The following is a 72,089-nucleotide window of genomic DNA, read 5'->3' on the forward strand; positions in this document are numbered from 1 at the left end:
GTTCGTTAATCTGTTGTAGCATTTCAGGTCCAAGAAGTACTGCTTCTCCATCATCATACCAACAAATAGGAGTTTTGCACTTCCGTCCATATAGAGCTTCAAAAGGAGCCATACCAATACTGGCTTGGTAGCTATTGTTGTAAGTAAACTCAATCAATGGCAAACAATCCATCCAGCTACCTTGTTGCTCTATAATACACGCCCGAAGTAGATCCTCTAGAGTCTGAATGGTTCGTTCAGTCTGACCATCTGTTTGAGGATGATAAGCTGAACTAAGTTTCAGCTTTGTCCCCAAGGCTTCATGTAGACTCGTCCAAAATCGCGAAGTGAACCTCGGATCCCTGTCAGATACAATACTAGAAGGAATTCCATGCAACCTTACTACTTCCTTGATGTACAACTCCACTAGCTTTTCCATTCTATACTTCATATTCACCGGAATAAAATGAGCAGATTTGGTGAGTCGATCTACTATGACCCACACGGCATCATGCCCACGACTAGTCTTGGGTAAACTAGATACAAAATCCATAGATATGCTCTCCCATTTCCATTCCGGAATCTCCAATGGCTTCAATTCTCCCGATGGTCGTTGGTGCTCAACCTTAGCCTTTTGACATGTCAAACATCTTGCTACATATTCGGCTACATCTTTCTTCATGCCATGCCACCAAAAACTTCTCTTCAAATCTTGGTACATCTTAGTCATTCCTGGATGGAAACTAAGACGACTTTTATGTGCTTCCTCCAAAATCTTAACTTTCAAATCATCTAGAGATGGCACACATATCCTCCCCTTGAATCTAATTAACCCGGTTGTATCCTTCTCAAACTCCACACCCTTATCCCCCATTATTTCCAACACCCTGCCTTGTAAAAACGGGTCATCCCCTTGAGCCTCGCGTATGTGATCTACAAATTCATTGGTGATCTGCAATGCTCCCACAAATAAGCTCTTGGGTCGCACCTCAATTGCTAGATTCAAATCTCGGAACTCCTCTATCAATCTCTGCTCCAAACTCATCATAGTCGCAACATGTAAAGATTTCCGGCTTAGCGCATCGGCTACTACATTAGCCTTTCCTGGATGGTAGGAAAGTCCAAAATCATAATCCTTAAGGAACTCCATCCATCTTCGTTGCCTCATATTGAGCTCCTTCTGATCGAACAAGTACTTGAGACTCTTGTGGTCACTAAAAACTTCGAAACGAGTACCGTACAAATAATGCCTCCAAATCTTTAAAGCAAAGACCACCGCTGCTAATTCCAAGTCATGAGTCGGATAGTTAACTTCATGAGGACGTAATTGACGTGAAGCATAAGCCACTACTCTTCCCTCTTGCATCAACACACATCCCAAGCCTTGCCCGCTTGCATCGCAATACACTTCAAATGTTCTCTTAGGGTCGGGCAAAATTAACACTGGAGCTGTCGTCAACCGCCTCTTCAACTCTTGGAAACTTTGATCACACTTCTCCTTCCAGACAAACTTCTCGTTCTTACGAGTCAACTTAGTTAGAGGCAATGCCAATTTAGAGAATCCTTCAATGAACTTTCTATAATAGCCAGCCAACCCCAAGAAGCTTCGAACCTCCGTTGGAGTTGTTGGTTGTTGCCACTCCATAACCGACTCCACCTTGTTCGGATCCACCGCAACCCCGTCCTTAGAAATCACGTGCCCTAAGAACTGCACTTTCTCCAACCAAAAGTCACATTTTGACAGTTTGGCGAACAGCTTCCTATCCCTCAGAATATGCAACACAATCCTCAAGTGCTTCTCATGCTCCTCCTTATTCCTTGAATACACTAGGATATCATCAATAAACACAACCACAAATTGGTCCAAGTAATCATGGAATATACGGTTCATATAGTCCATGAAAATAGCCGGAGCATTAGTCACTCCAAATGGCATGACTAAATACTCGTAGTGCCCATACCGAGTCCGAAACGCAGTCTTTGGGATATCTTCCTTCTTAACTCGGATTTGATGATACCCCGATCGCAAATCGATCTTCGAAAATACCGTCGCTCCCCTCAATTGGTCAATCAGATCATCTATCCTTGGTAGAGGATATTTGTTCTTGATAGTGACCTTGTTTAACTGCCGGTAGTCTACACACATCCTCATACTTCCATCCTTCTTTTTAACCAACAAGACCGGTGCTCCCCATGGTGATGCACTTGGACGAACAAATTGTTTGCTCAAAAGATCCTGCACTTGTGCCTTCACCTCTGCTAGTTCTACCGGAGACATTCTATAAGGCGCAATCGACACTGGATTCGCCCCAGGCACCAAGTCAATAATGAATTCCACTTCTCTCTCAGGTGGCAATTCACAAATATCATCAGGAAAAACTTCCGGAAATTCCGACACCACCGGTATACTATTAACTTCAGCGTCCTCTTCCACATACATAGAGAACAACACCATGTAAGTTTGAACATCCTCCGTTCCTTCGTTGGCTGCATCCTCTTTCAAAGATTCACTTGGAACTACATCTCCACCAAACACTAGCATCTTCTCCTTACAGTCTAGAAAGATATGGTTAGTAGATAACCAATCCATCCCCAAGATCACATCTAGATGAGCTAAAGGTAGGCAAATCAAATCCGCCATAAAAGATCGACCCTCAACAATTATGGAACACTTCAAACACACCCGAGAGGTGGTTACAGGCTCGCTCGTCGGAGTAGACACCACCATATCATATGGCAACTCCGTCGCACATAACCCCAACCTCTCCACACATGCATGAGATATGAAAGAATGCGTGGCACCTGAATCATAAAGTACATCTAGTAGTTTATTAGCAATCAAACACTTACCCCGTATCAAATCGTCGGAGGCAGCTGCTTCTGATCCACTCATAGCAAATACCCGAGAGGGTACTTTTGGTCTTCCACCACTAATGTTGTTGTTGCTAACATTACCGCTCCTTGTGGAATTAGTGGGTCCACGATTGACGGTGTTAGAATTGGCCGTCACTGTCGGCCTCCCGGTCACCCTACATTCTCGAGCATAATGGCCCACCTTGCCACACACATAACAACGATTCTCCTGTGTCTGCTGGAGCTGTGGGCAATTTCTCTTAATATGCGGTCCTCCACACTGAAAGCATTGTACCCCAGTCCCCCTTGACTGGCTCATGTTGGAGGCAGCCATAGGTTGCTTCCCCTTGTTGCTAGCATACGGCTTCATCCTCTTGTTACCATTCCCCCTAAAAGGATGGTTTCTCTGAGGTCCTCCAACACCTCTAGCTTGCCTCTCCTTCATCTTGTCCTCAAAAATCCTGCACTTTGTCACCAACTGATTAAAATCCGTAATCTGCATATAACTAACCGCCTGTTGGATCTCCAACCGAAGCCCATTCTCAAACTGAGCACACAGATCTTCCTCATTCCGAGCATCTTGGTATTGAGGCCAATACTGCAGAAGCTCATTAAACTTAGCCGTGTACTCCCCAACAGACATGTTTCCTTGCTTCAAATCCAGAAATTCCCTCGCCTTCCGCTTCCTGAGATCTCGTGGGAAGTAATTCTCCAAGAACTTGTCCTTGAAGGCATTCCAAGGAATCACGCCTCCAGGTGCAACAAACGAAGGTTTCACGAACTTCCACCAATTTTCAGCCTCCCCTTGGAGCATAAATGTCGCATAAAGAACCTTATGCTCCTCAAGGCAACCCATCGCCTCGAAAATCTTTTCCGTCTCAGCTAACCACAACCTAGCACCTTCCGGATCATAGTCTCCACTGAACTTTGGCGGGTGGTTCTTACGGAAAGCCATGAGTCCCCGATACTCCGCCGGTTCCACATCACGTTCCTGCACTAGAGTTTCCAGCACAGCGGTGATGCGGTCAAGGACGTCACGGTTCTGATCCCTACCACGTCCTGCCATACCTATCCTGTAGGGAAACTATTAGCACCCAAGAAATCCTAATGAGAGAGTGTACCACACAGGCTATGACAGTTATAACAACATCCTTCTCTTTATACATACTCATACACACAACAACCCTATGAATCAGTCACACATCCATGCTCAAGACAATAAGGCAGAAATACACACAATGTGTGACTTAACGTCACTCCCCGAAACCTACATCCAAGTTTCAGAGATACACAGCATTCACACAGCAAGACCACAAACAGGTTCACAAGAATCCAACTTTTGCTCTGATACCACCAATTGTGGCGTCCCTAAATTAATGACTGGTTTAATAGTAATAATTTAAATAACAAAAACCATGGTAAATTTTTTTTTTTTTTCTTTTTCTTTTTCATTTATTTCTCTTTTTGACCATAACTAGGTTTAGAAGGAAAATCCTCACTATAAAGTCCTGAATGGCCAGTTCACAACTCTATTCGGAGTCTTTTCTTTCTTACCGCTCATAATTCTCTAAATTATTTCGCTGTTTCAAAAGGAAGAGTATACCAGCCATTACTTTAGGTCGTCACGTGAAAATAAAAGGATAAAATACAGTCGATAAACTCTTTTACAAATAAAGTTGCTAATGCTTTCTTTTCAAATAACGAGATCGATTATAAATGCATATATCATTTAAAGCTGTCCAAAATATGGGAGTTTTACAAAATATATATAGTGTCATCCAGAGCAAAGGTGTCCATAGTGGTGGCTTCAGCCACATGTATACAATCATCAAATGCCTATACATCAGGTCTACCCATACAAAAACAAAAGAGTAAACCTAACAGTTAGTCCTAGATACACCCACCCTCAAAATATACAAAACAAATCCAAAAAGCTGTCCACTAGGACGAAGAGCCTCCGCTGATCGCCATCTCCCTCGGGCCACTATCCTCCGTAGAGTCTGCCTCAGATGCCGACATGACTTCCTCGGGAGAATCCACCTCGAGAAGTGGATCCTCATCACCCTCTAGAAAGTCAAGGGCATCCACAGCAGGCTCAGGAGGTAGCTCCTCCAGGTCCTCCTCAGGGTCTTCCTCGGATGACGTTACCTCGATCACTTGAACGGGCTCCACTAGACGATATGGTGTAGGTGTGGGTAGTATCCACTCCACCGTGCGCTGAAGCGTCCGTGCAGGTTCATCTGGATGCACCAAAGAAGTAGCCGTGAATCGAATGGTGCCCCGAAATCGGCACCTCGTGTTGCCTTCGAGGGTCTCCCAAGCTCCCTCCAGGCACTCCATCTCTACTCGATCACGGATTAGCTGCGCCGCCATCACGATCTACAAGAAAGAAGAGAAAGGGGTAGACTCTTTCACAAGAATCTAATGACGCTGCACACAATGCATCTCATAACCACTACATGACGTTAGAAGGAGTATCTTGAGGCTTTTCATCTCTGGTAATCGATTACACAACCTTGGTAATCGATTACCAGAGGCTAAACTTGAATTACACAACCTCAGGACATGAAATATGCAATAATACACTGTGTAATCGATTACACATGCCTGGTAATCGATTACCAGTGACCCATTCCTCTGTGTAATCGATTACACAGGCTGGTAATCGATTACCAGAGGCTCCCTAAGTTTCCTGACTTCGTTTTCAAGCCTGGTAATCGATTACACCCCTTGGTAATCGATTACCAGAGACCATCTTAGCCTCCTGCCCTCAATTTTAAGCCTTGTAATCGATTACCCACCCTTGGTAATCGATTACCAGAGGCCACCATCCACATATTACACAAAATTCACAGCTGGCCAGCCACCACAAGCCTCCTTGCTTTGTGGTCTTGTTTTCCTTTTATCTGTTGACTGCCAGGAGCTCGCCTGTTTAGGTACATCACAGGTTCTCACTGACCGACTATGCCCGGGTTGGGTCGGGATTGGTCAAGCTTGGTTTTGGGCAATAGCACCCCACCTGACGTCCCCAAGGTCTCCTGACCCCCGCGACATATCTCCAGGTACCACTCTGTGGTCAACAATAAAAGCAGGAAGTTTCACCCTTCAACACTTCCTCATCTCAAGCTTGTAGAATTATGGGGTACCCATCACATGTGGTACTAGGTGGCGGTCGGGCGATGGTGCACAACAAGCTTTCCACATCCACAATGCGCGCATAAACCCACCATCCCCTGTTGCCCACCTCCAACTGAGCTCACGTACTCCCACGTAGCCCATCTCCTCGTTTCTCTCAACACCGGGTCCCCATCAATCCTCTCAAGCTTCCACAACATCCAAGCAAAACAACGTTCAAACAGCACAAGCTATCACAGCCAAGCAAAACAGAGCAAAGGCAGAAAACTCTGCTCAACACATCAACCAAAATCACAGCTTTTCTCACGTAAAGACCACAGTAACAATTCCTTCGATCCAATTCGTTAACCGTTGGATCGACTCCAAAATTTTACTGGAAGTCTATAGTGTATAAGCCTGCATTTTGACCGTTGGGATATACTAGCAAACATCCAGAACTCATTCTGCACTAGACTTTCCACAGCCAACCACACACAAGCATTTTTCTGCACTTGTGCAAAATTCTGCTGCACAATTTCACAGCAAAAACTCTGCATAAGTGCAGATTTCGAAAATCACCCTTCCTCTCATCCAATCTTGCCCAAATCAAATCCTACAAGTCCCAAATCATGTATCAAACATGTCTAAACCAAAGCCAAGCTTCAAACCACAGCAACACAAAATCTAGGTGTCCAAAACCCCTCAATTCAATGGCTTTTCTAGGCTTGAAAGGTGGAATTTAGAATGAGGTAAATTTGGAGCAAACTCTCACCTCACACAAGTCTATAACATCAATCTAAACTTGCTCAAACTGGATTTACACCTAAATTTCCACCGAATCAAAATTTGACTCCTCAACACCCAATTTTGCCCTAGAAATGGCTCTTGGTTCACTTTGGTCATTTGTTTTTCTCTCTAGCTCAGCCTAACCTTTCTCACATGTCCTAAATGACATTTCAAGCTATTATTAACTCACTTTAACCTCCATTTACCACAGAATTCAGACTTAGCCTTCCAACTCTCAAAGTCTCACTCTTTTTTTTCCACTCATAACATCACATTCTCACTTTCTAACCCTAGGTTAGTTCTACCCTTCATCTCTAACAGTTTTCCATCAGCAATTTCAGCATATAAACATCACAAACATCATCACAAAAACCCTAAAACAGAATGGGTATGTCTAACACATCCAAACGTGGCAATTTCAACAAGTTTTCAGCAAATGCCTTCACAAATAATCATCACACAGCAGAAAACTAACAAAACCACCCATCATATCTCCCAAAACCCCATACCCACGAAATTTAAGAGAGAAAGAAGTCCACCCAAACCTGAAATTTCGAAGTCCCACTCGTAGCCACGCACTTCACGACTCCAAAAATGCTCTCCTTTCACGATTTGGGGCAGAAATGATGGCCAAAGGTTGAAGCTTTGTGTGGAGCTTCAATGGAGAATGAGGGAGGAAGAAAAGCAACGTGAGGGAGAGAGAAAGCTGTCTGAAAAAAAATGAGGGCTGAGTGAAGAGAGAGAAAAGCTTTTTGGTTTTAAATAAAAGGTTTTCCTCTTTTTTTATTATTTTATTCAAGCTCTGCCACATGTCCCTATTTGATTGGAGCAAAAAGGGCCCACTTTCTCTTTTTGACTGTGACCCATACTCAGTCACAAAAGTGAGAAAAATCTGACCTTTGAAACGCTAAAATCCTGCCTCGGTTTGCGTGCCATTTCTCTGGTTCCAGTTTCTCGCGTTTCTCTGCGTCCGTCGGGGCCAGTTTTCGAAAGCAAGCAATATATATATCAAAACGCTCAGAATAAAACCCCGAGCGTGGTTCAGAGGTTGGTTTCGTCAAATTCCAAGTTGCACGCAAAACGATGATTTTTAACTAATTAATTAAGAATTAACCCATAACCTCCCAGTTATGGATTTCTCTCCCTTAATTAGTCCAACCCGCGTATCTTGCCCCCACTATTCCTATTTCTACCAAGAACATATAGGCATATACACTGAATAATACTTATATATAATCATTCAAAATACATCGTTTCCAAAAATTCCGGGTAGAAATTTCCAGGGTGTTACATAGAACATGTAGCACGTTTTCAAATACAATGTGGTGATTTAGTTATTGATGAACTTCTTAAAATCAAGTATTTTCCTAGTTCTTTGAAAAAAAAATGTTTTCACTTGGTTCATCATATTACCACCAAATTTGATATATGATTGGGCACAACTCGAAAGGGTGTTCCATGAACATTTCTTTAGAGGAAAGATTAAGATTAATCTCATAGATTTTGCAACAACTAAACTTTTCAATAGTGAAACAATTGAAGATTATTTAAATAGATTCTGACAAATGAAGTTTGATGTTATACTCAAATTTATAAACATGAATTAGTTAGAATGGCTACTGAAGGTTTAGATTTTTCAATTCGAAAGAAATTGGTAAATCAACAAGTTGGAGATATAGCACTGTTATAAGAAAGAGTAAGAAAAATCAAGCAAATAAAATATGAGAAAGATAGGAACAAAAGATTTGATAAGAGTAGAAGGGAGAAAATAGCATATGTGGAAGCATATAGAGAAAATGATAATTCTACAACTTATCAAGATCTAGATGTTAATAAAGAAAAGGATGAAATATGTGTGGCAGAATTACAACCTGGACCTCCTTATACTTATCAAATGTTAAAATTGGAGTAAAAACATAAATTTCTTAATTCAAAACATAGTTTTGATGTTACTAAGGTAGATAAAATATTTGATTTGTTATTGAAAGATAAACAAACTACCCTTAGTGATGGTCATAAAATTACTTCTTTTGAACAATGAAAAGGATAAATATATTGCAAATTCCATAATGTCTTTGGACATTAGACTAATAGTTGTTTATGTTTCAGAGATATGGTCCAAAAAGCAATTGATGAAGGAAGATTGAATTCAAAGAAAAACCAATGAAGGTAGATACTGATCCACTCCACATCCAGGCTAATTACATTGAACCCATGTAGATCATGATGATGAGAGATTTGATAGAAACGCCAAAAGTGAGCACTCATTTATCTGAAGGAGAGGTCTATCAAGCCTTGGAAGAGTTCAAAAATGAAAAGGATTCAGTTTTACCACTTGTTGGGGTATTATTGGTCGAATTTCTATTGAAGAAACTAAAAGTTGAGAAAGAAGTTATGTTGTGTCCTCATTGTAGCATCGTGTTCGACAGGCCGACTGCTAAGGCTTTCAAAGCTTCAGATATTTGAAAGAGTTTTTAGAAAATTTAGGAAACTGATGTTAAAGGAAAGGAGAATAGAGTATAAGTATGACTGCAAGTCACATCCATAGGCCTTATAGTTTTTCCCAGAGAAAGTCTTATGTCCATTATGCAAATGTTCTGTCAAACAAGTGGTTTCGATCTGGGAACGAGGGAACTAGTTCACTTTCTAAAGAATTTGAAGTTAATAGTTTAGAACTTCAAAGAGGAGGAACTACTAAATGTTCCAAAAAGGGATTCTATGACTACCAGAATCCTCCATAGGTGAATAAGAACATGTTGAAAACCCAATAAAGGAGGCATCATAGGTTGAAGAGGGATGCAATATTGGCAATGCAACAAAAGAGTGGAGTTAGACCAATAACCGAAGGTCCACCCCTACGTTTCAAAAAGAAAATATCAAACAAGGAAGAGGAGAAGGAAATTATAACTAACTCTTTTGAGTTTGGTTTTGATTATTCTTTGAAAGCCATATGTGGAGTAATTTCGATACTACCTACAGAGTATGCTGAAGACTATCAAAACAAGAACTTATTGAGCGATTAGGCTAGACAGGATTATTTCGATGATCACTCTCTAATCCCTAAGGCAATTTGGGTAACACAAGTTTCCTATTTTACTCCTTATCGAAATATTGTAGTTTTCGATTGTCCTACTGATCATATGAGATGTCACATGAAGCCACTCCATTTGATAGCTATGGTAGAAGACCAAACCATTAACAAGATTATGGTCGATGGAGGGGTTGCATTTAACATCCTACCAAGTTTATCTTATGAAGGTTTGGTAGGAATGTATAGGATTTGATACCTCATAAATAGTGGTGTCGGATATCGATGGGAAGCCCTCAGATTTTGAATGGGTAATTTGTTTGGATTTTTCAGTAGGTAGTAGGAGAAGGCCTACAGTGTTTTTAGTGATTTCTTCACAAATCAACTTCAACATGTTATTGGGAAGTGAATAGATACATAGAGTTGGAGCAATTCCATCAATGATTCATCAAAAGCTCTTTTTTGGAATGAGGATGGAAAACTTGAGATGGTGGAAGCTTATTAGTCATCCTATGGGATATATGCTGCTTTTGCAAGTGAAGGTGATCAAGCAATGGCAAGAACTTCTCCATTCAAAGTCAAAGATCCATTCTATGTTAACAATATGTCAACTGATGAAAAAGACAAGTGCTTTTGTTGGGATGCGAATACAAGTTTCATGTTAATTAACAAGGTCGTCGAAAAAACAACCAAAGTTGAAGAGTCATGACTTCATTAGAAGCACATGCGAGCTTTACGGCTCACCTATCGGCTTACATGGCAAATAATAAGAAACAAATGGCTAATGCGGCCGTCGAAAATGAAGGGAAGACTACTACAACCATCGAAATTAGAAAAATAGCTACCACGATTGTCGAAAATGAAGGAATGACTACTGCAATCGTTGAAATAAAAAAAAGCAGCTAGTGCGACTGTAAAAAAAAAGGAATGGATACTACGACTATTGGAAATAAAGAAAAGATGGATATTGATGTCATCAAAGAAAAAGGGAAAGAGATGGATATTGATACGATCAAAGTAAAGAAAGAAGATATGGATATTGATGCCATCAAAGTAAATAAATAAAAGATAGATACTAATGCTATCATAGAAAAAAGGAAAGAGATGGATACGAATGCCATCAAAGAGAAAAAAGAAGTATCGAATGATAAGGGAAAATCAAAAGATGTTTTCAAACAAAAAGGAGAGGAATTAAACTTAAACTATATTTATGACAATTCACCTTTAGGATTTGAGAATTTGTTGTCCTCAGGATTAAAAAAGATGGAGTCTTAAGATCCTTTGGAAGAGATTAACCTGGGGACTAAAGAAAATCAAAAGCCTACATATGTTAGTAAACTTTTAGATGTTGGGCTTGAAGAAAAAATAATTTCTCTGTTACATGAGTTCATGGATTGTTTTGCATGGGATTATGAAGATATGTCTGGACTCAGTAGAGAATTGGTGGAACACAAATTACCCATTAAAGCAGGCACCAAGAAGATTTTCTCCCACTATCATGGAGGCCATCAAAGTAGAGATAGAAAGGCTATTGAAGGCCAATTTCATTCAAACTATAAGGTATGTTAACTGGATTTCTAATATAGTTCCTATAATTAAAAGAATGATAAAATGTGTGTGTGTGTGTGTAGATTTTAGAGATTTAAATGTAGCAACAACTGAAGATAAATATCCTATGTTAGTTGTTAATATGTTAGTCAATTCAATAGCAGGCAATGAGATTTTAAGTTTATTAAATGGTTATTCAAGATATAATCAAATATATATTGCTGAAAATGATGTATCTAAAATTGTTTTTTGATGCCCAGGGGCATTAGGAACATATGAATGGATAGTAATGTCATTTGGTATAAATAATGTTGGTGCAACTTATCAAAGAGCAATGAATCTTATATCTCATGATTTGATTGGGAAATTCATTCAAGTCTATATAGATGATGTTGTTGTGTAATCCGAATCGAAAAATAATCATCCAGAACATTTAAGATTATCATTCGAAAGAATGGATTGAAAATGAATCCATTGAAGTGTGTTTTTGGTGTCTCTGCGGGTGAATTCTTGGGTTTTGTTATCCATCAAAAGGGAATTAAAGTAGATAAAAATAAGACGAAATCCATTTTGGAGACTTCCCCTCCAAAGAATAAGAAACAACTCCAATCATTATTAGGTAAAGTGAATTTTCTCTGAAGATTCATTTCTAATTTGTCAGGAAAAACTAAAGTGTTTTCACATTTACTCGGAATAAAGGATGAAGTTGAAATTTTATATTTTCACCTCAGATTTGACTATTGCAAGCATGTTGGTGCAAGAAGACGATAATGGCATAGAATATGTTATATATTATCTTAGTCAAATTATTAATGATGTCAAAGTTAGATATAGTGCTATAGAAAAATTGTGTTTGTGCTTATATTACTCTTGTACTAAACTCAAGTATTATATAAAGTCTTTCAATGTTCAAGTATTGTCTCATAATGTTATCAAATTTATGTTGTATAAATATATTCTGCATAATAGAATAGGAAAATGGACCTTTGCTCTAAAATAATTCTCACTTACCTTTGTACCATTGAAATCTATTAAAGGCCAAATTGTAGTAGATTTTGAGGCTAATCATTCAAACATAGAAAGTTTGGAATGTTATATAGGAATTAAACCTTGGGTGTTGCATTTCGATGGATCGAAACATGTGAACAGTGTTGGGATTGGTGTTATTTTAATTTCTCCAAATAATACACTTGTGAAGATGTTTTTCAAAATCCAACCTTTATGTTCCAATAATGAAGTAGAACATGAAGCTTTAATAGTGGGTTTAGAAACGTTATTTAATCTAGGTGCAAGACATGTTTTGATTAAAGAAGATTTTGAGTTAGTCATCAATCAATTAACTCATAAATTTAAGTGCATCAAAAGTAATCTGTTGAAATACTTTTCGTATGCATCCAAGCTATTAACTAGATTTGACAAAGTCAAATTTGAACATGTGTTTCGAGAGCAAAATAAAGAAGCTAATGACTTGGCTCAAATTACATCTAGTTATAAATTGAGTAAACAAAATTTTGAAACTTTGATAAATATCAAAGAAAAATTACAAGAAATAGAATTTTTTAATATAGATGTATTGACAACTCATGATTGGAGAAAGCCTTTGGTTGATTATCTTTGAAATCCTAACTTATTTGTGGATTGAAAGATAAAGTATAAAGCTATAAATTATGTTATTATTGGAGATGAGTTATAAAAAAAAGGCTATAGATGGAGTCCTATTAAAGTGTTTGGGAGAATCATAAGATTATATAGCTTTGGCTGAAACTCATGAAGGGATTTGTGGTTCTCACCAAGCAAGTGAAAAGATGAAGTGGATGTTATATCGACAAGGCTATTATTGGCTAACTATTTTGAAGGATTGCATTAATTATGCAAAATCACGCAAAGAATGCTATAAACATGATCTCATAAAACAAATTCCAGCAAGTGAGTTACATTCAGTAATAAAACCTTATCCTTTTCGAGGATCGACTTTAGATTTGATAGGTTAAATTCATCCATCTTCCTCAAAAGGACATAGGTATATTTTGGTTGTATTGGATTAATGTTAATCAATGAGACATAATAAATTTCATAGAACAAAATATTAATTTTTGATTTGGTATCCCTGAAACACTTACGACAAATCAATGCACCATTTTTACTGGTCATAAAGTGGTTCAATATGCCAATTCTCGAAATATTAAGTTATTAACTTTGACTCCTTATTATGCATAAGCAAATGGCCAAGTTTAAGCCATAAATAAGATTTTGATGAGCTAAATTAAGAAACACATTGGCCAAAAACCTAATAAGAGTTGGCATGAAAGTTTAGATCAAGTGTTGTGGGCTTATCGAAATTCACCAAAAGGGACCACTGGTGTATATCTTGTTAAGTTGGTTTATGGCCACAAAGCAATTTTTCCTATCAAAATAAATCTAGATTATATTCGAATTCAAAGACAAAACAAAATTCTTGTCCAAGACTATTGGGATATGATGTATAACGAGTTGAATACCTTGGATGAGGAACATCTAATTTCTATTGAAAACATTATTCGTCAAAAAGAAAAAGTTGTTAAACACTACAATAAAAAATTGAGGAAAAAATCTTTTCGAATTGGAGACTTGATTTGGAAAGTTATATTACTAATGGATTTGAAATCGAAAGTTCTTAGTAAATGGTCACCAAATTGGGATGAACCATATGTTATCTAAAATGTTTTTTCAGGAAATGCTTATGTGATTTGAGAAGTAAATACAAACATTTATGTTGGTTCGATAAATGGAGAGTAGTTAAAAGCATACAAACCAATGATAACTGAAATAAACATTCCATAACGTAGAAATTTAGGGTGCAATTTGTTCAAAAAGAGATTACGTGAATTGTAAAACATCAAAAGAAAATAAAAAAGCATTGTTTAAGAATCTACAACCAATGAAGATTTAGCATATCGAATAAAATGACTCTGTTTCAATTCATTAAAGGCATCGATCCATGTAGATAAGGCATTCATAGACTCCTTTTGAGCAAACTCGAGGTGTCTGCACTTCTTGAGAGGGCCCCTTTAGCTCTTACACTATGTCTTTAGCAGATGAGTACAAAAAATCTTTATTCTTCTCATTAGTTTCTTTGGTAGATCAAAGTTCTTCAAGCTTAAGGCAAGTGGAATGAAGTTCTTCCTGAATAGGTCTAAGTTTCTCCAAAAGATTTTCTTCTTTCTTGACTAATTCTGCCTCAAATCTATCTATTTTCTTAGTTGGCCCTTGTATTAGCATAAGATTCTATTTGGCATTCTAAGGACCTTCTCGAGCTTGAATTAAGTTATTTCAATCCTGCTCTATAAGAGACTTAATTTATCTCAACAATATCAGCAATGTGTTGACTATATAATTGATGATCTTTGAAGGCATTGTTGAAGATATTAAGGAGATACTCTATTTCCTTTCGAATCTCATCAACCACTAAGTCGTTAAACTTAAAGACCTCATTTATTTACTACTGAAGTTGAGGCTTGTAATCTGGATTAGAAAGAGAGTCTTTAAGAGGTTGATCAAACACCAGCCTTCGAAATTTTGCCACAACTTCATCAAAATATGTAAATGTTCTATTATAGCTAGATTCAAAAGCTTTAGATGGCATTGAATCAAAATACCAAACGTCTATGAAGGAAAGGGGATCAACATCCAATGGATCTGTTTCCCCTTGAGGATTTCCTACATCCACAATGGGAGATTCTTTGACAATAGCTGTAACCAAAACAAAGTAGAGTTTAATTCGATCATCAAAATAAAATAAAGGAATGTTAGTATTCTCGATGGTTACATACTTTGATCAATTAGAGGCTCATTGGTTTTGACAACTAAAATAGAAACAAAAACATCAACAGGATCTATGAACCCAAGTCCCTCTTCTGCAAGTAGGGTGTGTTGTTCAACGTCATGATTCAAAAAATGATCAATATTTGAATCCACCTTGACGGTGTTTTGTTCAACCATTGGCTCTGAGAGTGACACTGATTTCGATGGGGGAGGATTCACCGTGGCTTTGAGCATCCTCTTGTTCTTCTAGATCTTCTGACGCTTCAACATTGCTTGCATCCGTTGTCGAAACGTGTATATCTGAATCCTTTGGAGAAGAAAACATATTTATTAATGCAGATTTTTGAGATCTAAATTAAAGTATTGGAAAATAATAAGGGATCAAAATATATACCAAGTGTTTCCTTGTTTACATTTTTCGCACTAGAGTTGACTGTTGGGGTATCTTCAATTTCTTTTTTCCAATCAAAAGTTAATACGTTAGGTCTATGGTTCTTAATAGAATTTGGTAGCGGGAAAAGGATTCATAATTGCTTAAGAAATTCACTATGCCATCACGAACTTAAGAAGGATCTTGAGAGGAAGAGAGGTCCATTATTTTGTCATCCTACAATGTAGAAAGCTATGATTTATCCTTTAATATTCCATTCCAAAGATATGTCTCAAGAAATTCTCTAAATCAAGATCATGTGAAATAAATTTCCCTCAATTTCTTGGAATACCTTTCGCTTGGTCTTAGCAAAAGAGGTCAGTTTAAAGGAAGAATTGGTAGGCATGTCTTCATCATAATCATCTAATCCCTTTGAAACTTTGGACTTTGAAGGTTGAGAGGAAGTAGACTGGAATAATAGTAAAATTGGCAAGTTGTGTGAATCAAAGAAATAAGTTATGTTGAAATGGAAAGGATTGAACCTTTAATGGTTGTTGGAATTTGGGTGATCTTGGTGGAAACTTTACTCTATCATCACTCTTGGTCTTGGTAGCTTTCTTCGATTCTTGAAAGAAAGTTAATTCTGTTAACAGAAGATTACTAATAATAAAAGCTAGTTGATTAGAAATTTGGTATACCTTGTCATCAGTATTGCTGGAAGAAAGAGTTTTCCTCTTTCTAGAAGATTTTTTCAAAGTCCTCTGATCCTCATCCTCCTAATCCTCATTATCTCCTTGATGGGGAATCTTGATAGGGATAGCTAAAAATTGAAATCGAAAGCATTAAAACATTAAGTGAGAATTGTTTTGAAAACTTTAATATGACATAAAATGAAATTTACCATTTATTTGTTTAGTTTTGATTTCTACCCATTCTTGTGGTATAATTCCTTTTGGATAACAAAGGTAATCTCCAAGATAATTTTGATAAAGGTAGCTTTTTGAGAAGAAGGAGCGTTTTCAAGTTTGTACATGTTTGAAAAAGGTAATAGTTCTCAAACCCAAGTAGGATTTCAAAGACTTTTGCTTAAAACAAAATAGGCTTTTGGGAAAAGATGAAGATTTTTAGGACAGTATCGAGAAAATTTGGTGTCTCCTTTCGAATTAATCATTCTACCATTGATTTTATTTTTCTCTATTTTTTCTCTAAGGGAAAATATGACTTCTCGAAAAGTGGCTTTGGGACAACTTGGATGATAACAAATATGATATAAATTTTCGAAGCGAGTAATTTCAACAAAGAGTTCGTGTTTACCTTTACTCTTTTTGATAGTGTCCTGCACATAACCATGAAATTTAATTAGTTTCTCTGAGCAAGTCATGATGGAAATAGGTCTTTGAGAATAATAATTTGTCCACCATGAATGGAAATCTTATGTGCTTAGAAAACAGTTCTGGAGAGAGGATGGTTGGAATTGCAACTTCACTTTGGGGATTTTGTTTCTGATGACTTTAGGAATTAACACTCCTTCGATTTTAATATCAAAATGGTCAGGAATGTCCATTTTTTGGGAGTTAGGTGATTGGCTAAGATGGCATTTAACCATAATTGCACAATCCATAAAGGCCCAACAATGTGTTGCCTCTTCCTTGGAGTGTCCATGATTTCGATAGCTTCTTCCATTACCTTATAAATAGAAGCAAGTAGAAATTCGCTAAGGCAGATGTCTTCTTCGAAATGAAGGGCTTGAGCTAAATTGTAGTTGTACATGGGAATTTGAAGGGAACAAGTACAAATAAGATGCAAGGACACCCAATACATTAAAAATGTTATATGCTCTTCATCAAAAATTTCTTTAGTGTATTTTGCATTTTTCTCAATGAAAGCCCCATAAGACTTAGCACTAAAGTCTATATCTATCCCACTCCTTTCTATTTGATCCTCAATACATAGGTTTTACCTAAAGGTTTAAGACCAGTAATTGCAGCTATATCCATTAAGGTTAAAGTGATTGGACAACAAGGAAGTTCCAAAGCATGTAAGCTTCTATTCCAGATTAAGAAAGAAGCCATCAACATAGGCATATCTAAACTAACAACATCGTAATCAAATCAAGGCCCTTGTTTGATGTCGTCATCGTTACTATCAGTATCAGAATTGGAATGCTTCTCTCAGAGTTAGCAGAAGCATCTTGGTCTGTGGAGGTATTGAGTTGAGAAGGAGCCGTCATTGGCAAGAGTAACGAGGAATGTGAGGGAGAATGCTCAAGAAAGGGAAGAGCAAAGGCTTGTGAGCTAGGGATTGCAAAGAAGAAACAATGGAAGTATAGCTGACATTTGGGTTATATATAGGGTTTAAAAGATTTCAAAATTTGAATAAATTAAATATCTTTTAAACCAATGATGTGATCTTAATGTGACACATTAATAGGATAGGTAATCATATCCCTAAAAAGGGTAACCATGCTCATATTGGTTAGCATGAAAATTGCAACCATGATTGGATTATGTTTCCAACATATTTGATGAGGCTTAGAGTGTTAATTGATTAAGATATTAAAGCAATATCTAAATATTTGCTACAAAAATATTGTATTCTCGAAAGATGGTACTCGAACACAATATTTTTGGGGGGCATTTGTGACCTTCGTTATGTAAAATTTGTCTAACTAATGAAACTTATATATAATTTTGATGAACTTGTCTAAAGAGGAATCAAAAAGTCCATTCAAAAGCGATCAAAATGTGGACTAAAATTTGAGAAATTGAATGGCCCATCAAAGAAAGTTTATTTTGATTGGAATTGACAATTTCGATAACTTCATTAAGACATGCAAGATTGGAAAGCGCTCAAAAGCACGATCTTCGAAATTCGAAATACCAATTGAAGCAATTACAAAGAAGTTATAAGAAAACATTTAATAACACTAGATCTATGTATTCAAGAATATCATTGTACATGTGTCGAAATCATATAATACAACCGTTAGTATTAAAAGTCCATAAATAAGACCTCTACCAGCAAATTTTGTGGAAGTTAAAATACTATCACCTAATTCCTCAAACACCAACAATGCTTACCATCAAAATTGATTACAAGTTCTACCGTTCATCATGTATATATTTAATTTCCACCTTTTACGAATTCATGTCATTTTACTTTATTACATCTTTTTAAACCCTTTCCTTTTTCAATCTACATTTTTATATACTTCTAAAATTGATATTTCTACATTTGATGATTTCAGAACTTGCACTGTTGCAGCACTGGCTTCATTTCTCCAAAAACCATCAACGTCAATTTTTTAGTCCACAGCGCAATTGCAACCGTTTATTGATATAGACATAAAAAGTTCATTAATGAAACTAACATCAGCTACTTTGAAAATACCATTAATGTAGATCTATATAGCGTACGAGAATGGTTACAACTACTAGTGGCTTTGATGCAAACATTAAATTAAAATGGAAAGTTAAATGAATTCACTTTAAAGTAGTTGAACATAAACTTTAATGTCAAGATGGTCGACGAAAAATATTCATCAATGATTAGAACGCTGTACACCGGGAAGAAAAGAAACACATGAGCCAAACATTTTTTCCCCTTTGCAACATTTCTCCCAGGGAACAAACAGAACCAACACCAATCAAGCACGAGGTCCCCGCTATCATCAATGTCAACCTGGATAAACCCAACATTTTTGTTTGCAAAAAAAGTTAAATAATAATAATAGTAACATATAAATACTATAATCACTAACCAATCAAGACACACCCCCTATTCGAGTGAGTGATGAACCTTGCATCAACCCCAATTAATCGAAATTGGGGTTCCAACCACGTGCTTCCCATCGGACCATTCTACCCTTCCAAAAGCGTTCACTCTTTGCTGTGGCGAACCCGAGGATGAAAATGTGACCGTGAATGATTTTTTTTCATTTTCCTTGAAACTCAGCACTTGCGGTTCAACCGAGATTTTCACGGAAGCCATATCTGACGTTACTGAAGCTTTGTAAGTTCCCGCGGGCCCCACGTTCGTGAGAGTCCGCGTGTGCTTAACCACGCCCCCAGATTCAAACAACACCGCAAACGAAGGGTAGTTGAGGTCGGTCACACTGTACTGCTTGCCCGCGTCGCACTGGAATTTTCTCTTGGCCAATGTGTTGATCTCGGAAGCTGAGTAGTTTAACGCGCAGAGAAAACCTAAATAATCATCCACCGTTAGATCGTAGACGAGTCCTGGATTGAGGGCAGCGACGGGGTCCACGTGTCCGGAACCGTGATCGAACGGCGTGGAGGGCTTTCCCGTTGCGCTGTCTTGCAGCTTCTCACCGGTTTTGTAAACTGTGTAAGCCGTTGTCATAAGAGCCGATCGGACCGCGGCTGGGCTCCAATCAGGGTGAGCCGACTTGATCAGCGCGGCTAAGCCGCTCACGTGAGGGCACGACATGGACGTGCCAGAAATGATGTTGAAATCCACGCGCCTGTTATCAACGGGTAACCCGGTGGGTCCCACCGCCTTGGACCACCCGGCTAGGATGTTGACACCTGGCGCGATAAGATCTGGCTTAAGGATCTGCGGGGTGATCGAGTTGGGTCCTCTAGAGCTAAACGCTGCCACCACAGGAGATGGCTGAATCCCCAACTTTGTGCCTTCAAACAAAATCTTCACCGTCGGTTTCGCATCAGAAAACAAATACTTCTTAATAGCGTCACCGGCTTTCTGCCCAACCGCGGTGGCAGGTAACAAATGAGCATCCGCCACCAGCTCCTCGCCGTTGGCAGCGGTGTTGCTGAGCACCATGCCCAACGCTCCGGCGGATTTCACCACGGAGCCTTTCTGAACCCTAGCAGTTAACCCACGGTCACACAAAACAATCTTCCCAGCAACTTTCTCAGGAGACAACGTTCCCGTGATACACAAGTTCCCATTCATAGCGCCGTTACTCACATTACCCGCATAAACAAAAGGCAGAGGAGAATCCGGCACAGCGTTACCGCGATAGAGCGAAACGCCGGAGAAGTTAAGGCCATTCCCGAGCGCAACGTAAGCGGGGAAGTCACGATCCAGTGTACCAGCGCCCACGGTAGTTATCCATGGAGCCACATTGGAGAGACTGTAGGGACTGGGGCCCGCGTTCCCAGCGGAGCATGAAACTAAAATCCCATTCTCCATAGCGGAAAAAGCTCCAATAGCGACACTGTCTCTGTAATAATCCGACATGCCACCACCGAGCGACAGAGACAGAACGTTTACGTTGTCCAATATTGCCCTCTCGATAGCGGCAAGAATGTCGGAGCTGAAGCATCCTCCCTTCCAGCACACCTTGTATGCAGCAACTCTAGCGCGCGTGGCCATCCCACGTGCTGTCCCGGACGCGTAGCCGAAGAGGCTCGCGTCGGATACCACCGACCCCGCGGCTGTGCTGGCCGTGTGGGTGCCGTGGCCGTCGTCGTCGCGCGCTGATCTCGACTCCTCGGTTTCATTAATAGGACCAAGAATGGCTTCAACACCCTTCGAGAAAAACCTCGCTCCGATCAGCTTTCTGTTACAATTCGACGCGGTGAAATTCGTTCCCGTCTCGCACGCGCCTTTCCAGGTGCTCGGAACAGGCCCAAGTCCCGTGTCGTCGAAGCTCTTGCTCTCCGGCCAGACGCCGGTGTCGAGGACTCCGATGATGACGTCACTCCCGGAACTCGACTCGGGGAACATGTCGGCGCTCTTGTCGAGTCCGAGGAACATGGGCGTCCTCGTAGTGTGAAGCTCGTACCTCGTCTCCGGGAGGACAGCCAGAATCCCCGCTTGGGTCTCGAGCAAACGCGCTTCCTCAGCGGTTAGCCTCGTCGCGTAGCCGTGGATCGCGTTGTCGTAGGTGTACATAATCTCCGCCGAGTCAGACACGGTCTTGAGCGACGACTCGTACCACAGCGCGTGGTGCTCGAAGCTCTCCGGCATCTCCGATTTCGCCACGTGTACAATGTATGTGCTCTTCTCTGGTTCCGCTGCCTCATGGAGACCCAGAAACAGAACAACCCAGAGAATGGCCACGAAGGGTTTACGAAACGAACTCATGGGAAGAGTGTGTGAGTAGAATGGGAATGGGAAATGGAAATTAGATGAAGCTGGCTTTAACTAGTGGTGGTGTTTTCAATGCCTAATTTATGCCAGTTTATGCAAAGGGTGTGAGAAATAGTAAGGAAGCGGTGGGTGGTTGTCTGGTTCTCAAAATAATTGCGTTGAGACAAAAACAAAAGGTGGAAGAGAGAGAGAGTCAGGGTGGTAGTGAGAAGTAAGAGTAAGGATAGAAAAACATTTCAATTAGCTAATTCAAGATACTTTTCATTTCGTTCACATGTGCGTTTAGTTGACGACGGTTCTCAACCCTCTCGAGTGTGCTACTTTCTTTTATTATTATTTTATGATAAATATTAGCCAGTATTTTTACTGGGATGCATAATATTGTATTTTTATGGGTTTTATTATTATTTTTTTTGCAATAAATAATTTCTTTAAAGATATAAATGGTTGGATTATTGAGATCGAAGAGAAAAAATTATTAATTTAGAAAAAAAATTCCAAATATAACGTGAGTTTCATATCTCTTTATTTCTATTTTAATTCAACTTTTTTTAATTTTCTTTTATTTTGTTTTTTTATTTCTTTTGGATTGAAGAAAAGAAAATGGAGAAAAAAGAAAATTTTAAATTTGAATTAAAAGAAAGAAAATTCTAAATTTCTATTAATACACATTAACATTTCTTTCCAATTTTTTTTCTCATTTTTTCTAACTAAATAAAAGAAATACATCATTATTTATATTTTTTTTCTTTTCTATTTCTTCCTTTCATCCAATGATACCATAAAAAAGAAGGAAATAAAAAAAACGTCGTTTTAATTTTCTTTATTAATAAAATTAATATTTTAATAATTAATATGCTTAAAAAATAATTTTTTTTAATAATATGGACAATGATCAGCAAGACCTTTGTTTTTTTATTATTACTTTTTTTTTTCTCTTCTCCTTTTTGCCTTTTTGCCCTGGTCTTTTCAAATTAAAACTTCATTATACTTTGCCTTTTAACAGTTCCCTGCAGACCATCCGTCACATTTCCACGTTCTCCAAACATAACTTCATACACCAATTCTTAACCTACTAACCTTGAATTCCCAACTGCGTCTTTTTGCCGATATTTTATATACGTGGGACAGTAATATGGAATATACATGCATACTGTGTCTGTGCTTGACAGTGTAGAAGATAAGGTGAAGCTCAAAATATTGTAAATTAAGCGTTTCTATTCACTGGTATTTTATTTTTAGTGGCCATTTATACAATTACACAATCTCCACTTCAGCTTTATTAAATGCAAGATATTTTTATATTTTACTAGTAAGGTTTGGACCTTATCGTCTCTATATGTATACCATCCAACCATGAACCAACCAAGTTTTATTTTTTATTTATTTTTTCTTTCCATTTCCTTAAGAAACAAGTTCACGGATTACCAATACGAAGAAATTTCAGTCACGGGCTTACTTCTGTGCTGGGGAATTTTTACGGGAGTTGACGAGAGAGGATGATTTGTTACTTAAACATCGAATTTTTTCTGTTTTTAATAAATATTTTAATTTAGATGAGTGTTTTTGAGATTTTTGTTATCGAGACTTATTTTGTTTCTACTCCTATAGCTTTTGTGATGTGAATTTACTTTGGCCTTGGACTAATTTGACTCGAGCAAAATGATTCACTTTTTTTTTTCTTATTCGTACATATCAAATCAAAATCTTATTTAATTATAATCAAAGTGTTGGTCCTCAAATCAGTATTGGTAGTTGGAACAACCTATTAATATTTATTAAGTAATTAATTATATATCTTATAATGTAGTATTACTTTTTTTAATTCATCGTAAATTTAAAAATATAAATTATTTTTTTTAAATTAAGAATTTAATTTTCACATAATTAGGGATAAGTTTATACTAGGGTTGGAAAGTTGATAGGATATGACTTGTCAAAAAATAAAAAGAAAAAGAAAAATTTATAATATTTAAAAGATTTAAAAGCTAAAAACATTATAAAAAAAAAAAGATTTAAGCTCCTACTAGCTAGTTATTATTATTTCCCTTGCCCAGTTGCCCACCTAATGATTTTAATTGCATTATTCTATCTAGCTTTTCTAACTGTTTTATACACATTTTGAAATACATTACTCATAACAAATGAGTCTTTAATGTCAAAGGTACAACTGGTAGCCTATAAGGCTCTAACCAAACATGTTATTTGTCTCTAAAAGAAATTGTCCGAAACAGATATTTACCTTTATTGAAATTACATGTTAAATACATTCTCAATTAATTCAAGTTTACGTGTTTTGCTTTTAAAATAATATCACACTGACCCAATAAAAATTATACTCCCCTTTCTTTGTCTTGTTACAATTGTGGTTTTAGATTGTTTTACATAAATAAAATAATAATAATAAATAAATAAAAGAGAATAAAAATTTTATAAAATTAATTTTATATTATCATTAATTTATCTATGGATTTTTTTGTTTATCTTTAATATTATAAAAAATGTAAATAAAAAAATAATTAATATGACACTAAAAAATCAAAATGATAATTATTTTAAGATAATTTTTTTGTCTTATATGACTAGAGAGAGGAAATAATCATCATATGTTTTAAATATACTTTCAACTAAAAAGTGTATATACTTATTTTAAATTACAAAGTCAAGCTGTACCAGACAAAATAGTACAAAGTGAAGTCATTTAGATGTACAAAATTTTATGCTTATGAAAATCGATATAAACATATAGAAATTTACGAACTATACTTATTTTTATCTTACTCGCGTTGGCTACAAGCGAAAGATTCTCCGGTTTAAAAAAAAAAAAATACTCAGTGGTATAAATTTTCAAATACAGTATGATATTATTTAATTTTGTAAGCGTCATTCCCCAAAAATTTAAAAATTTATTTATTTTGTATTTTTCAATAAAAATTCCTAGTTTCATTTTCTTAATTAGTCTTAACTTTTAAAAAGTTACTCTGTTAAGGTTATTTCTATCTCAGTAACCTTTTGTTATTTTTTTTTTTTGGAGTTCTTGAATATGTAGTATACATTACTTATATAGCTACTTTTAACAATTTAAGTAACTCATTTTTTCCAATCTTGCAAGTCTAAATAATTTACTAAATATATTCCACATATAGTCTCACAACCTTACATTTTATTACTATATTATAAAAATTGACATTTTCAAGAATTAAAATTTTATCTTAATTCCTTTAAATTTTTCTTGTAATATAAATATTAAAATTTATTGAAGATTAAGATTTCATCTAGTGATAATTAATGTCGTTGGGAAGTATTTATTCTCGGCCAGACACATATTGGCCAGCGCATCGAAAATCATAACCATCTTTATTTTATAAACACTTTATCAACTTATTATTTTTATATTTTTTTACATCAGTAACATATTATCTACTATACTTAAATGTGTTTTAGTGAGAGTTAAAATTAATTTTAAATGAAATTAATTTTGTTAAAATGATTTTAGTTTAAATTAATTTTTAATAACGTAATTAAGGTTTGGATACTTTTATCGTAAAAGTAATCTTGTTTTAAAACTTAGCATAAATTTAATAATAATTAAAAATTTAGTATGTTTTTATAAAATCAAATTTAACTAATTAAATTCATAAAAAGAAAAAAATTATGTTTGAACAGTGGAAATTATAATTTAGCACATGTTTAAAAATTAGAATGTGTTGCTTTTTGAAAAAAAAATCTCTCAAAATTATTAAGATATTCATTTATTTATACATAGTACATATATTTATTATTATAAATATGAATGAAATTATGTATTTTATAAATCAGATTCTATGAAAGCCAACCACGTATCTATGTTTTAATTTCTAATAGAACTTTCTATTACTTTTTGCTAGTGATGTTGTAATACACACAAGAAATGTGGAATCTGATACTCCGATGCATTGTTCAACAACGTGGACAGCCCACCTTAACATGAGCATTAATCATAGGGAAGGGAATTGTCTAATAAACTTTTTTAAAAAATCAATAGAAGTTTTAATTCAATCACTGTATATAAATAACGTCAAAATATTTAAGAATTAGATTATATTTTAGTTAAATGAAATTTTTTAATTTTATTATAATTAATATTAATATTATATTATTATTTATTTAACTATTAAAATAGTTATTCTATATTTTAATAATTATAAAAATATAAAATAATTATGTAATTATATAATTAACCATTACATATAACATATATAATAATAAATTATATATAAATATATAATTACATTATTTATAATTATAAAAAAATATACGTAGGAAGGCGAAGGTGATATACTAGATCTTACTTTCGTCCCTGTCCCGCTTTTTCAAGTGGCGGAAAATTTGACCCTAACCCAATCAAAGTAGGTTTTCTATCAAACTCGAGATAGGGTTAGATAACTACTCATGGGTTCAATTTTTATTTTAATGCCTACTATCAAACACCTCTAGTAGATGTGGAATTATTTTAGCTCAGAGATTTTGAATTTAAATTTTAATATATAATTATATTAAATACTTAAAAATAAAATTTTATTGTGCATAATAATTCTAACTCATTTAAACATAATTATCTATATTCTAGAAGAAAAAAAAAAGATAAAACAGATTTTATTAAGCATCAATTGCGCTGGAAAAAGCTGCCAAGAGCCTCTCTTTGCTCGCAGGGATAATGAAACGTCTTTTGCTGCTAGCCAGTACTGGGTCGCACCTCATATTTTCACAGCTTGATGACACGTTTTCTAAATGTCTTCGTAGTTACACACTTACACGCTAACAAGAAGTATCAGTGTATCACTTAGATTTTAGAAATACTTGTTGGGTCATGTTAGGTATTGTGTAATTGTGATGGTATTGATCTCCTTCACCAACTCATTTTCATTTTGACGATTTTTCCTTTTCCTAGAAAGGGCACTGATGAGATAAAACGACCCAAAAAATGAAAAAGCCTTTGACGTGTTATATGTATCACAATCACATGGCCAAAGAACATAACCATCACAAGCTTTGTATAATCTGAGATACTAGTCTAAAATACTACCAGATCGAATTTATAAAACCATCTTTCTTAAATAATTGAGGTTCATAATCATTAGTTTTTTTTTAAATGATATATGAACAGTGCAGCTTTTTTGTCTTGGTTATAATTGCATTGATCCATACCACTTGGTTACGAGCTTGCTTAGAAATTTCAATAATTATGAGCTACTTGATATTATTGTGTAATTTTTTTGAAACTGATTGCGAGGACACTGTCAGCAACTCAGCATATATTCTTCTTCTTTTTTCATTAACTATCAGCATATATTCTATATTTCCAAATTTTAGTGGACGATATATAATAGTTTGATATTTTGATTCATAGTCTTCTATGTGTCAGTGTATTTATTATACATGCCCCGGCCTTTTCTTAGCTCGGGGACCAAGTTCTACGTAAATTACAATTATATATTTTTATTTTTTTAGAAAGGAAATTACAATTAGAGATAATATCTATATATATGGATCTAATTATCAATCAGCGTTTTGAGAGAAACTTCATTGGAAGGTTTTTAATTTGCTTTTTCCATTAAGGAGTTATACTTTTATAAGATGTACCATCAGAGTGCATTAAGTAACCATAAGTTATTTAGTAAGCATTGCTTATATAATACTATATCTACTCACAAAATGATAAAAAGCGGGTTGGTTTGGAAGTAAATTTTGTATTATTAACGTACTGTAAAGTTGTCATGTTGATTTTTTAAAAGTAAAGTTGTCATGTCGATGAAACATTAAGAAGTAGAATAATTTTTGAGTTTCATTTTGTATTATTGGAGTTGAGAATTGTTTAAATTCTATGAAGTAAAAAAATAATTACTACCAAAAGAAGTAAAAAAAAATAATATGTTATGATGAAACTTATTTAAATATTATATATGATAAAATTGTAAGTAACTATTTGATTACATTATTAGAGATATTCTAAAGAGAAAGATAAAACAGATAAAGAAGAATTTAATTTTGGTTTATATAATATTTTCACATTTTTTTAAGTCAGTATTCTTTTCTCTTTAAGCTCTGCATAAATATTCACAAACTCTCCAAAATTTGAAAGAAAAAAGAAACCTAGATTATCGTTTAATATAACTCAAGTACATTAAATATTTTTAAAGTATAAACTATGTTTATAGTTCTTAAACTTTTTTACATTTCTGTTTTTAATTCTTAAACTTTTCATTGATGGGTTAAAGTCTTTCAATTTTTTATCTTAAGTTTTGATCCTCGTCTACCACTGGAACACTAAATAATGACATAATGTTAATTTTATTATATTTTGTAGACATTCATTTTCAAATTGCTCGGATAAAATATTTATTAATTAGGTATTAAATAATATTTTACAATTAAAAACTGTCAAAATATACTTCACTTGAACCCACCTATCTTCTACCAAATCCCTACACAATCCCAAACCTTCTTCACGAGATTAAGAATAGAAATAAATGTAACAAATGAAATTTTGCAAAGCCATATATTATGTGAGAAGACTAATATTAAACTAAATATAATAAACAAGAATAAAATATTTTACTTTATAAATATGATTCTTTGACAATAATATATATATATATATATATATATATATATGTGTGTGTTTTTTTTTATAATTCTTAACAGATGGTTTAGTCTCCCAACTATTAGAAATTTTAATTTTTAGTCCCCAACTAATTTTTTATTGGTCTTGCTCCTCAAAGTATTGTTTCATTTTCTTTTTCATCCAACTTCTCCATTAGGTAAATTGTTGTCTAAGTTGGTGAATTAGTGGATGTCACGTGTCAAAATTGCTGACATGTGTATAAAAAAAATTCTATATCATATTTTGTAGTTTAATAATTTTAGAAATTATTGTAAAAATATTTTTCTTTTTAATTTCTTTTACTAAATATTATTAATTGGTAAAGTGTTGTGTACACTTCATAAGGGAGCAAAGCTACGTTGGTGGTGGAGCCCTAGCTTAGACAAGAAGTGGGAGGCTGCTCAAACTCGTCGTCAGAGGAGAAGTGGTCATCGAAGAATGCTAGGTCAAAGAGATTATCATGCTGATCAAATTGTCGAGGTCGAGGGATGTTCCTTCTTTAGAATCTTCGTCGATCTCCGTTGTTGAGAGTTGGAAGAAATGTCTTTGTAGAGATAGAGAAATGTTGGTAACTTCTCCTGATGCAAAGAACAAGAAGGTTGTTTTGGGGATGCCCTAATTGGAAGGTAATTAGGCGTTTTGTTACTGTTTTATCTGTAAGAATTAATGACAGTGTTAAAGAACTTACATTAATGTTTGGATCATTTTACCCTAAAAGTATATTTTAGGATCTTATTAACAATGTCATTAGAACATTAGTTAATGAATTAAAAGAAGAAAACATTTAGTATGAATATTATAAGAAAGCATAAAAAAATAATGAACAACACAATTTTATTAATTCTAATGAAATTTTTTTTCTTTTAATTCTTTAACCAATGTTATATGGCCACTTCCTATTGTTTCTTTTTTTAAACTTAGCACGAATTTAATAATAAGTAAACATTTATATTTTTATAAAAACAAAATAAACGTTTAACTTGAAATTTTTACCCTAACATGAATCACACTTTAATTTATCTCACTTCCAATTTTTTCTCTCCAATAGAGTGATGCATGCAATATTTTCTAAATTTCTAAACATCTAAACATAGAGATAAAACAGATTCTGTTTAGCATCAATTGCGCGGGAAAAAGCTGCCCAGACCGAGAGTCTCTCTTTGCGCGCAGGGATAATGAAATGTCTTCTTCTGCTAGCCAGTGGCTCGCACTCGCATGTCACTGTCGTCGCACCTCATGTTTTCACACAGCTTGATGACGCGTTTTCTCAATGCGTTTGTAGTTACACACTTACTACGTTAACAACGATTATTAGTGTTATCACTTAGATTTAAGAAATACTTGTTGCATCGACGTTACGTATTGTCTGATTTGTGATGGTTTATCTCTTTTACCAATTCTTTTGACGATGTCTCCTTTTCCTGGAAGAGAAAGGGCACACAGATGAGATAATTTTGTCCAAAAAATGAAAAATTCATTCACGAGTTCTTCCACATATATTGATTAAAAAAAAAAATGACATATACCTTGCATACAGACATAAATTATTATAGGTAAAAATCAAAAAATATTTATACCTACAATTATTTATCATAAGTAAAATTAAAAAATTTGTACTTACTATTATTTGGTATAGATAAAACTCAAAATAATTTCTACTTATAAATGTTTAGTGTTCGTAAAATTTCAAAAAATATATACCTATGATTACTTGGTGTTGATAAATCCTATAAAACTTTTATCCACAATTTATTGGTGTACATAAAGTTTAAAAAGTTTCTACAATAGTGTAGGGAAAATCACATAAAATAAATACATATTAAAATAGTTATTTTAAGAAAGTTTATCAAAAACTCAACAACATACATTATTCTCACTATTTTTTAATAATTATTAATATAATGAAGAACCACACTTCAAATCATTTATGTATGTTCTTTAACATAATCCATTTAAGGCAGAAATTTATAATAAACCTTTTCTTTTGTTGTCTCGGACTCAACCCAACCCAGAGTGTTATCTCTCTCTCTATAATCTCTCTTTCTCTCTCTTCCTTTGTAGCTTTCACTTTCATTTTTCTGGTTCTGATTTAGGGCACCCGAACTCGGTCTTTGACTTAGAACTAGCTCTGATTTGCTCCTTAAGTACTCTCTCTTCCTCTTTGAGTTGATTCCAACTTCAATCTACTTTGCTTTTCACTTCATCATTGTATTCCTTTAGATCCTCGTTACTCTTCCCTCACCCCTTCGCAACTCTGCACATTTTTGTTTTTCAGCTTCTCCAACTTTGAATTTTGGTGTAGGTTTTTATTCCTAACAGTTAATTCGATTCCGTGGACTGAAACCTATAGGTTACCAATGGTTTATGGTATAGCGTGTTTATCTGTGTAATGATTTGCATGTTCTTTTTTGGTTTACGATGTGAAAGGATTGAGGAATACGCAATTGAAAATTTAGCGCGACTTTGTTTTTGTAACTAGTTGCTGCTCTTGATTTATCAGTGCGTCGGCAATAATTTTTGGCTATGGTTTCTGCTTTGAATTTGTATGTATGTATGTTCTTTAACATAATTCATTTAAGGCAAAAATTCTTTATCAAATTTATTTTCAATGAAGAGAACAATTAGAGTACTATTATAATGTTTTATTTTACTTTTCATTCTCTAATATCATGACTATTTCACTTTATTGAGGAAATGAAAACTTTAGCTCCGATGCACTATAGCTCGATATAGATCTGATGGTTTGTTCAAGAACATGATAACAATTCTGTCAATATCGATGTTAATTGATTGAATTGCCCTATGCTTGAGGGAACATGTTTGTGGGGTTAATATGTAAAAGTAATTTTTTGGAAGACTTCATCTCGCGAGTGATTGCAACGATGTTGAGTTTCTTGTGTAGACTCTAGGTGAGTGTTGCTCCTATGGTTCTTGTGCAACTAATAGGTGTGTTGAATGTGGGAAGAGTTCTATTGCGGGTGTGCTTTCTACAATTAAAGGGCCTTGGGCTATCATCTACTAGCAGGTAACACCAAGTGGTAAGTTTCTTTGTGTTTGAATCTTTTGCTGTATAGTTTGTGTTGATGTGGTGTCAAAGGTGGTGCTTTCATTGTGTTTTGTTTTGTAGGATAGTTCGAGGACTCTTTGGTTTGGCTGAGATGCATTTGGTAGGCGAAGCCTCCTTGTTCACTAGCCGACAGTAGATAACTCAACCTTTCTGCTTTCTTTTGTGTCACCTATTTCACCAGTTCAACAGGCCTCTGGTATGTAATACATGAAACACCTATAGTTATCTTGCACTTATGTTTCAATTTTTGTGCACTTGAACTAGAGTGATCTGAGTAGAGTCTATTGCCATGTAGTGAACTATTGACTGTTATTTTAGTTTAGTGCTGGGGGGAATGTACTGTAAAGTGTAAACTATTCAGTATTCACTCAATATGGTCTTGATATAGATGGTTATATGAAAGACACACAGAAAAGGGTGTGTCTGATTTTAGGATATTTTTTGCTTTCGTATGTGATGCTACTTGGATGACTCCTGTGTCTTGTTCTTTTGATATATATGAAGGTTTTGAACAGATGGGAAATGGTGGTTAAGAGAAAACTATAATCTTATAGTAAGTAAATAAAAAAAATTCAGAAGAAGTGCTCATTTTCTGGAAGATCCGGTAGATCACTATCCCTTACCATAATTTTCTTCCTTGCTCTCCTCCCCCCAGTCCTTATCTCAATCCACCTTTGCTTATCTCCAGAATATTTTCCTCCTCTACTAGGCTGCTATCTAACCATTTTATTACATTCCAATTCTTTGTCATCAACAACTACCTCTTTTGGCATGCCATCTTTGACAACATTCCCTTGTTGCCCTTTCTGGCCTTTTTCATATCCACTTGCATATTGGGCTTTCTCTCTTTTTATAGACTTGTACTATGGGAGGCCTATCACAATGTAAGCTCTTCATTTGAGTTCAAGCTGTCAATCTTTGCAGCTTGAAATTTAGTCAAGCCATACCATTTTTGGGGGTTAAACCCAACACCAATTTGATAACTCTGGAACTCTAATGAATTCTTTATTGAGAATTATGAAACAATGGATGAAAGGCTTTACAAAATGTTATATATCACTTCTTTATATGTTTTTTCCCCTCTTTCTCACTTATGCTTTTAGTTGTCAAGGACCAACTCTGCTTAAGCTGTTAGATTTCTTAGATTTAAGTTCATGATTGATTTTATATCACTAATATTAATTTATAGAGTTCCTTTGTGCTCCCCTTATATTATTTGGCTTTTCTTGTTAGTTACATATTTGTAAACCTGGACTAGTGGAGGAATCAATATGAGGGATAATTAGGTTAACTATTTGACTGTTGGTCTGGTCTAGCTAAAAATTCCAACTTGAGAAGAAAAGGAAAAAAGAAAAAAAAATCACAAAAAGGTAAATATCCTGGTTTAATTCTAACAAATACCCCTGGTTTTCCTAGTTTAACACATTTAAGCACATGTTTAGGTCTCTGTTTGGCAACCCTTGAACATGTATTTGTAAAAGGAACTCCTTGGTTACTTTGGGACTCAACGTACATTCAGAGTGTGCTTACTGGTTTTCCAAGCAAACGTTAATCTGCTGGCCTGGGCTAGGTTTTGAAACTATAGTTAGTTATGTCAGACATTCTGTCACAAGTTATCCTTGGGGCAACATGCTAAGCATAAGCCTTCTTCATAGCCAGTTCCAAATGAAACAAGTGATTAATGTTAAATAGTACCAGAATGCTCCATTTAGTTATTCAATACTGTTGAGAATCAGGAATAAATGTTATATGTTTACTCTATAGTGATTTGAAATATGATTTGGAGGAAACATATTTGATTTAGAGGAAACTGAATATCTTGTAATTATGTGTAATTAATACGATCATTCTATATAAACCAGTACTGTAATGTCATTTAGTCATACGGTTTCAACCTAATATGCCTTTGATTTATGCTATTTAACGAATACTTTAATTTTTGTTCTTATACATTCTAGTTCCTTACTTATTGTAGCATAGTTTGGAAACTCTATTCTAGCTTTTAAGTCTTACCAAGTTGTGACACATCTTTGTCTTCATTAAGCAGGCTCAATTCAACCTGAAATTCCAATGCCAGCTCATATTTTTTCTAAATGCTTTAAAGGAATCTGTGTTATAGCGCACTTCAATGTATACTATTTATCAGGTACCAACTTAATTGGGCCAGTTACAAGTTTTGTATTCATATGTCACTGATAATATGTCTTATCAGTTTTTATATTGTTAAGACTGAAGACATTTTCATCTGTGGGGATGTTTCTTATCTTTTTGATGAATGAATTTGAGTCTTAAATTATATTCTTTATTAGATTCAGCTTGAGGCTACAAGTCTATGACTACACATTGGTTTGTCTGGTAACAATTTTTGGCCGACTTAATGTAATTGACACGGGGGAATTTATATGTTGCTTCTTGAATGGTTGCATCATATAGAAGTGCCAATGGTTGCATGACACCACATATTGCTGTGAAAATCAAGGCACCTTACTTAGATGGGCTGATAAACCTTTGACAATAAATCATAATTAATCTTACACGATGCAATAACTTTTTATTTGATGTTTTTCTCACTAAATCCAGTTTTGGTAATGGATAGTAAGTTCCATCCCATAGAAATATCTGTAAAATTTCTTAATCCAAATTGTATACTTATATCGAAAATTCCAAATATAAGGATGAATCAATTGACTACAGTAAAAATCAAAATAATCTTACATGGTTAAATAACTTTCTATCATATGCTTTCTCATAAAATCTATTATTATTAGTGAAAAATCTAGCATTCTCTTGTATTTATTTTTTATTTATAAATTTTAACTAAATTCAAACATACCTGTGCAACACATGGGAAGCTTGATAGTATTATTTATATTTGTATGACTTATGATAAATCTTTGGATTTGATTGCATAGGCTGTGATATCTGGTATTAGACAAGAAAAATTTGTTCCTGTGGTAATTCTTTTCTTTGCTGGCCTGGACTCTATGATACTTGCAACGTTATTGGATTAATGTCTGAATCTTAGTTGTGAGTGATTTCAAATTAACTTAATTTACCTACTCCTATGCTCAGTATATATGGTACAATCTTAATTAGTTCCTTGTTTTACCTATAGTTGGAGATTGTAGGTACAAGTTAATATTTTTACCTATAGTTAAAGGTTGTAGATATAAATTAATGACTTTTACCTACGCACATTGTGAATTATAGGTGAAAGTAAATTCATAGGTAAAACCAATACTGATAGACGATAATCCATCACTGTACGCCCCCTCAAAGTTGACGACCAAAATGTCTGTAGGACAAAGTCTTTATTACATTTACCTATGCATTTTTAACATCTAGTGATGGTTTTTTTTTCGTAGAAATAAGTCAGTCATTTTTCTTGTAGTGATTATATTATGTATCACAATCACAAGAGGATAACCATCACGAGCTTTTTATAAACTAAGATAAAAGTACTATAATTGTCTAAGATACCACCAGATCGAATTTATAATATGATCTTTCTTAAATAATTAAGGTTCATAATCATTGTTTTTTAAAAAACTAGGATGAGACCTATGCTCATTCACGGTTTTAAAAATAATCAAAAGAAAGAGAGATCGATTGAAAGAGAAACAATGAAAGTGAGAAATTAAAAAATGTAAATTTTGTGTCCAGCCCAAAATTTCAGAAAAAATAGAAATAAAACCTGATATTTTTAGAAACGTCAAAAAAATATCATATCTGTAAACTCTTTTTTTAAAGTTAAACAAAAATTTATTCTCAATAATTGAAATAAACACTACTAGAAAGTTGGTATTCTACGACGTGGTTTTGACAATTGTTTTGCAAAAACCATCGTTGTTTACGAGACGATGACACTTTAGTAAATACTGTTTGTACTTCAACAACATTTTTGTTGAAAACGACATCGAATTCACATTACAAAGATGGGTTTATTGGACACCGTCGTTGAACTGGATTGTTCAAAGACTCTTTTTATAAACACCGTCTTTGAAATTGAAGTAATTTAATTAATTTTCATCTTTTTCCCTCGCTCAGTCGTGCTACCCTAACCCCTGTCTGTCATTTTGCGCCCTTTGTCTCTGTTTGTGTTAGTCGTCGTGAAGGCTTTCCAGCACTATCGTGGTTATTGTTGACGGTGATCGTCAAAGGTCATTTTCCAGGTCATTGTTGTCGTTGACGGTCATTGTGAAAGGTCATTTTCCAGCATTGTCGTGGTTTTCCAGCACTGCCGTGGTACCATTTGTGTTTTGTTTTCCAGTAAGTAAGATACACAAGTATCCTTTCGTCCATGTGTATTTGTCTGTCTACTTTTTTCTGATTCGAAAGGTTTTTCAATGGAATATTTGAGGGTCGAGCTCAATAGAATATCTTGTCTTATGACATTTGTAATTTACAAGTTGATTCTAGTGGATTTGTTAGTAACTCATTACCTACTATGATGATAGTTTTCAATTTTGTTTGAATATGAAAATTTCAGTTTAATTGTAATACTTGGTGTGCAAATATTTACTTTCAGACTGTGAATACAAGTGGTAGAGCTCCATTTCATCACACTGACTCAAGTCGTTGACTTCAAGTAAGTTATTTATAGTAGCAAAATCGGTGTTTGTCTCTGTGCTTTAAATTACTTACTACAGTTTATGAGTTTACAGATTTATCCTGATTTTTTTAACCCTCTATAGATGCATAATTATTTATTTGCACTTTAATATATTTACGTTCATTTTTAATGGTTTGGTATTATATAATGAATATATTCATAAGACTCATAGATTATAAGGGCCCTTCTATTGTGTACCAGTGCATAGCATAGACAAGAGTAATCATTTCTTCAGTGTTGGGAATGTGGTATCCAAAATCACTGCTCTAGTGGCTGTTGTGAACTAAGAAGGGTATTATTAGACTAAAGTAAGGAAGGTATGGCTAAAACAAAACCCCTTATGCATATATTTCTGTTAGAACATCCTAATCCAAAAGGGAGGTATAATTTTTCAGAGTGTATGGTAACTTTTAAAAGGATTTCTAAACTTGTTTCTGCCTAATACCATGAATTTCAACTATAGACGATGGAACCAGCTTCCATTGCACTTCATGTTGTTACACACTTGGCATTCTTCTTCATTTAATTAAATGATTTTTCTTTGATTTCATTGCAAACAAAAAATTTGCAGTTTTCTTCTCATAGCTCGTCCAAGCAAATTGAAGGTATCAGGCTACTAGATTTATCGTCAAAGAAGCTGATAGATGCTGGATTTATGTACAAGTATGAACTTAATGAAATGCTTCATGGTTCAATCAAATGCTGCAAAGAAAAAGGGTTTCCTGTGAGGTAGTGGTTTACCCTTTTATATATCAAAGGATGAGGATGGTTATCCATACAATAAGAGAATAGTTATCTGTGCTAAAACATTATTGTTCAAGCTAGCATTTGGACTTGAATGTTTTTGGGATTGGACTGCACAGGAAATAGAAACCACTGTTATTACCAGTGTAATATGGTTTGTATTAAATAAATCTTGTAACATGTAGTGTATTGATTGTGACAAATGTACATATATTTCACCAAAGTAATTAAGCTGTTAGAGTTTTCACAGACTTTTAGAAATACTTTTATAGGAATATGCATTTCAATTTCACCAGTTAGTTAGTACTTAATTAATTAGTACCTATATAGAGGCTAGAGGAGTCACTTTTTGTACTCACCCCTTCTCATTATTAGTATAATCCATTTTCAGTTAGTTACATTTTTTTTTTCCAATTCTCTCTTCTATCTTGAACTGAACCATGAATTCTAGCAAACAAGAATGTTTTTTTGTCTAATTTGAGGTAGGGCGATGTGAAGACATAATTGAATTGCAGAAACAAGAAAAATAGCTCTGGTTAAGAATTAGCTAGATGAGTCTTAGGGCATCAAATTTTCGAATTCCACCAGTTGAGTTTTGTCCAAGTTGTAAACTGAAAGTCACCATGCATACCAAAGGTCACGAGGAGGCAAAGTTCGATTCTGTCCTCTAGCATTTTTTATATAAAAATTTTGTATAAAATTAGTTTTGATCCTTTACATTGGTTTTAGATCTTATAAAATTTAATACATTCCTGGTTGTTTGTATATTTTCACATAAACACATATTTTTAAGTCTTGCTAGGACTAATAATATACTAATTATTGCACCGAAAACTAAAATTGAATCTCAAAATATTTTAAGAGAACAAAAGTTTTATTAAAGGATTTGCCTATATATAGCTACTGAATGTGCCAATTTCATAAATTTTCACTTGAACAGAGACAAAAATATAGGCATCAATTATTGGTAAGTTAGGACAATCAAGGAAATCTCTAGTAGCCTATTAGACATAAACAGGAGGCAGTAATGCCTATTATGTAGCAAGCTATGTCAGAAGGCTAAGAGAGGTAAAAAAATAGCCATGTAGAAACAATATAGAGACGCATATATATGCGTTATGATTCCTAGACCTATAGCTATATTTGTTTTATTATAACTAGCTAGCTCTACAAAATGGTTTGATTTAGAAAAAGTTTGTGCTATTCCACAACATGCATAGGTGTTGTTAACCACTGTTATAGTCTTTTGGTTTGAAGAAAGAGGTCATGGTAAGTGTAAAAAGACATTAGCGGGGTTTTTTTTTCCGGTAATACATGTTATATGTCAAAACCAAAATTAGTGCGTCCGTAAAATTTAATCATTTTGGTCCTGCTTGAAGCTCAAATCACACATTTTTTGTATTTTTGGAATAAACGAAGTCTTGACATTTGGTAAATTAGATAATGAAAAGCCCAACCATACAAAATGGAGCATCACACTGCAAAGGTATGGCCAAACCTTGTAGTATATTAATTATGACCAACATATTGATTGTGTTTATTAGCCATGTAGTTAATATGCACTTTCAAGGTCCAACAATAGAGGCTAACTTTTTGGCTAAATGGTATTCATATATAATATGTGGTTGCAGCCTATTGACTTGGTTTTCCACTCCACTAGGACATTCATAATGATGTGAGTAGAAAAATCAAGTACATTCAATAGCTAGTACTTTGTAGGGATTTTTTGCACAAAGTTGTGAGTATCTACATCCTATTTTTGGTTAGTGAGAGTCTCAATGAGTGGATCTATCAGGTGAGCACAGGACTAGTTGAAAGTGTACACACAACCTTATATGAGGCTTATATGTCATTACAAACATAACTTGATACTCTGTTAGCAATAAATTGTCTTTTGCTCATTATAGCTAGCAATGGGAGATTGATGTAGCAACATGATTGACTATGGGTCTCTGAATATATCATGCAATTATATAACACTTGTGCTACACTCATTGTCAATATATTGATTAATATAATTTACTTTTTCCTTTTTGGAAAAAAGTACAGTTTTTTTAAATTGTACAGTAATAGAAATAACCTTTTATGAATTCTGATGATCAAAATACTTGAAATTGACATGTTGTTCAGTGAAGCCTTATACTAAAGGCTCCTTAGTTTATTTGATATTCAGGTAGAATTGATGTGATTTCAGTCTTTGTATAAGGTAAACAAAAGTTGGAACAAAACACACAAAAAGAGAAAGAAATTAAATAGACAGAAACATGTAATTTTATTGCATAAAACATGTGTTTGGATCACAGTAGACTGAAAACTTGTCTTTTGATTCCCCACTTCCCAAATTTATACGAGACATTAATATCCAATTACAAAATTCCTGAACATATTCCTCTTCACATGGCTTTCCTCTTCTACTACCTGTGTACCTTGTTCCCTTTTATATAATATTCCAGACATGTTGCAATTAACTGACGAGGTATTGCGTGTGAACATAGTTACGTGCTTAACTCCAACACATATTGCATGAGTTGGTTTTGTTTTTGATACTGTGCATGGTGCAAGGACACTAGGATAAGATTATCATAGTAGTGGCATGTAGGAAATTGACTATTGAAGGTGATTCGAACCTTCACACTTTAAATTTAGTGGTTCTGCACTTGGTAATGATGAATGACTTAACAATATCAATTGTGTGTATTTTCGCTAGTAATGTCTGCTTTAGTACAGAGCTTAGTTATGAACTAGTTGGGCTAGAAAACTTTTTACAAGTAGTACCTATTTTAAGTTTGGTTTGCCACGAACAAACTACAAAGGCATGTTGTTTTACTAATATTTAACTACCTGTGCAGGAGTTGATATTGTGTACAGTTTAAACTCCTTTTACTCTGTCATAAGCTGAATACTTGTTAAGAACTGCTTGTGTCTTTGAAGCCCTTCTCACCATTTTGAAAGTTGAAACCAGGTTTGAATTAATGTCTAAAATTTGAAGTATTAAATTCTTAATTGTGCTTCTATTGTGACTCATAGTTCATAATTGACTATGGTTTTGTAGTATATGTGTTTGGTGCTTTGTCTTTATTTGGTTGGCCACCAATGGTGGGTAAGAGGCTTTGTACATTAAGGTAATGGCATAGTGGGTTCATGATAAATGACAGTATATGTATGTTGCCCATAGTCTTTTAATTATATTAAGATAATGCCACATCTTCCATTGATTGATTGAGGTAGATGTAAAAGGATTATGCACACTTTTTTATTCATTAACTCTATAAGTGTACTGATAGTTTTTAACCCAATCTATCATAGGATGCTACTGCAAACCCAGTAAAATTCAGGCAAAAGTTGCAAAAGTTCTACGAATAAAAAATTCATTAAACTAAATACCATTGAATTAAAACAAAGAGAAAGTAGAAAGCTGGGATTAATGTTGAATTTTTGGGTGGAATATGCTTGCCACTCAAAAGATCAAGCAAGACTGTGCCAAAATTGTATATTACAGTTCTGTGGGGTGATTGTTGCTGCCTATATCTAATTTGAAACATCTGCGTTGCCTAGGTTAAAAAATTTGATAAGTCAGAATGCATGGACATATGAAAATAGATATGGCCCTGTTCCAACTTCCAACAAATAACAAGGTACATCAATGTTGAAATAAACACTTTTTTCTACAAGTAGACAAATTGTAAGAACATAATGCCTATACCAATGAATATGTATACTCATTTTACTTATATTAATTGAAGACAAAACACAACTTCTGGTTAAAAAGATGAATGCAGGATAAATTGAATACAAAGATAGTAATACTATATAATTTACCTAGCTAGGGTACAACAATGTTAATTGTTTTTTGATAGCATTGAACATCTCCTTAGGACAGTCACAAATAAATGAGTACATGTCCTCAAATACTCAGGTGAGGTGAAACATACCTATCCCTAAATGATTCATGTGCTAATAATTATTTCCATAAGATATCTTATGTACGTCAAAATGATAATGATAAAAACTTGGCAATTATCATGACACTTTATGTTGAGAGTTTTTAAAACTAGTGTAAGATTCCTCAAATTATACCAAGTCAGCAACTAAATATTTCAATCTTATAATTTTAGGGACTAAAAAAATAGTTTACTCATAAGGCACACACAGAATACTAATGGGCAAAAGCAATATATTTGTTAGTTAGGATACAAAAAGATTAAGCAAAAGCAAATAAATTTAGGAAACAAAAAAATTTGGAAGTCACTCACCTGGAGCAATATAGCCAAATGACCCAATCACAACTGACATGGTGTTAAGTTCCCCTGGCTTAATTAACATCTTAGCGAGTCCAAAACCACCAACTTTTGCATTGAATTGAGTATCCAAAATGATGTTGCTTGTTTTTATATCTCTATGAACCATATGTGGTGAACAGTCATGGTGCATATAGCTTAAACCTTGAACAAATGCAATGGCTATTTTCAACCAAGGCCAATCAAGGACCACTTTACTTACTGAACCTGACTTAACCTTCTTGTGCAACCACCTATCTAGGTTGTGATTTTCTAGATACTCATACACAAGGAGCATAGAATCCTCATTAGAGATACAACACATCAATCTCAAAATGTTGGTATGACGAATATTGCTCAGTTTTCTAACTTCTGCACGGAAGGACTTCTCGAGCTTCTTTTCTAACTTTCTATTATTCCAAACCTTTTTGACAGCAACATAGCCTGAACCAACATCAATGCGGTATACTATACCGTATCCATGACTACCAATGATGTTTTGTTCTATCATTGATGAGACAGTGCTTGATTCTGTGAAATTAAGCCTCTTTTAGGAAATGAGCTTCCATGAGTTAACCAATCCATGTTTTCTTTTTCTGTTAAATGTAATAAACAATAGTGATAGCAAAAGGGTCAGTAACAAGGCTACTATCACCAAACTTATAACCAAACCAACAGACCAACATGGGCCTTTGTTTTTTCTTTGAAGGCCAGAATTTCTTAAGGTAAGGTTCAGTGCTGGGATATCAATTTAAAAGCCAGAATTACCCAAAAAGCTACTAGCAAACACAGAATTTTCAAATTCACTTGGAATCCTCCCGGTCAAATGATTAAAAGACAAATTGAGATTGGTGAGTCTAGGGGGTAGACAAGGAACTTCGCCAGAGAATTCATTTTTTGATAGATCAAGTTGACTAAGGGCAGGTAACTGATCAATTGCATGAGGGATTTGTCCATAGAGTTGGTTTTGGCTCTAATTCAGAGCTACTAGGGATTTCCATGATATTATATCTGATGGAAGTGCCCCAGTGAGTTTGTTCTGATCAAGCAACAAGGTTGTTAACTTAGAAAAGTTGTTAGCTATCGTGGAATACTTTTGCTAACATTGTTCTTACTTGCATCAAACACTACCAAATTAGTCCATGATGACACTCCACTTGGAATTCCACCAGAAAATTGGTTGTAACTTATTTATTTACACTATATATTTATACTATTTTATTTTAATTCTTTTAAAAAAAAATAGGATGCTGACATGTAGATGATTATTATTCACTATTTCATTTATTGGTAGCAATTAGTTTATTTAAGTATATTCTTCTTGTTCAAAAAAAAAAAAAAGAAACAATATGTACATTGTAAATATAGCTGCCTTTTTCTTTAGTACTCCTACTTCTAACATAAAGATATAGTAAACTGGAACAATAAAATTTATGTAGCTGACTACCTCATTGAATTGAAAAACAAAATTAATACGTGTAGCACCCAATGGATTGACAACATTTTCACCATGAGGGTGAGAATTAATGACTGATTAACCATGATTAAATCTTATTTCTTTCTAGCAAAATTATATAAAATTATCAAACTTAGTACAATCAATATTTAATTTTGTCAGCTTTAATTTTAGTTGTTAGCAACACCCAATCCTAGGCACAATTGATTGAAGAACCTGCAACAATTTTTAAAAATTAAGTTGTATGTATGTATCACTTGTTTTTTTAGGTCAACAGATAGAAAAAAATAAAATTACTCAAAACTCGGTGTTTAATTACGCAATCATGTGTTTATAGCCACCATGAATTACATAAATACAACTTTTTTAACAACACTTATGTACCATTTGAGTAGAAAATATATAAAGTCACATATCAAAAAAGTACAATTACACACAAGCAATTAATACATGATACAATTGAAATCCATAGGAAGTTTTTAGATCAGATATTCATGTAGCTGGTCTTTTGGATCATGTTAACTTCCACACCCAATTAAGGCACCAAACCATACTAAAAAGGTACCTACGGCCACACCTTCACTGTTGTATGCTCCCATTAATTAATGCTGAACTACAGTCATGTACCGTTGCATTCAAACATATTGATATACAAACAACGAGTTGCAAGTCACATGGGATGTTTATATGCTCCCCATTTGATGAAAAATTGTATTTATGGGAAACAGCCTTGGGATTTGGCTTATTTTATTCTCTTAATCTTGACTTCATTCCTTAATCATCGAGTTTGTAGTCACATGACATGTTTATAATGCATTCTAAAACAGATATGGTAGTGTATTTGTTTTGTTTTTTGTTTTATTTGTTTCACTTTATTGGCTTGGCCTTACACAAGCAACTAAAAAAAGAAGTTGGCTTACATTATATAACCTTAATTACGTTTCAATCTCTAACAATGTGTTTTGGTTGTAGTACAACTTTTAGACAAAAATTTAGGAAGTAAATTCTTCTTTGACGACCATTGTACTTCAATCTTGACTGTTGTGTAGAGCATACCATTGCTCTTATCACACTCGTTGTTGTTGTTAGTGACCATATTTCGAGGTATATATTTCTTTGACTCACACCAGTGATTATTACATGGTTGTTGATATATGACAACTGTATTATATAAGCAGTTATGTGCATTGCGAGTGAACCTTAGTTTCCTGTTTGAGATTCTATACAATGATTAATACGGAAAGTTTGAATTAATCGATGTATTGAATCTTGAATCTTCCATTTGGACAACTTGGGAAGACTCATTTTTTATAGTAGATTCATATGTATAGGTTAACTGCCTTTTCTTAAATTTGACGATATTTCGGTATAGTGCATTTCACTTTGTTCTTCGAGTGCATAGTTGAATGTGGTGGATGATGACATGCCATCGCTTTACTGCTGAAATTTTATAAAATTTAGAAAAGACAAGTAACTTGTACTATTGAATCTACTATAAAAAATGTCTTCCTGAATGGGATAGGACCACACCTTTAATGAAAAAAGTGAGGTTTACATGCATGTCGGATAACTTTATGAAGTGTCACGGCAAAGGGGAAACATGGATCAAAGTTGGATGAAAGCATCACACATTAGTGACGAGTATGGGAATGAGGCTGAACAATTCCTCTAATTTACTGAACTTAATGCACCATGTTTGCATGGGAAATTTTTCCATCCATGTGTTAAATATTGAAATGGGAGACACCAATCAATAAATGACATAAGATCACATCTTATATGTCACGGGATCATTCCAAAGTACACAAAATGGATATGGCATGGGAAATTGCCAGACATATCATCAATCTCTCACACTGAGCCGGTCGATGTAGACATCAGACATCGTATAGAAGACATGATTCACGATCTTGGGCAAGACAGATTTCAGCAAGCACATGCACCTTTGTATGAGAAAATAGAAAATGATTCAAAGAAACCTTTGTATTATGGGTGCACAGCTTTCACAAGGTTGTCAGCAGTGTTAGCTTTGGTCAACTTGAAGTCACGATTTGGCTGGAGTGACAAAAGCTTCACTAAATTGCTTGTGTTATTGAAAAAATTGCTTCCTGAAGATAACACGTTGTTGAAGAATCAATGCGAGGCGAAGAAGATTTTATGTCCATTGGGAATGGAGTACCAAAAAATCCATGCATGTCCAAATGATTGCATATTCTACAGAAATCAGTTTGCAGAAATGTGCAAGTGTCCCACATGTGGTGTATCACGGTACAAGGTCAACGATGACAAATGCAGTGATGCTGCAACCACAAACAGCATTCATCCAACAAAGGTGTGTTGGTATCTTCCAATAATTCCAAGGTTTAATTGATTATGTGCTAATGGACATGATGCAAAAAACTTGACATGGCATGCAAACGGCAGAAAAAGTGATAGATTGCTCCGACATCTGACTGATAGTCTGCAATAGAAGGCAATCGATCGTTTGTATCCAGATTTTGGGGTTGGGCCAAGAAATCTAAGGCTTGGTCTTGCTTTGGATGGAATGAATCCTTTTGGTAACTTAAGCACTAACCACAATTCATGGCCTATTTTGCTGATGATTTACAACCTCCCTCCTTGGTTGTGCATCACGCGAAAGTACATAATGCTTTGTATGATGATAGTGGGTCCAAGGCAGCCAAGGAATGATATTGATGTTTATCTGACTCTGTTGATTGAAGACTTGACAAAATTGTGGGAAGACGGGGTTGATGTGTGGGATGGGAATCTGCAACAGACCTTTAGGTTGCGTGGAATGGTTTTTTTTGTACCATTAATGACTATCCAACATATGACAATTTAAGTGGTTGTAGTGTCAAAGGCACACATGTCCTATATGTGAGAAAAATCGAGCTTCTTCCAACTAAAACATGGAAAGAAGACAGTATATACAAGGCACCGAAGATTTCTCAAACATTATCATCCATATCAGCGATTGAAGAAAGCTTTTAAGGGAACTCAGGAAAATGAAAGTGCGCCGAAACCATTAGATGGCAAAGAAGTTCATGATTGGGTAAAGGAAATCATAACTATCTTTGGGAAGACACAAAAAAACCCATCATCTGAGACAAACATATGGAAGAAAAGGTAAATATTCTTTGATCTTCCATATTGGTCCAATCTTGATGTTAGACATTGTATAGACGTCATGCATGTGGAGAAAAATGTTTGTAATAGTTTAATTGATACCCTTCTTAACATTAAAGGCAAGACAAAGGATGGTTTGAAGTGTCATCAAGACTTGGTTGAGATGGGTATACGAGAGTAGTTGCATCCAATCTCACAAGGTTCGCGAACGTATCTACCCCCAATATGTCACACAATGTCAACAAAAGAGAAGAGGAGTTTTTATCAATGCCCGCATAATCTAAAAGTCCCACAAGGATACTCTTCAAATATCTAGAGCCTTGTATCTGTCAATGATCTTAAATTGGTTGGCTTGAAATCTCATGATTATCATGTATTAATGCAATAACTATTGCTTGTAGCGATTCATGGTATCTTGCCTGACAAAGTTAAGGTTGCCATAACTTGTTTGTGCTTTCTTTTTAATGTTATCTGTAGCAAAGTTATTAACCCTAGAAAACTGGATGAATTGGAGAATGAGGCTACCATTGTCCTTTGTCAAATGGAGATGTATTTTCCTCAATCATTTTTTGACATAATGTTTCACTTAATTGTTCATCTGGTGAGGGAGATCCGGTTGTGTGGTCTTGTCTTTTTATGGTGGATGTATCCAATTGAGTGGTACATGAAAGTGTTAAAGGGTTATACCAGTAATCAATATCGACCAGAAGCTTTGATTATCAAAAGGTACGTTGCTGAAGAATGTATTGAGTTTTGCTCCCAAATACATTGAAATTGTTAAATCTATAAGCTTTCCTGAAACTCATCATGGTCGAACATAAGGGGGCAAGGGTACACGAGGATACAATGTTGTGAAAATGACTCGGCAAGAGGTCTCACAAGTGCATCTATATATATTAAACAACACAACAGAGGTGATTCCATACATAGATGTTCATAAAAAAAACTCACAACAACGAACCCAAAAATGAACATGGTGAGGGTTTTGCAAGAGCACAATAGAACTTTCATTAACTGGTTTAGAGAAACAATATTTGTTGATGATTGTGCTTCCAAAACATTAAGATTGTTAGCTTCTAGGCCAAATCTCAATGTACCCACTTCGAAAGGATATGATATCAACAATTATTCCTTCTACACCTAGTCACAAGATGATAAAAGTTTGGTGCAGAACAGTGGGGTGATTGTTGATGCTAATTCCGATCACTTTTGCAGTGCATTAGACAACAACCCGATTCGAGCATCCATGCCGTACTTTGGAGTGATTGAACAAATATGGAAGCTTGATTACAGTGAATTTAGAGTGCATGTTTTTAAGTTTAAGTGGGTCAATGACAATACCGATGTCCGTCAAGATCAATTGGAATTTACTTTAGTAGACCTAAATAAGATGGCTTACATGGACGAACCTTTCATTATGGTAGAACAAGCCAAAAAAGTGTTTTATATCCAAGATCCATGCAATTCAAGATTTTTAGTGGTTCTACAAGGAAGACCCAGCAGTTTCAATCACCCACATGATGATTCAACACTTGACATTTATGAGACACCGGCTTTTTCCATTAGAATGCCATCTATAAATGAGTCACACAATGTTGATGATGTACATGCAAATCGTAATGAACATGATGAAGGATTATGGGAGAACATTCTTGTAAAATCAAGCTTCATGATGATGAACCAAGCAATTTTGATGATGCCAAAAGCCCAAGTGATTGATTCAAGACTTCAAGATCAAGCATCAAGAATCTAATCCAAGATTCAAGAGAAGAAATCAAGAAGCAACAAGTCAAGACTTCATATAGGATAAGTATTAAAAGAATTTTTCAAAAACCAAATAGCACAGTTTTGTTTTACAAAAGAATTTTCTCAAATTTTCTAAGTTACCAGAGTGATTACTCTCTGGTACTCGATTACCAGTTTGCACTAATCGATTACCAGTGACCAGTTTGGTTTACAAAATGTTTTCAAATGATTTTTAACGTTCCAAAATTATTTACAAATAGTGTAATCGATTACATTATATTAGTAATCGATTACAAGTGAATCTGAACGTTGAAATTCAAATCCAATTGTGAAGAGTCACAACTTTTCATAAAATATATTGTGTAATCGACTACACCTTTGTGGTAATCGATTACCAGTGAATAGTTTTGAAGAAAAAAGTTAAGAGTTATAACTCTCAACATGGTTTTCTCAAAAGTCATAACTCTTCCAATGGTTTCTTTGACCAGACATGAAGAGTCTATAAAAGCATGACTTTGGCACATGTTCAATATGTGTGATATTCTTCCAAACAATCCTTTTTCACAATCTTTCTCTAACCATTGCCCATTATTTTTTTCTTTGCCAAAAAGCTTTCTAAACTTTGTTTCAAAACTTTGTTTTTTCTGCAAGTGGAAATTCTGCCGAAAACAAAAGTGTGCTATCTTTTCTTCCTTCTCCCTCTTGCCAAAAGATTCAAAGGACTAACCGCCTGAGAATTCTTTTGATTCTTCCTCCTCCCTCTTGCCAAAATATTCAAAGGACTAACCGCCTGAGAATTCTTTTGATTCTTCCTCTTTCATTTAAACAAAAGATTTCAAAGGACTAACCGCTTGAGATATCTTTTGTTTCCCCTTACAAAGATTCAAGGGACTAACCGCCTAAGAATTCTTTGTCTTAACACATTGGAGGGTACATCCTTTGTGGTACAAGTAGAGCGTACATCTACTTGGGTTGTAATACTGAGAACAAGAGAGGGAACATCTCTTGTGGATCAGTTCAAGTGGAGGGTACATCCACTTGGTTGTTCAAAGAGAACAAGGGAGGGTACATCCTTTGTGGATCTTTGCTTGTAAAGGATTTTACAAGGTTATTGGAAATCTCAAGAACCGGTGGTTGCTTGGGGAATGGATGTAGGCACGGGTTGTTGCCGAACCAGTATAAAAACTTGTGTTTGTTTTTCTCTTCCCTACACTCTTTAATTTCCGCTGTGCACTTTTTATTTACGCTGTACTTTTGTCTAAGTTATTATTTTTTGTTAGTTACTTTCTCATAACTTAGTAGTAAAGCCTAATTGAATCTAGTAACATTAAGAAGGATAAATTTTTAATTAGTCGAGACACGTTCATAATTAATTCAGCCCCCCTTATTAATTATTCCGAGGCCACTTGATCCAACAATTATGACGTATTTGCTTTCTATCATAGTAATGTACAACTTATTGCTTTATTTGTTTTGTAATTTATTAATGTTCATATTTCCAATTTGTTACGTATATGCTATTTGTAAGTCCTTATGATTAATAAATTTGTTTTATTTTCACAGGCTCATGGGAACACCACCAGGGTCCCTCCGCAGCTGGATGGTCAGTCAGAGGCTATGTCTATGAAGACTAGACAATCCACACAGTTAAGAAGGTTGACTTTAAGAACCTTGGATCAGCCCAAACCAATTATTAACATCGATGCTGCAACTAGGCGAGGATTAGGCCGCCATAAAGAGAAGTTTAACAACTATCTGGGAATACACCACAGATTGACTACCCCTCATCTCTCATTGAAAGACATGTTAAGTGGAAGTTGACATGCACAAAGCGATATGGACAAATGACATCTCAAGTGGCACAAGAAATATCTAATAAAATTGTGAGTTTGTGTTTTACATATAATTGCAATTACTTGTTTTTTTATTAATAACAATGACCTCATTTGATGGTTGTCCATATGGTGCTTGATAAAGGACTCGTTAGAAGAACAGACAACATAGGATACTTTTGTTCACCATGGTCTTGACAACATACTTAACATTGCCATTGGACAACTGGATCATGGAGGTCATGTTCATGCAGCGGGGTATGGTGACTCAATACTATGGAAGGGCATCACATGGCTCTAGCAACTCATCCACATCCATCACCCAACAACAAAGGAATGAGATTAAGGAAGAAGTCAGGAATGAGATTGGAGAAGAAAACAAATGAAGTCTAGAGAAATTGAAACAGGAGTTGAAGGAGGCCATCAAAATTGAGTTTTCGCAAACGGGATCGCAATACTCATCCCCGATTGAGGCAAATATACATGTGTTAGGTTCACAGGCTTGCACAAAGGGGAGCAATGCTGAAACTAATGCGAACCCATCTAGGGAAGAACATGTTTCTCATGTGATACCAACTATGGGGTTGTATGTGCAACGTCAGCATTCTACACACTTGGTAGCCTTGGGAAAAATATATGAGGGAGGGTCTACCATACACAACATGGCATATGCAGATGATATCGTAAGGGTTAGTGTTGAAAAAGTTATTGATGGTGATGCTCAAGTCTCGTTGCCGATGTCAGAAATTCAGTATGTCAGGCAGACCCTTCACACATTCATTGCATGGCCGAAACCTCTTGTAAAACTGGTATCAAATGAGGTAATTTTGATTTTGTTTAACATATATTAAGACATTCATACATATATATAAATTAGCAACTAACATTAGTTTAATTTTTTTTTCGTTAACCATATAGGATTCAACTATTACTCCAAATAAAGTGATTGAAATTGTTCAAAGGTCAAATGATGCTACTGTAGATGATCCCTTGCATGACTTGATTAAGATCGTGTATGACATTTACGAGAAGCCTATTGAGTTGTTGTGGGATGCGACTAAATTTGGGATTCCAAATGTAGATGCCTTCTTGTTAACATATGCTGATGTCAATGAAATAATCTCAGGTGACAAATGTTTGAACATAGTTATACTATAGTTGTGGATGATGTAAGTAAATTCCATATCATTGACTAATGAATCCATATTCGTGAGCTATATACATCATGTTAACTTTTCTTTTCAAATGTTCAAAATAGGTTTATGGATGAGTGGAGTTCTAGCTTGGGTCATGGTTCGATGTATGGATTCCTTGAGCCTCATTCAATACACAATACAAAGGATAGACGTGGTCAATGTCAAGATTACATTGAAAGATGTGTTAAGGAATCCCAACGAGAGGTCTACCTAGGAGTTTATTTGAATCGGTTAGTAATATTTATTATATCCCTGTAAACAATGTTTGTGTTATTGATACCTAATTATTGTCGAATTCAGGGCCCGTTGGCAACTGGTTGTTTTGTGTCCTACAAACAATGTTGTCGTGTGGTTTTGTTCGTTGTGTAAGAAGCCTGATGTTCATATCAAACCTGCAATTAATAAGTTAAGTTTTATATTATAAGTCATTTAATGTATTTTAAATATGGATACATGAATAGTTTTGTCCTCATTTATACGTCCAAATCTTTCTATTCAGTGCGTTGAAGACATTAAAGACTACTTCTAACGGTAAGATTGATCAACCTACACCTTAGTGGATTGAAGTAATGGTTAGTCATACAATTAATGGTTATTTGCGACTGCTGATGTTGTGTAACATCTGAATCATAAGATTGAATTATTTTTCATATTTAATGTAGAGCCACATTCAAAGCGGGGGGCTATGAGTGTGACTATTATGTCGTGCATTGGATGTGGAACATAGTAAGCGGGGAGTTAAAGGATGATTGGAGCATGGTATATTTACTTTTGTAAAAAAATTTACTTGAGTAACACTTTTTATTCCTTTGTGAAATGAAAATCACTAATTTTAATATTTTATAATTTGTAGTGGTTTGGTGATGACACACTACTAAACATCGAGACCACAACAACAATACACAAAAAATGGGCAACATATTTTTTAAGAGTTAAAAGCATCCAATGTAGAAAGCTTTAAATGAGATTCAAACAAGCACTATGGTGAATTTGATGTCTTTCTTTAAATGTTATAAATAATTTTGTAGCTGTAATGACTATTATTTGAGAATAAAAATACATATTTGTTTATTTCATTTTGGTTTGCACCAAAAGATTTAGACAATGCATTGTATTCGCAATGGGTATTTGTGTCGATAGGATATGTGTTTTTTGTGCAACCAAGCTGGCCATTTTTGCAGGTGTTTGTCAAGGTACGAATTTCGATACTCCTGATGATAGCACAATTTTTGCAGTCTAATATGAGGTGTGGTGGGGGTATATAACATCACTCTATAGCACCTAAAAATCATTATTGCTTGTGGATTCATGATGGGCAAGTGGATTCTTCTGAAGTCAAAGTGAGACTTTTACTTGAAAATCATTATTGCTTGTGTTTCGACTTTGTCATTGATAACTACTAAATATGAATTATTTTTTATAATAAAAATATATTGAAAATATCTTTAACAATATTTATTTACCAGTTATTTTTTGCTTAAATATTAGGAATTGATATTTTTCTTATTTATGGCTTGCAAATATGAAAAGGAGGGATTCAAAGCAAAAAAATCCAAAAAATATAAAAAATATGAATAAGGAATATTTTTGGCATCAGGCCTAAGTCCACTCCAACAACTATAAAATGGGAGTCAAGCCAAGGAGAAAACACACCACCCTGGAGACTCAGAGCTCTCTAATGAATACATCCTAAGCCCGAGTATCTCTAGTAGGGGAAATCTTTCTTTTTATGTCCTTTTTCCATCCCTTCTCTTCCATTATTTTCTAAACCCCTTTTCAAGTGTAAGGCCCCTTATGGCTATGAGAGGCTAAACCCTTAGTCATGGCCTGACAGGCCTAAAAAATCAAAAGATGTATTGTACACTTCATATTTATCAATGCAAACATGTGTTTTCTTTCCTATTATCCTTTCTTATTTTAATTTCATATATCATTCATCATTGCATCATCTTTAGGGGTTAGTTGCTCGACGAGGGAAATCCTTAATAGAAATACAAAGAAGGACATACATGCATCAGTTTTAAGGATTAGTCGCTCGACAGAGGGTAATTTCTAATAAAACTAAAAGGAAGGGGTATCTTAATAAAACCATTGCTAGACATAGAGTGATTGCATTATGCTCATGCATCAAAGAAAACATCTAGAATTAGAACTTCATGCATCTAATCTATTGAGTCTTTGCAAAGGCATTTAGGATATAAATAGGTAAAATAGGCTTGTCTTCAGAAGATATCAGGGGCAAGTATTCTAACAAATGTGGGTAGAAAAAAATTCACCAAATTGATAGAAAAAATCTAAAATAATACATCTTAGGAAAATAAGGTAGGCTAGGTCCCAACATTATCACATTCTGAATTTATCTTTCTTTATCTTCATCTTAATCTTTTATTTTTCTTATATTTTACTTTTCTTATCTTATCTTTTTTTATCTTCTATTTTTATCTTTATCTTTACCATCTTTTAATTTAAATCTTTTATCTTTTCTATCTTGTATTTTTATCTTTAAATCTTTATCTTATCTCCTACCTTTCTTTATCTGTTATTTTAAATTCCTTATCTCTTTCCTGTAAATCGAGTTTGCATCAATCTAAATATAAATAAAGTCTCTATGGATTCAACACTCGGACTTCCGAGTACATTACTACTTGTGACAAATTTGGTGCACTTGCCAACGAGTTAAAAGGTTTTTGGCGCCGTTGCCGGGGACTTTGTTCTTTGTACTTGGTTGTTGCATATTCCAATTTTAAAACAATCAATTTTAAAACAATCAATTTTATTTTATTTTATTTCAAAAAAAAAATCTTGTGAGTCTATGCTTGTAGGGTGGAACCTCAAAAGATCTTGATCCATGTAAGACATTTTAAAGATGGAAGATCTTTCTAAGAGGTGAACTGAGCATCTGGACAACACACGATCAAGGGTCAGTCAACCACCACCGATAAATTGTGATTTTTTTGGAGGAGAGCATTTCAATGACAACTGTCATCTCTACTCCATGAAAAACTATTGGTGGGGACAGGAGTTACACCCTTATAATTAATATGAAGAAGAAAGAACTCCTAATCTTGAGAGTGTGTTTACGGAATTCATGGCATACCATGCTAGCTCTAAAACCAATCAAAACTCGGTGGGAGCAAGAGTTACAACCCTACAATCAATCTAAAGAAGAAAGGATTTCTAATCTTGATAATTTGTTGATGCAATTCAAGGAATTAATTGAATATACTCAACAAGCATTTAAAAGTCTAGAAATTCAAGTAGGTAAGCTAGCAAAAGAAGTGGCTAAATTTATGGCCACAAGGAAGAAAACTTTGTAGAGGTTGAAGCTCATGAGGAAAGCCTAGTAGAAGAGCGTGATTCAAGAGAAAAAGATAAAGAAAAAAGTGAGGAGAAAGCACAACAATGGGAGAAGTGCTCACAAGTAGAAATTCAACAAGAAAGTATTCTCCAAGTCAATACTCCTCCCCATCAATTGATTGTCAAGGAAGAAAGGCATGGAGAACATGAGAAAGCCTTAAGTGTCATTCTTTCCTTGATCACTAGCACTTCTCTTGCAATGATATGGATGGTGTTTCCGGAATACATGAGTTTCATGGAGTCTCTAGCTAAGAAGCAAAAATGCAAGGAAGATGTGTTTTATGTGACCTTCATGCCACCTTGAAGGCATTTGACCCATCAACTAATGACGTTAAAGAAGTGCTTATTGGGAGGCAACCCATGATTTCTTACCCTATCTCTCTTTTAGTTAATTGCATTGTGTTTTTTTAGGATAGTTGTGTTATTTCTTTTCTTTATTTATGATTTTGTGCATTTTAATTCTAGTAGTTTAAATTCAGTCATTGAATAAAAATTGCATGATATTTATGAAGTCATTGCCAAAGTTTTTTTTGAAGGACTCAAACACTTGAAATGTTGCATACCATTTTTGTGAAAATGCTGGTTCCATGATGGCAAGCGTCAGTTCAAGTAATGGAGTATGAATCACAACAAAGAGAGAAAAGGTTAGTCTGTCTGGAAGAAATCATGGTATGGTAAGCCAACAACTTTGTCTTGTCCCGGTGAGTTGTGTGAAACCTACTTGTGAGAGAACATCTGTTTTTATTTTCTTGATTTTGCATCATTCTTAGACTGTTAGATTAATTACATGAGGTGGAAGTAATCAAGGCCATGTTTTTGTTTCTTCTTATTTTCAGACACTTAGCCAAAAAGCTAACCTTTGATAAAAATTTAACCCTTGCACCTTATTTGAGCCAAAAATGATAATCATGTCTTTTGTAAAACCCATAAGCCTACTTTAATCATCTCTTACCTTGTTTTAGGGTTTAAGAGAGCATAAGGGTTTAGTCTTTGTGAAAGCAAAGCTTTCCAAGTTTATTTTGATGATGCCAAAGACTCAAGTCAAGAATCAAGAGTCAAACAAGTTTCAAGAATCAAGATTCAAGTGAAGATTCAAGAGAAGACTCAAGATATGCAAGAACTTCAATAAAAGCATCAAGATAAGTATAAAAAAGATTTTTTTTTAAAAAGAAAAGATTGAATAACACAATTTGTCCAAAAGAATTTTTCAAAGAAAAATCTTTTACCAGAGTTTTTACTCTCTGGTAATCGATTACCAAAAGGCAGTAATCGATTACCAGAAGCACAAATAGTTTTATAACTGTTTTACATAGTAGTAATCGATTACCATGAGCATGTAATCGATTACCAATGTTTTTAAATGTTGGATTTCAAATTTCAAGAGTCACAACTTGTGACAAAACATTTTCAAACTTGTGTAATCGATTACACAACATTTGTAATCGATTACAGTGTTTCTAAACGTTGATTTTCAAATTTAAACATGAAGAGTCACATCTGTTGATGAGTAATCGATTACACTATAATGGTAATCGATTACTAGTGACTGGTTTTGAAAAATAAATTGCCAAGAGTCACGATTTTTAAAGTGACTAGTTTTTGAAGAATTTGCCAAGAGTCACAACTTTTAAAGTGACTAGTTTTGAAGAAATTGTCAAGAGTCACAACTTTTAACATGATTTCTTCAAAAGCCATCAAATGGCTATAAATATGTGACCATGGCACGAATTTAAAAAGATACTGATTACTGAATCATTCTCAACATCTTTCTAAGAGTTTTTGTTCAATACTTGCTTTGTCAAGAAAAGTTCATTGGGCAAAAACTTGTGCTTATTCTATTTTCTTCTTCTTTTTTTCCTTCTCCCTCTTGCCAAAAGAATTCAAAGAACTAACCATCTGAGAATTCTTTGCCCAAACACTGAATTCAAAGAACTAACCGTCTGAGAATTCTGTGTAAGAAGCGGGTAGCTTCTTGGTTGTAATAGTGAACACAAGGGAGGGTACATCTACTTGGTTGTTAAAAGAGAACAAGGAAGGGTGCATCCTTTGTGGCTCTTTACTTGTAAAGGTTTTTACAAGGTTATTAGAAATCTCAAGAACCGTGAGTTGCTTGGGGACTGGATGTAGGCACGGGTCATTACCGAACCTGTATAAATCTTGTGTTTGCTTTCTTCTTTCCTATGCTCTTTACTTTTCCGTTGTGTACTTTTTATTTCCGCTTTACTTTTGTCTAAGTTGTTATTTTTGTTCTTTACTTTCTCATAACTTAGTAGTAAAGCCTAATTGTATCTAGTAACATTAAAAAACTTCGTACCCCATTGCCCAGAGGCTCTTCGCTATGCGAAGGTATGGGGGAGGGATATTGTACGCAGTCTTACCCTTGCATATGCAAAGAGGCTGTTTCCGGATTCGAACCCATGACCAACAAGTCACCAAGGCACAACTTTACCGCTGCACCAGGGCTCGCCCTCGTATCTAGTAACATTAAGAAGGATAAAATTTTAATTAGTCAAGACACGTTCATAATTAATTCAACCCCCCATTCTTAATTATTCCGAGGCGACTTGTTCCAACAGTCATGATATGACCCTAATTTGGGGGAGGGTTAAGGTAAAAATTGTCTCAGGATGGTAAAACAACACACAATAAGGCATCCTCAAAAAGCTTGTAAGCCCAAAGTTTTAAAAAAAAGGGGCAGAAAATAAATAGGTGCCATAAGTGTTGTTAAAATAAATAAATAAATTGAGGCTAAAAAATAAATAAGCCTAGGCAGAATAAGTGGAAGTTTTTCTAGGATAAATGCTCTCTTATAACCCTAATTTTTGAAATCCCAGAAAAAAACATAATTTCTTTGATTAGCCAGGCCACATTAGAAGCCAATAAAAGTCTTTAGTGATCCACCAAGTGTAAGTAGGATAACTTTAACTGAGATGAAGTGCGAAATTGGGAAAATTAATTACAGGTCATAGAATTTTAAACACTCACCCAAGACACTTCTGCGTAGAGAGAAACACTAAAGCCTTGTGAGGAAAAGTGAGGCAAGCCGACCTGATTGATTTATGCTACTAACCAATTCTATCTCAATGTTTGTTTGTGCTTCCATTGTGAGATCATGGCAAATGCAAGAAGTTTCAGCTAAGGGAATTTGAAAATTTGCAGCTATTGAAAGTGTTGGAGCATTCAGAGCCTGCTCTCATTTTTGTTTTTGCTTGAGGACAAGCAAAGTTTTTAATTAGGGGGATTTTGATAACTGCTAAATATGAGTTATTTTTTATAATAAAAATATATTGAAAACATATTTAAATATATTTATTTAGCAGTTATTTTTTGCTTAAATATTAGGAATTGATATTTTTTGTATTTATGGCTTGCAGATATGAAAAGGAGGGATTAAAAGTGAAAAAGATCTAGAAAATATCAAAAATATGAATAAGGAAGATTTTTGGCATCAGGCCTAAGTCCACTCCAACAACTATAAAAAGGGAGTCAAGCCAAGGAGAAAATACACCCCCCTGGAGACTTAGAGCTCTCTAATGAATAAAGCCTGAGTATCTCTAGTAGGGGAAATCTTTCTTTTTATGTCCTTTTTCCATCCCTTCTCTTCCATCAGTTTCTAAACCCCTTTTCAAGTGTAAGGTCCCTTATGGTTATAAGAGGCTAAACCCTTAGTTAGAGCCTGACAAACCTAAAAAGTCAAAAGATGTATTGTACACTTCATATTTATCAATGCAAACAAATGTTTTCTTTCCTATTATCTTTTCTTATTTTAATTTGATGTATCATTCATCCTTGCATCATATTTAGGGGTTAGGTGCTCGACAAAGGATAATCCTTAATAGGAATACAAGGAAGGTCTTACATGCATCATTTTTAGGGATTTGTCGCTCAACATAAGGTAATTTCTAATAGAACTAAAAGGAAGATGTATCTTAATAAAACCATTGCTAGACATAGAGTGATTGCATTGTGCCTATGCATCAAAGCAAACATCTAGAATTAGAACTTCATGCATTTTATCCATTGAGTCTTTGCAAAGGCATTTGGGAGATAGATAGGTAAAATATACTTGTCATTGTGAGACATCGGGGGCAAGTATTCTAACAAATGTGGGTAGAAAAATTCACCAAATTGATAGAGAAAAATCTAAAATAATACATCTTAGACAAATAAGACAGGCTAGGTCCCAACATTATCACATTCTGAATTTATCTTTCTTTATCTTCATCTTAATCTTTTATTTTTCTTATCTTTTACTTTTTTTCATCTTATCTTTTTTATCTTCTATTTTTATCTTTATCTTTATCATCTTTTAATTTAAATCTTTTATCTTTTCTATCTTGTATTTTTATCTTTAAATCTTTATCTTATCTCCTACCTTTCTTTATCTGTTATCTTAAATTCCTTATCTCTTGCTTGTAATTGGGTTTGCATCAATCTAAGTACAAACAAAGTCCCTGTGGATTTGGCACTCGTACTTTTGAGTACTTTACTACTTGTGACAAATTTGGTGCGCTTGCCAACGAGTTAACAATCATGATTGGTGTCTAAATGTGTTTGTTAATTTTCGCAACGAGTCTGGAACTTCTACACAACCACTAGTTACATCAGCTGATGTGGAGCACCTTAGAAATAGTTTTTGGAGGCTTCTTTTACAACAAGAGATGTCATAGATAAATTCCAAATTGTTGCAGAGAAGGTTGTTACTGAACTTGACATTGTTGTGATATTTTAATGTGTATCCCATTGTAGAAGGTTATTGACAACCTTTGTGCTATTGGTATCAATTGGAAGCTATGGTCACCAATGATTCTAGGGATGGAAAAATACAGGTATAATGCTATGGTTCACACTTTTTCAAATTAGACGGTGTTTACTATTATGCCTATTAGGAATTGCTATTACTACTATTGTTTTTTTTACCTTGATAATTTTTTTGCCACGTTTTAATATTTGTTTTATGTTCTTATGTTTAGGGTGTCATTTCTGAAGTTCCTGAGATCATAGTTAGATAAGTTAGTCGAGACGAGGCAACTTTAAACTTTGATATTTTTTATTTTTTTATTCAAGTGTGTTGTGTTTGTTGGTTTTTTAGGTGAGATTTTCAGTTTTTGGTAGGAGGAGACAAGCCTAAGGAGTTGGTTTTGTCTTTTCGATATTTCCATTTTCTGGGATTTTAACTTATATGCCTAATTGCATTTTATTAACAGTTGTTCTCTTCCTTACACAATAATTAGTCTGTTCAGTACTACACAATACTAATGGGTTCTTTTTGCTACTTTTCTAATTGTGATATTTCGTGTGAAGAAAAAGGGAAAAGGAAAATGTTGTCAAAAATTTCTTTTTTCTTCTTTTTTTTTTGGTCTTACTTTTGCCCTATGGCTCTACCACTACCACCTCACCATTTTTGGGTTTGGTTGTTGAAACAAGGGTGTCTTGTTGGATTCTTAAGTTTTGCATAGGAATAGTAATAATGTTTGTATCCTTTAACAATGCATGTACCATATAGTTTTCACATCATACCATTACCAATATGTTACTTTATGCATTAGTCCATTGAGAACACAACCTCTAACAATTAAGTCTTACTTTTTGGGTTCTTACTTTACAACAATTACTACTCATTAGATTTCCATCTTTGTTTGTTTGTTTGTTTGTTCCTGCCTGAAGCAATTGGCACTATTTTGCTGTTATAAGCAAAAACTAAACGTTAAAAACTGGTCCTCTCTTTGACAAAGTGTGCTTATTCTTTTATGTGTATTCATTGGCCAACACTCACAAAAGGTGAACATGCCAGTGAGACAAATGAGTGAGGGCTCAGAACAACACCTTGTGATCAAACCCCATTTGCAGAACCCCATCAATGGAGCTAAAAAGGTTCCTAGAGCTGTTGAAAATGGCAAAGGTCCACCACCATCACTGTCGCAACCTGCCCTCCGGCGGGGGCGTTAAAAGGCCTCTCGTATGGGCCAATGGTGCGTCTTCCATTGAAGGAAAACGCGTGAAGTCACCACCAACATTTATTTGAGGAAAACGCTAGAAAAACCAAAAAGACAAAGGTCTGCGTATTTTGAAAATGAGGATTTAGGAGTTGTTTACGCACGAGGAAGGTATTAGCACCCCACGCACTCGTCACAAGGGACGACAACCTCTAATCGAGTGCGCAAATCATGACTTCACCTCCCTTTTTTATGTTATCTTTTTCCCTTTTTATGTCTTTTTTACTTTTGTTCCTTTTTATGTTTTTTTACTTTTTTGGGGTCGACAAGGGTATTGCCTTCGCTCCTACGTATCCTCGGGTGCGATGAAAAATTAGACCTACGTAGTTCTTTAAGAGCTGAACGTTGGTTAAATTGCTTTTTTTTTTATCTTTTTTGAAAGATTGATTTTAACCGAACAAAAGTCGTTTAAGGTGTTGGACCTCGAAACGATCTTTTGATTTTTGAAAGGAGAGAATCGTTAAGGTGTTGGACCTTAAAACGATCTCTTGATTTTTGAAAATAGGAGAAAGAGTCGTCTAGGTGTTGGACCTTGAAACGATCTTCTCAAGTTTGAAAGGCAAGAATCGTTAAGGCGTTGGACCTTTGAACGATCTCTTGATTTTTTTTGTGAAATGAAGAAGTTTATGAATTGGTTTTATTTGATTTTGGCTCATTAATCTTCAATCCTTTTTTAGAGATAACTTGTGGTGCTAATGACCGGTTAAAACTTATTTTACATTGATGAAAAGAGTTTACGACGCAAATGATCAGTTGAAACTTATTTAAACAGTGATTAAGTGAGATTACAACATAAACGATCGGTCAAATTTTATTTTAATGGTGATTAAACGAGATTAGGGTATGAACGATCGGTCGAAACTCGCTTTAAACAAAAAAAAAAAAGATCACTGATGATCAAAGAAGGAGATGAAGATGCACAAACAATAAAGAGGAACCCCTAAGGGTCCATAAATCAAGTTCAAATCCTTAAAAGCAAACACAAACCGGATGAAGAATGAAGAACGATAAAGAACAACAAAGAACGGCCGAAGAACGAATGATGAACGGTGTAGGAATCGATCACAAATGCGATTCGGAAGCATTTGGCCTTGTTTTCTCTTCTTTCTTCCTCTTTATAGCAAAATGAAGCATTTGGGCTGAAGGTAGCTCGCCCAGGCGAGCTGATAACTTCATCCTGAAGCAACTTGCTCGCCCAAGTGAGCTGGTTACTTAATCATGAAGTTATCTAGGTGGCTTATGGGCTGAAAAATGCCCCTAAAGTGACCCTTTAGCCCTCCTTTTGAGTAACTTGCACATTTCCTTTCGAAACGTCGAAAAATCTTACGGAATATTCAACAATTGGTGTTAAGCAGCTCAATTCGGCTGGCAAGAATCCAAATGTTTGCAAATGATCATCCCCGGACGAAATTAGGGTAGGATAGTTGCCCCTCTTTACTTATCTTTTATTGGAAATAAAAGGGGAAGTAAAGATAAAGACACTAATTTCGTTCGAGGGATCTCACCATCCAACCGACCACTAGCGAAAGTCTAAGCAGTAAAACCCGTGAAAGCATGAAGACATTGAAGTTCTTTGAAATGTAAATGAGGGTCATTGTCAGCTTTTGAAAGCATGCAATGACTGAAGACATTGTCGCCTTTTAAAAGCATGCAATGACTGAAGACATTATCGTCTTCGAAATGTAAATAAAGGCATTGTCGCCTTTTGAAAGCATGCAATGACTGAAGACATTGTCGTCTTTGAAATTCAAATGAAGACATTGTCGCCTTTTAAAAGCATGCAATGACTAAAGACATTGTCGCCTTTTAAAAGCATGCAATGACTGAAGACATTGTCGTCTTTGAAATGTAAATAAGGGCATTGTCGCCTTTTGAAAGCATGCAATGACTGAAGACATTGTCGCCTTTTAAAAGCCTTCAATGACTGAAGACATTGTCGTCTTCGAAATGTAAATGAAGACATTTTCACCTTTTGAAAGCATGCAATGACTGAAGACATTGTCGTCTTTGAAATATAAATGAAGACATTGTCGCCTTTTGAAAGCATGCAATGACTAAAGACATTGTCATCTTCAAAATTTAAATGAGGGTCATTGTCGTCTTTTGAATGCATGCAATGACTGAAGACATTTTTGTCTTTGAAATGTAAATGAGGGTCATTGTTGCCTTTTGAAAGCATGCAATGACTGAAGACATTGTCATCTTCGAAATGTAAATGAGGGTCATTGTCAGCTTTTGAAAGCATGCAATGACTGAAGACATTGTCGCCTTTTAAAAGCATGCATTGACTGAAGACATTGTCTTATTCGAAATGTAAATGAAGACATTGTCACCGTTTGAAAGCATGCAATGACTAAAGACATTGTCGTCTTTGAAATGTAAATGAAGACATTGTCGCCTTTTGAAAGCATACAATGACCGAAGACATTGTCGTCTTTGAAATGTAAATGATGACATTGTCTCCTTTTGAAATCATGCAATGACTGAAGACATTGTTGTCTTCGAAATGCAAATGAAGACATTATCACCTTTTGAAAGCATGCAATGACTAAAGACATTGTCGTCTTTGAAAAGGGGCAGATGATCATAATTTGTCTCTGCGTGCCATCAGACTTGCATGTCTCTGGATAGCAAAGAGGGTGCAGATGACCATAATTTGTCTCTGCATGCCATCAGACTTGATTGTCTCTAGATAGCAAAAGTGTGCGGATGACCATAATTTGTCTTCGCGTGCCATCGGACTTGCTTGTCTCTGGATAGCAAAGAGGGTGCGAATGACCATAATTTGTCTCCGCGTGCCATCCGACTTGATTGTCTCTGGATAGCAAAGGTGTGTGGATGACCATAATTTGTCTTCGCGTGCCATCAGACTCAATTTTCTCTAGATGGTGAAAAGCGTGCGGATGACCATAATTTGTCTCTGCGTGCCATCGGACTCGATTGTCTCTGAATGGCGAAGGTGTGCGGATGATCATAATTTGTCTCCGTGTGCCATCGGACTCGATTGTCTCTGGATGGCAAAAAGGGTGCGGATGACCATAATTTGTCTCCGCATGCCATCAGACTCGATTGTCTCTGGATGGCAAAAGTGTGCGGATGACCATAATTTGTCTCCATGTGCCATCGAACTCGCTTGTCTCTAGATAGCAAAGAAGGTGTGGATGACCATAATTTTTCTCTGTGTGTAATCGGACTTGATTGTCTCTGGATAGCAAAGGTGTGCAGATGACCATAATTTGTCTCCATGTGCCATCAGACTCGATTGTCTCTAGATGGCGAAAGAGACTGTAATAGTCTCGGTCGAAAAGTAAATGACAGAGGACTTTGAGTCCTATGAAAGCATAAAAGCAAGGACTTTGAGTCCTATGAAGGCGAGGACTTTGAGTCCTATAAAGGCGAGCCAATAGGTACAAGTACCAAAGGGCCTTAACCTTATGAGAAAGCAAGATGTTGACTCTTTGAGAGGGCCCCTCATCTATGCGCTTATTGCCTAATATGAACATGATTTTCGAGGATGCAGATGTATGTAACCTTCATCTTGAAATGTAGTAAATGCAGGCTTTGTATGCAATAATGCAATGCAATGGAAAATTATACAATGTTCATGACATTCTTTGTGATTTTGATTTTGATTTGATTTTTTTTAAAACATAGATTGATTGTTTTTTTTTCTAAGATGTGATAATTCATGCAACCTCATCCTGTTTTTTTTTTCAAATCTCATCGAGGACTCCCTCAAAGTGTATGTTCTGTTTGATTTAGTCACTTTCCAATTTTGGAGTGATGACGATGAAGCCGTTTGACATTTAATCAATCACTTGAAATATTGATCCTAGGGTTTTCCCCCTCTTCTTTTGTTTATTTAAAACATCAATTGCTCTGCACAACAAGAGAAATATAAGGTTTTGGGACCAATCGCATGCCCCCATTGAATGATGGAAATGGATTGTTACACTTTGGTATATGACCATGTGAAACTTTCTTGATTTAGGGTCATAGAGTAATGCCATGTGTCTTTTGACTCCACTGAAACTTGATGACATGGGTTGATCTTGAAAGAATTTATCTAGCGAAGGCTACCCTTGGATTCGAAAGAAATCCCAAAGGAGTCTGCATGAGAGACTAACATCAGATACACCCTATTATCATAACTGTCTTTGGACTTTTCCCATGAGCTTTTGGTTGAATGAGTTTTCTTCTCAAATGTGCAAGTGCGAACCTTAGGGGATTCTCCTTTTCTTTATATATATATATATATATATATATATATATATATATATATATATATATATATATATATATATATTAACAATCACAAGTGCGCGCGGGTTTCATTCCAGAATCCCAACTTAAAAGAAAATTAGTCGTTCCTTGATCCACATGGGCTTTATTGGGCTTGTAACGTGGTCAGGGGTAAGAGTGCTATGAAAGAAAGGATTAGACAGGCTCAAAGAGTGTTTGAGGGTTATATTGAGCAAGAACCTTGAGAGCATTGCTTGTACCTTTGGGTTGGGCTCTATTCCTTTTGTCTTATTCATTAATTTCCCATCGCACTTTCGTGCCTTTCTTGCAAAATTTGGAGATCTTTCGTCTCTCTTTTTCTTTCTTTACTCGCCTTTGGCAGATTTTATTTTCTTTTTCATTGTTGCATAACTTCATGCATGTGTTGTTTGCATTGCTTTTCCCTCTGGTTTAGCGGTGGTTCTTACTTGGGGTTCTTATTTTGTTTTTGTTTTTAGAAAACGAATATGCTTTGGCTCGAAGGGGGTAGCAAAGGATAAACTAGTGTTTGGGATATTGAAACATGACCATGTGTCATTTCAAATCTTAACTTAGATCCTTTTGTAGTTTGGATTTTGGGACCAAACCTTAACAACACGCCCCTGATTGTTTTTTTTTCTATCACCCTAATTTTTGCTTAGGCCGCCCTTTCGGGTTTTAAACCTACCGGGTGAGAACTTTTTATTTGCCCCTAGGTTTGCTTAAGCTCATGCATGGTGTCTCTCATTGCCCCAGTGTAGGGCTTGAGGTATCTATTGTTTTCTTTTGTCACAACCTTGTAGCAAGGAAAAATGAAAGAAACTGTGCAGATTCTCGAAAATGAAATTTCAAGGACGAGAAACATTTAAAGGATTTTTCAATTGACAGATTAAGCCGAATGACTCTTGTTCTTGACAACTCACATTTCTCTCAAAAAGACAAACTTTCAGGAATGATAAAATGAATGTATATACCTTTTTTTATTTGAAAGACAGTCAATCAAACGTTTTTCTGTTCTTTTTTTTTACCTTTTTTTGTTTTGAATTTTACTTGTCATTTTACGGCACCCTCACCAAACGTGTAGAACGAGTAATTTCTTATTGAACAGTCTTGGAAGTCAAAACTCAGGAGCGTAGGTCGCTTGAACAAATAAACCAATGGCTTACACTCATATTCCAGTGAAAGTCAAATAAGCAAAGATGTAATTGTGAGAGGATGAGAGACAAGGATGTTAAATTTATCCATATTATTAGCATTGTAACTATGGTTTACAATAATGGCATAAACTTGAAAATCCTAATGAGTCATTAGAGACATCTAATAACAACCTTCAAATTGCCCCATGTATAGTGTCATTTGCCAACGTCAGAATTCACAAGCAATTCTCTTCAAATTTCAGTCAGCCCGCATCAATTAGACCTTGCACCTTATGTTTCAGGGTCCTACAATGCTCAATGGAATGCCCCAGAACTCCTTCATGATAAGCACATGTTACGTTCAAGTCATATCCTCAGAAAAATGGAGGTTGAGGAACCTTGGCTAGGGTTATGGCTACCATTGAATTATCAAGTAGATATGGGAGCAAGTTAGCATAGGACACCAAAATTAGGGTGAATTCTACAGGTTTTGTCGTTGGAAAATTCCTTTCCTAGTTGGTGTTTTGGTTTGTATTAAGGGTGGTGTTTGGCAACGAATATGCGGCAGGCAGACTTTGAGGCTGATTTAGGGATGACCTTTGTGGATGATTGGGTGGTGGGTAATGAGAAGGGCTAATATTGAGTAATGATATTGTTGAGCTGGTGGGGATTTGGCCATGTAGGAATGACAATTACAACATAGGTTCCTCCCTCCTTCTCATTCTCTCCATTTGCCCCAGTTTTCTCATTCATCAAAGTAGGATAATCAAATTTGTCTCTTTTCAGACCCATTTCGATCCTTTCGCCGGTGAAAACTAAATCGGCAAAGCTTGAAGGCGTGTAACCCACCATCTTTTTATAGTAAAACACTGGTAATGTGTCTACTATCATTGTTATCATCTCCTTCTATGTCATTTGGGGCGCCACTTGGGCTGCCGGGTCCTTCCACCTTTGGGTATATTATTTGAAAGATTTGTGCCCCTTTTTGCCCATGTTCTGTAGCTGCATCCTATTTGGAGCCATATTAGAATTATACTGATACTGCATAACAAAACCAACCATTAGGTTCTTCCAAGAACGGACTCGGGAAGGTTCCAAGTTAGTATACCAGGTGACGGCTGCCCCAATAAGGCTTTCTTGGAAGAAATGCATAAGCAGTCATCTTTCGCGTATGCCCCCATCTTCTGACAGTACAGTTTCAAGTGATTCTTGGGGCAAGTAGTCTCGTTGTACTTATCGAAGTCAGGCACCTTGAATTTCAGAGGGATGATGACATAAGCACTAGGCACAATTCTGCCATGCCAGCAAAGGCATGATCTTCGCCTCTTTCAATGGCCCTGAGCCTTTCCTCTATATGTCCCAATTTTCCCTTTTATGCCATACCAGGAGGGATTCTTCCCGCCTTACAATGCAAGGGTTGAGGTTGTGGGCAAAATTAGGGGCCCTCCAAAGTGTTTGGCAGGGGTACACCACCAACTGCTTGTCCCTCGGTAGCGTATCCGAGGCGAGACTTGAAGTCGACTAGATCGTGGTGGGGTATTTCATGTGTCTCCCCCATGGGTTGAGAGACATGTGCATGATTAGATTGAGGTTGTTGGCTCTCAACGAGTATGGGATTGGAGTTATTGATATTCTCACCGGGAGTATGCGCCACATTGGGTGGCATATAGTTCGGAGGTAAGCCATATGGCGAGAAGGGATGCTCGTTTTGAACTTGCACAAAATGGGGACCGCCCACACTTCCCAACTCTTTGCCTCCCCAACCTACCATATTCGAGGTTGGATGATTTATTTGGTTGAGGCCAGAGAGGGGAGTCAGGTCCACCTCAGCAACGGTGCTGGTAACGGCAGCTGCACCCGCATTGACTTTCGTTATCTTCTTCATGCTCATCATGGGCTCCATCATTGTGACCATTTACTCTTTCATGGCCTGCATGTTGGCCTTCATCCGCTCTTGCACCTCCTCTATTTCACCCATTACTCTAGTTCTAACACGCATTCGGTAAGGGCACCGTAAAGCGCATTCTTTCCTTTTGATAACAATGATTACAGTTATGATTTCAAGGAAAGAATGCAATGAGCAATGCAACCAATGAAAAGCATGGATGTATGTGAATGATGCATTGTCAAAGTATTGCAAATTTCACGCAAGACATAGGGTTGAATCAATTTTAGATTTTCATTTAAACCATAGTCCATCACGTCTTTGTCAAAGTGAAACTGGAAATAACACATGGACATTGACAATCCTCAATTTTTTTGTAAATTGGCATAATTATGTGTTGGCAGTAGACAAAGAAACGATGTAACTCGATCCATCTTTTGCCCCAATTTTTGCAAGTCAATTACTTCCATACTTGACCTTGACTCGATTAACCTTTTCTTAAAAGCATGTGCTTGGTTCAACCCCATAATCCAAGGAATAGCAATTTTGATCGCCAATACTTCGACCACGTCTCATAGAGACGAATGACTCAGGCATACTTATGCTATGCATGGAAAATGCAACTATGAGATTAAGATGCCTGAAGAACCATCATTTTCCTAGTTTAACCATGCATTAGGTACCACATTCACATGATTTTCAATCATCATCTTTTTTTTTATAGAGAAATGGGTGTATAATCCCAACATGGTTGGTTTATAGCCATCTTCATGGTACCCAACACATGTAACTAAGAATGTAGTGAGACTTTCATTCTTCATTGTGACTTTCTTTTTGTTTTGTTTTTGTGTTTTTTTTTACATGCAGAGGAAAATGCAAGGATCATGCATGAGTGAACATCATGTGAATGATGAAAATAGAATGTATGCAATTGGCATGCTAAATGAAGGTGTATGATAATGTCGTGATTTATGCAAATGTAATGCACGAATATGATACAGGAATGATACACCTATTACGATGCTATGAAGAGACGCATGATGCCATCAAGGAATATGTTGGAGTAAGTTTGCTGCATGCCCCTTAATTGAGGAACCTAATGGAAATGATCCAAAAGTCCACTTCTAGTGATAACTCCAAAGGGTGGTTTCAAGTAACTTTACTAGCTTCTAAAGATATCATCCTCTTAGGTAATACATTGTGGTGATAGGGACTATCAGCGACAATGCATCACTAAAAGAGGAAAACTCTAGATGAGGCTTCAATGTCATCAAGCAAGTCAGAGACCCAGCATGACCACAGATAAACCTCCACTCCTTATGGCTGACATAGACCCGGGTATAGGGCTTAACATCTCAATGTGTGTGTGAGGTGTAGGTGTCATGTGTGTGTAGAAAAAGTATTTCTAACTATGAATGTAATCGATAGACAAGCACACACCAAACACAACAACATAGCAAAGGTTATGTACAAATATGGACAAAAACCAAAGATAAAAGGGAAGAGAGAGCATAAATAAAGAAGAAGTCATGATGAGATGTTGCACGCTGATTGATTGACCTAACTCTCTAAAAATAGTCCCCAGAGGAGTCGCCAACTGTCACAACCTGCCCTCCGGCGGGGGCGCGAAAAGGCCTCTCGTATGGGCCAATGGTGCGTCTTCAATTGAAGGAAAACACGTGGAGTCGCCACCAACGTTTATTCGAGGAAAACGCTAGAAAAACCAAAAAGACAAAGGTCTGCGTATTTTGAAAATGAGGGTTCAATAGTTGTTTACACATAGGGAAGGTATTAGCACCCCACACGCCTGTCACAATAGCCTCTAATCGAGTGTGCAAATCATGACTTCAAAACTATGTATTTTCCCTTTTTATATTATCTTTTTCCCTTTTTATGTTTTCTTACTTTTTTTTCCTTTTTGCTTTTTTTACTTTTTTTCCCTCGCTCCTACGTATCCTCGGGTGTGATGAGAAAATCAGACCTACATAGTTCTTTAAGAACTGAACGGTGGTTAAATTGTTTTTTTATCTTTTTTGAAAGATTGATTTTAACCGAGCAAAATTCGTTTAAGGTGTTGGACCCCATGCGCATGGGGAAGGTATTAGCACGTCACGTGCCCGTCACAAGGGACGACAACCTCTAATCGAGTGTGCAAATCATGACTTCACCTCCCTTTTTATGTTATCTTTTTCCCTTTTTATGTCTTTTTTACTTTTGCTCCTTTTTATGTTTTTTACTTTTTTGGAGTCGACAAGGGTATTACCCTCGCTCCTACGTATCCTTGGGTGCGATGAGAAAATCAGACATAGGTAGTTCTTTAAGAACTGAACGTTGGTTAAATTGTTTTTTTATCTTTTTTGAAAGATTGATTTTAACCGAGCAAAAGTCGTTTAAGGCGTTGGACCTTGAAACGATCTTTTGATTTTTGAAAGGAGAGAATCGTTAAGGCGTTGGACCTTTGAACAATCTCTTTTTTTTTTATGAAATGAAGAAGTTTATGAGTTGGTTTTATTTGGTTTTGGCTCATTAATCTTCAATCCATTTTTAGAGATAACTTGCCACGCTAATGACCAGTTAAAACTTATTTTACATTGATGAAAAGAGTTTACAACACAAATGATCGGTCAAAACTTATTTAAACAGTGATTTAGTGTGATTACAACATAAATGATTGGTTGAATTTTATTTTAATGGTGATTAAACAAGATTACAGTATGAACGATCGGTCGAAACTCGCTTTAAACAAAGAAAAAGATCACCGATGATCGAAGAAGGAGATAAAGATGCACAAACAATAAAGGGGAACCCCTAAGGGTCCATAAATCAAGTTCAAATCCTTAAAACCAAACACTAACCGGATGAAGAACGAAGAACAATGAAGAATGATGAAGAACAGCTGAAGAACGAATGACAAACGGTGTAGGAATCGATCATGGATGCGATTCAAAAGTGTTTCGGCCTTGTTTTCTCTTTTTTCTTCTTATTTTCTCTTCTTTCTTCTTCTTTCTGGTCCTCTGGACTTCATGGACCCTTTACTTCAGCCTTCCCACGCCTATTTATAGCAAAATGAAGCATTTGGGTTAAAGGTAGCTTGCCCAGGCGAGCTGATAACTTCATCCTGAAGCAACTTGCTCGCCTAGGTGAGCTAGTTACTTCATCATGAAGTTATCTAGGTGGCTTAGGGGCTGAAAAATGCCCCTAAAGTGACCATATTTCCCTCCTTTTGAGTAATTTTTACATTTCCTTTCGAAATGTCAAAAAATCTTACGGAATACGCGGTAATTGGTGTTAAGCAGCTCAATTCGACTGGCAAGAATCCAAATGTTTGCAAATGATCGTCCTAGGAAAAAATTAGGGTATGATAACCACCACTGCCACAACAGGAACTACCTCAAAACCAAACTTCACCTCATGCAAGGAACAACAGGAGAAGAAGGAGCAGAGGTGGAGGGAGAAAATTTGATCAAGGAGATATTTTGATGGAACCTATTGTGACTAGTGGTGTTGAAAATGGAAACACCATGTGTGGTGAAAAAGAGATGAGTTACCTTACTTTAAGCAAGTCTTTGAGCTTTGCTCCTAGACCTAGCTATGGACAAGTTAGAAGAAAGTGCATTGTGAAGGCTAACCACTTCTTTCCAAAGTTACTAGACAAGGACTTGAACCAGTATGATGTAAGGATCATTTTGCTTGCTTGGTCTTTATGTGACTATTGTAGCCTTGTGCAAGGAAAAATTATGTTGGGGTTATGTGACTTATTGTGAGTGACTCACACAACTAATGTAGCCCTTTAAGGAAGTGTTTAAGTTCTTATATCTGTCGTTCAATTGCATAAAGATATGGTTTTTGTGTCCTTTTTTCCTAGTAGTAACGTTTACGACTCCTTAAAAATTTGGCCTGAAGTTTTATTCTTATTGTTTGTTGCCTTTGCCGTGTTTTGTAGGTCAGTATTACCCCTGAAGTGTCTTCCAAAGCAATGAACAAGTCCATTATAGTAGAACTAGTGAGACTATATAAAGAGTCTGACCTTGGGATGAGGCTTCCAGCATATGATGGCACAAAAAGTTTGTACATTGCAAGGACACTTCCCTTTTCAAGGAGAAATTTTAAGATAAAGGTTGTGGATGATAAGGATGGAGTTAATGGCTCCAAGTAAGATTTAGTCTTGGATAGTAATTCCATACTTCTATTTGGCTTCAAAACATAAACTAGATGGACTGTGTGTGTGTGTGTGTTTGTGTGTATGTGTGTGTGTGTGTACATGTGTGTGTGTGTGTAAGCATTCAAATTAAGCTCAATTTCCAACTGACACTTGCACCATTTTCAAAAGGGAAAGAGAATATAGAGTGGTGATCAAGTTTGTTGCCACGGCAAATTTGCATAACTTGGGCTAGTTTCTGGCTAGTAAATATGTTGATGCTCCACAAGAGACACTCCAAATTGTTGACATTGTATTAAGAGAACTATCATCTAAGAGGTAGTTTTGCAAAATAATTGAAAGAAAATGTGAAACTTGAAGTTTTTTTTCATCTCACAGCTTCATTTTCTAAAGGTTTTGCCCAATTGGGAGGTCTTTCTTTTCACCTGATATTAGAACACCACAACAACTTGGAGAGGGTTTGGAATCGTGGTGTGCATTTTACCAAAGCATAAGGCCTACTCAGATGGGTCTTTCCCCCAATATTGGTATATTACTCACCATAGATATCATTTTATATTCATGCTTTTATTACAAATAAACGAGAAAAAAGTATTTAGTATTATTTGTGAACATAAAATTATATTAGATATATGTCTCACCATTAATAAATGGATTGGGATTGTTATTGCAATGGTAAAACCAATTTAACATTATCGTTTATTTAATGAATGTTTTAATATACAGAAAACAAAGCCAACTCAACACAATGTCCGCCAACTTAGAGGGTTAGGGTTGACCCCAAATCTTCTTGCTTGTTGTAGTTCAAAAATATTTCTATTGCTTTTCTACTTTTTATTTTTATCTTGTTGGTTCCACATAATAATGATTGAATATTTTTGTTTTATCATCTGCAGGAACTTCATGACAATGTTAAGGAAAAACTTTCTCAGTTTTGTCATGTTCCGATAATATCATATAAATGTTGACAATTTTCACCTTGCTTAACTTTATATCATTGCATATATTCTCAAAGGAATCTTTTGTATATGCAGTCA

The 72,089-nt window shown here is 35.4% G+C and overlaps 2 protein-coding genes and 2 pseudogenes across 11 annotated transcripts; 2 read left to right on the top strand and 2 right to left on the bottom strand.

Annotated features, from left to right (window-relative positions):
- Positions 1-18,866: 18,866 nt before the first annotated feature.
- Positions 18,867-21,928, bottom strand: LOC100815413 (subtilisin-like protease SBT1.7). 3 transcript variants are annotated; one of them, XM_006579869.4, is made up of 2 exons: positions 19,278-21,928; positions 18,867-19,160 (listed from the first exon to the last, which is right to left on the bottom strand). In XM_006579869.4, exon 1 carries the CDS (start codon positions 21,549-21,551, stop codon positions 19,284-19,286), a length of 2,268 nt encoding a protein of 755 aa, XP_006579932.1. In that variant the 5' UTR covers positions 21,552-21,928; the 3' UTR covers positions 18,867-19,160; positions 19,278-19,283. The 3 variants fall into 3 exon arrangements, with proteins under 3 accessions (XP_006579932.1, XP_006579931.1, XP_006579930.1); XM_006579868.4 differs by having other exon boundaries at positions 19,254-21,928; XM_006579867.4 differs by having other exon boundaries at positions 19,240-21,928.
- Positions 21,929-30,156: 8,228 nt separating this feature from the next.
- On the top strand, positions 30,157-51,335 carry LOC100815949 (uncharacterized). Of its 8 annotated transcripts, none has more exons than XM_041015369.1 (13): positions 30,157-31,238; positions 31,333-31,463; positions 35,796-35,855; positions 36,451-36,608; positions 39,473-39,585; positions 48,795-49,114; positions 49,209-49,884; positions 49,982-50,189; positions 50,322-50,463; positions 50,560-50,664; positions 50,759-50,790; positions 50,922-51,018; positions 51,113-51,335. In XM_041015369.1, exons 7-12 carry the CDS (start codon positions 49,642-49,644, stop codon positions 50,984-50,986), a joined length of 795 nt encoding a protein of 264 aa, XP_040871303.1. In that variant the 5' UTR covers positions 30,157-31,238; positions 31,333-31,463; positions 35,796-35,855; positions 36,451-36,608; positions 39,473-39,585; positions 48,795-49,114; positions 49,209-49,641; the 3' UTR covers positions 50,987-51,018; positions 51,113-51,335. The 8 variants fall into 8 exon arrangements, 3 of the variants coding, with proteins under 3 accessions (XP_040871303.1, XP_014631077.1, XP_040871302.1); XM_014775591.3 differs by having other exon boundaries at positions 30,159-31,238; positions 31,328-31,463; XM_041015368.1 differs by lacking the exon at positions 39,473-39,585 and adding an exon at positions 33,315-33,413 and having other exon boundaries at positions 30,161-31,238; positions 31,328-31,463.
- On the bottom strand, positions 40,270-43,452 carry LOC113001672 (receptor-like protein kinase 5; annotated as a pseudogene).
- Positions 51,336-70,029: 18,694 nt separating the features above from the next.
- The window catches only part of LOC100812392 (protein argonaute 10-like), a 5,985-nt pseudogene continuing 3,925 nt past the window's right edge, over positions 70,030-72,089 (top strand).

The sequence above is a fragment of the Glycine max genome, chromosome 5 (genome assembly GCF_000004515.6).
Source record: "Glycine max cultivar Williams 82 chromosome 5, Glycine_max_v4.0, whole genome shotgun sequence".
NCBI lineage: Eukaryota > Viridiplantae > Streptophyta > Magnoliopsida > Fabales > Fabaceae > Glycine > Glycine max.

What these genes read in the sequence shown, in the direction of transcription:
- LOC100815413 (XM_006579869.4), bottom strand. Translation starts at nt 21,551, where the DNA reads ATGAGTTCGTTTCGTAAACCCTTCGTGGCCATTCTCTGGGTTGTTCTG.
- LOC100815949 (XM_041015369.1), top strand. Translation starts at nt 49,642, where the DNA reads ATGGGGTTGTATGTGCAACGTCAGCATTCTACACACTTGGTAGCCTTG. An exon ending in TGTCAATGAAATAATCTCAG is followed by an intron (nt 50,190 to 50,321) that starts GTGACAAATGTT and finishes TGTTCAAAATAG; the next exon opens with GTTTATGGATGAGTGGAGTT. An exon ending in TTAAGGAATCCCAACGAGAG is followed by an intron (nt 50,464 to 50,559) that starts GTCTACCTAGGA and finishes TGTCGAATTCAG; the next exon opens with GGCCCGTTGGCAACTGGTTG.